General features: G+C 44.3%; 5 protein-coding genes across 9 annotated transcripts; 2 read left to right on the plus strand and 3 right to left on the minus strand.

Annotated features, from left to right (window-relative positions):
• Positions 1-25,612: 25,612 nt before the first annotated feature.
• Positions 25,613-27,350, minus strand: LOC101767711 (acyl transferase 1). Its single transcript, XM_004983409.2, has 2 exons — positions 26,771-27,350; positions 25,613-26,618 (listed from the first exon to the last, which is right to left on the minus strand). Exons 1-2 carry the CDS (start codon positions 27,197-27,199, stop codon positions 25,701-25,703), a joined length of 1,347 nt encoding a protein of 448 aa, XP_004983466.1. The 5' UTR covers positions 27,200-27,350; the 3' UTR covers positions 25,613-25,700.
• Positions 27,351-28,852: 1,502 nt separating this feature from the next.
• On the plus strand, positions 28,853-30,534 carry LOC101768120 (acyl transferase 1). 2 transcript variants are annotated; one of them, XM_004983410.2, is made up of 2 exons: positions 28,853-29,416; positions 29,487-30,534. In XM_004983410.2, exons 1-2 carry the CDS (start codon positions 28,913-28,915, stop codon positions 30,420-30,422), a joined length of 1,440 nt encoding a protein of 479 aa, XP_004983467.1. In that variant the 5' UTR covers positions 28,853-28,912; the 3' UTR covers positions 30,423-30,534. The 2 variants fall into 2 exon arrangements, with proteins under 2 accessions (XP_004983467.1, XP_004983468.1); XM_004983411.2 differs by having other exon boundaries at positions 29,505-30,534.
• A 1,637-nt stretch (positions 30,535-32,171) lies between these two features.
• LOC101768784 (acyl transferase 1) lies at positions 32,172-33,867 on the minus strand. Its single transcript, XM_004983412.2, has 2 exons — positions 33,420-33,867; positions 32,172-33,300 (listed from the first exon to the last, which is right to left on the minus strand). Exons 1-2 carry the CDS (start codon positions 33,843-33,845, stop codon positions 32,362-32,364), a joined length of 1,365 nt encoding a protein of 454 aa, XP_004983469.1. The 5' UTR covers positions 33,846-33,867; the 3' UTR covers positions 32,172-32,361.
• A 16,284-nt stretch (positions 33,868-50,151) lies between these two features.
• On the minus strand, positions 50,152-54,501 carry LOC101769605 (putative disease resistance RPP13-like protein 3). Of its 2 annotated transcripts, XM_022823282.1 has the most exons (4): positions 54,266-54,501; positions 53,196-54,183; positions 51,547-52,636; positions 50,152-51,405 (listed from the first exon to the last, which is right to left on the minus strand). In XM_022823282.1, exons 2-4 carry the CDS (start codon positions 54,005-54,007, stop codon positions 50,647-50,649), a joined length of 2,661 nt encoding a protein of 886 aa, XP_022679017.1. In that variant the 5' UTR covers positions 54,008-54,183; positions 54,266-54,501; the 3' UTR covers positions 50,152-50,646. The 2 variants fall into 2 exon arrangements, with proteins under 2 accessions (XP_022679017.1, XP_004983471.1); XM_004983414.2 differs by having other exon boundaries at positions 50,152-52,636.
• A 4,409-nt stretch (positions 54,502-58,910) lies between these two features.
• On the plus strand, positions 58,911-64,374 carry LOC101770008 (cystinosin homolog). 3 transcript variants are annotated; one of them, XM_004983416.3, is made up of 9 exons: positions 58,911-59,370; positions 60,916-61,048; positions 61,849-61,938; positions 62,026-62,150; positions 62,298-62,340; positions 62,944-63,061; positions 63,146-63,195; positions 63,316-63,388; positions 63,953-64,374. In XM_004983416.3, exons 1-9 carry the CDS (start codon positions 59,249-59,251, stop codon positions 64,003-64,005), a joined length of 807 nt encoding a protein of 268 aa, XP_004983473.1. In that variant the 5' UTR covers positions 58,911-59,248; the 3' UTR covers positions 64,006-64,374. The 3 variants fall into 3 exon arrangements, with proteins under 3 accessions (XP_004983473.1, XP_004983474.1, XP_004983472.1); XM_004983417.4 differs by having other exon boundaries at positions 58,912-59,370; positions 63,956-64,374; XM_004983415.3 differs by lacking the exon at positions 63,953-64,374 and having other exon boundaries at positions 58,915-59,370; positions 63,316-63,639.
• Positions 64,375-71,162: the final 6,788 nt, after the last annotated feature.

Genomic DNA, 71,162 nt, shown 5'->3' on the forward strand with positions numbered 1-71,162 from the left:
GTCTTTCTTGCGAACGAGTACAAGATTGGCTAGCCAGTCAGGGTGAAAGACTTCTTTGATGAACCCTGCTACGAGTAGTTTGGCTAGCTCTTTTTTGATTGCTTCTCGTCTATCTTGGGCGAACCTGCGAAGGCGCTGTCGTTTTGCGGTAGCTTTGGAATCAACATTTAGAGAGTGCTCAATCAGTTCCTTGGGCACACCAGGCATGTCAGCTGGTTTCCAGGCGAAGATATTGTGGTTTGCCTGAAGAAAACTGATGAGCACGGTTTCCTATTTAGGGTCTAGCCCTGTTCCAATCAGAGCTGTTTTAGAAGAGTCGCCAGTTTGAAGGTCAGCTGTTTTGAAGTCTTTCTTATTTGTTGGCTTCACTTTTGCTGACCCCGGCTTGTTTTCTGGTATTTCGAGTTGTGTTGGGTGAAGTTTCTTTGAAGCTGTGAAAACTTGTTACATAGGGTTGGGTGCTTGAGAGGTTGCGACGATCTCCACGGCTTCGGTGTTGCACTCGTAGGATCGCCGTAAATTTCCTCGTAGTGTTAGTTCTCCCTTAGGCCCTGGCATTTTGAGTACCAGGTAAACAAAGTGTGGCATAGCCATAAACTTAGCCAGAGCTAGTCTCCCGAGTATGGCGTGGTAAGATGTCTCAAAGTCAGCGACTTCAAATCTGATGTACTCGGTTCAATAGTGTTCCTTAGTTCTGAAAGTAACTGGCAGGACAACTTGTCCTAGTGGTATGGCTGCGTTTCCTGGTACGATTCCATAGAAGTGTGAGTCTATTGGAGTGAGCATGTTCGTGACGTCAAGACACATTTTCCTTAGTGTTTTGGTGAAAATGACGTTGAGTCCGCTTCCACCATCGATGAGTACTTTTGTCAGTTTTGAGCCTGCAATAACAGGATCGAGTACTAGGGGAAATCAACCTAGTTCTGAGAATTTTATCCATTGGTCCCTTCTGCTGAAGGTTATGGGTACCTTTGACAATTTAAGCGGTGTTGGATCTGTTGGTTCGATGGCCATGATTTCCCTGAGTACTAGTTTACTGGATCGCTTGGATGCCATGCCTGGGATTCCGCCAAAAATAACGTTGACTATTTTGGAGGCGGTCTGGAAGTCGCCTTGTCCTTCTTCGTCGTTGTGGACCTTGCTTTTGCCTTTATCTTTTTTCTTGTTGTACTCCTCGGGAGGTAGTGGTGTGGGCAAATCTTGCATTACTTGGCACATGTTATAGCAGTCTATTGCTGAGTGTTTGCTAGTCGGGTGCCATGGGCACTATTTTTTGAGTAGCTCGGTGAAGCTTGGTCCGTCATCAGTTTTGTGGGATCCCTTCTTCCCTGAGTTAGTCATGGAAGCAATGGTGTTGTCGGGTTTGCGTTTGCGATTTTGGTTACTCGAAAAGTTGTTTCGAGTATCGCCGTGTCGGTTTCTATCCTGGTCATGGTTGTTATTGTCGCGTCCACGATTGCGATGAGAGACGAACAGTTCTCGCTCTTTGTCTTCTTCGTCTGCCCATTGTTGCACCATGACTTTGAGATCTTTGATAGTGGTTGGTCATCGTCTGATGAAGTCTTGGTATGTTCGCCGATCATAGTGGTTGCACTCGATGATGTCTGTCTCTGAAATGTTGGCTATAGTGGCCTTCTTTTTGAAGAATCGTCATAAGTAGTCACGTAGTGTTTTGCCTTCTTTCTGTTTTACTTGACTTGGGTCGATCTTGTTACCTGGTCTAGTCATGGAGCTGGCATAGTTGTTGGTGAAAGCCTTTGTCAAGTCTTCCCAATAGTCGATTGATCTAGGCTTGAGTGACTCAAGCCATGTTAAAGGCGTGGGTTCCATGCATATGGGAAACTGAATGACTTTGGTGTCATTATTGCCTCCGGCTTCCTGGACTACCAACGAGTAACATCGGCGCCATTGAATTGGGTTTTGCTTGCCATCATACTTAGTGATTCCTGTTGGCTTGAATTTTCCAGGTAGTCTTGTCCTCATTACCCGAGTTGTGAAGGCAGGAAAGTGGTTGTAATTGTCAACTTCTCGCTCGTGTCGACTATTGATTATTTCTCATAGATCGCTGAAATTCGATACTTCATGATATTTTCGGATATGGCAAGGACTTTTTGCAGAATTGGTGCAGCTGACCTCTCCAACATCTTTTGGAACATCGGGCTAATGCTACATCAAGTGGTTTCAGGATTCCAGGTTACCCATGAGGTATACTATCGTGTTTCCCCTTTAGATTCAGTTCGTGTCCAACACCTATAGTCCACAAAAAGCCCAAAAATATTTACACTTTCCGCTGTCCTATTGACTTTTTAGCCTTTGCAATTTCCATTTCAAATTCGCTTTGTTGAGTTTGTGTCCATAGTCGAGTCTTGTTACTGGTTTAGTGTGTTCATGGTCGTAGTTTCAACCGCCCATCGCATTTTGATTGTTTCCGCCTCTATCCCATCCACCTTTACCCAAATAACAAGTCGAGCCCCCACATTACTTGACTTGCCTCGCTAGCTGGCTTGTGTGAACTCTCGCCGCGCAATCCCTAGATAGGTTGCAAGCCGCACTGTGTCGCCTTTGCACGCGGTGTTAGTACCGGTCGTCACGCACAGTGCCACCGGAGACCTTATAGTACCGGTTTGCAGCCTCAGCCGGTACAAAATGGCAGCACTTGGACCGCGTGGCCAACAGCTAGATTCCCCAGGAAGCCCTTTAGTAACGGCTGGTGGCTTCAGCAAGTACTAAATGGTGAGAATGCCATTTAGTACCAGCTAGTAGCTTCAACCGGTACTAAATGAAACCATTTAGTACCGGTTGAAACTACCAGCCGGTACTAATGTCAACCATTTGCTCTATATATAAATTTGTTGTTTCCTTAGCTTCCTTCCCAAGCAAGCTCACCATTTGCTCAGGCTTCGGTTTTCTTCACTCGACTAGCTTCACTAGACCAGTTAGCAACTTCATTCTCCCTCCTCTGGTCATAGTATTCTAGGTTTTTTTGAATGAGCTAGTTTAATGTTACAAATGGAGTACTTCTTGCTTTATTAGAGTGAGAAGAATGGAGAGTTTTTTTAGAATGAGTTTTATATTATAAATGGAATACTTGTTGATCTTTTAGAACCAGGAGAATGGAGAGTTTTTTAGAGTGAGGTGAATGGGGAGTTTTTTAGAATGAGTTTTATGTTACAAATGGAGTACTAGCTTGTGCATCTCTAAGAACGAGGAGAATGGAGAGTTTTTCTAGAGTGAGGAGAGTGGAGAGTTTTTTAGAGTGAGTTTTATGTTACAAATGGAGTACTTGTTGATCTTTTAGAATGAGGAGAATGGAGAGTTTTTTAGAGTGAGGACTAAATATTATAAACACATTTACTTCCCCTACCTAATATTCATCAAGTTCTTTATCTAACACGAAGCTCTATATCCATTTTTCACGTAATATGATGTAGATGGATCAGCAATGGATGTAACAGCTCTCCTCCTCCAATACTGGAGGACAGAAGATCATCGAGTCCACAAACTCTTGCTGAACATCACAAAAAAATCTTGAAATAGTTTTCCAAACACCTTTTGGAGCCAGATTTTCATAATAGAGGTATGGTGGCCAATAGCCAATTCAGGCAGAGATTTGTTCACTAACCTTGACCCATCAACTTATGGTTGGTTTCAGATTGCCAAATGGGCCATGCTCAATGAACAGGACTTTTGCCTGGATAGGCTGTTGGGCCACCATACTTCTATTATGAAAATATAGTACTTGCTCCAAAAGATGTTTGGACAATTATTTCAAGATTCCTTTATGATATTTAGCTAGAGTAGGTGGACTCGTAGATCTCATGTTGTACCATTATTTTTGGGATTGGTGTATCTTTTTGTCTCCCAAATTAGCGGTCATGATGTGGATGATCCTATGTTCTAAATATCTCGTTTATGTAAGACTTAATATATGCGCTAGATTATATCGATAGGTTCTTAGGAATCGACATTATTGATATAAATCGTAGTTTGTATGTTGCGATGATTAACGGTCATGAAGTGGATGATCCTATGTTCTAAGTATCTCATTTATATAAGATTTAATATGTACGATGAATTTCATATGTAATATACTCTAGTTAATATTTGTGATGAATTTTTATCTCTACTATTTCATATATACATATACATGTGACAACATTGTCATAATTTAGTAATGGTTGGAAGCATGCTCAGTACTAAATTGAGGAATTTAGTATCTGGCAAAGGCTGGAACCGGTACTAAATGCTCCTAATTTTAGATACTGCCATTTAGCAACTTTAGTACCGGTTGGTAGCCCTGCCCGGTACTAAATGGAGGAATTTAGTACCGGGCAAAGGCTAGCACCGGTTCTAAAGTGTCCCACTTACAAATAGTTCATCTTCTCCAAACACTTAGCAGTTTCCAAAGATTAGCAATTCCTCCCTCTATGCCGTGCCAGCCCCATCCCCGTCTCCCTCGCCCACTGCCACCACCCCGTCCCCGACACTGTCACCATCGCCATCGCTGTTGCCCACCACTGACGCATCGGTCCCATCCCCATCCCCGTCTCCATTGCCGTCACCGCCACCCCGTCCGTCCCTATCCCCATCTCCATCACCGTCGCCCATCACCCTGTCCCCGGCTCTGTCGCCGTCGCCCCATCCCCAGCTTCGTCACTCGTCGCCCCCGTCGTCATTGCCGTCGCCCTATCCCCGACCACCGCCACCCGGTCCCCGGCCACCATCCCTGTTGCCGCACCTCTCCCTTCCCCACCTCCGACGCGGGCTGCCGCCACGCATCTCCCTCCCTCGCCTCCCCCGCGTGCCCTCTCTGGTTAGGTTTTCTTTTTTTGATAGTTTTGATTTTGATGCATTAAAATGATTTTGCTACCCGTATTGGATTAAAATGGCTATGATTTTGCTTGAATTGGATACCAATTTGTATTGGATGCAATGTAATTATTTTTTGTGATACAATTATGGCAGAAAGCTTTATCTCTTAGAGGACATGTAGATATTCACAGGTAGCATTGTGATAGAATTGTGGATGGCTATAAAATGATGGTCTAGATTTATTTCAATGTATATGACGTGCGTATATGACAATGTATTATTGGTGGTAAAGTTGACTAGTTAAGAAAAATGGTGGCAAATTATCTTATCACAATTTTATTTGCACAGTTTAGGCTAACTATGCAAGTGGAAGTTCTTCTTGCCATAGTGGTGGTGGCTGTTGACACTACATTTTTGAGGACCAACGTTGGCTTGCCCTCCAGGAATTTGCTTCCCTAATTGCGCCATTGACTTGCCAAAAGGCGATCAAAGCAGAGGAACAATTCCCAACATAGTAATATTCTTTCCTTCTTGTAATTGGTTTGTTTACTACACATGAATAATTCCTAAATTTACTTACATATAACGTAGCAGCTTATCGATAATATTAGAAGGCTCAAGGATGTTGTCAAAGCTCTAGGTGGTACTTCTCCTTTAGTGCAATCCGAGATAGTTGGTCCACAGAATTTTAAAAGAGTAAAAATCTCTTTTCATGTACCTGTTCGACAAACACAGGCCAACCGGATGAGAGTACTAGGTCAGCCCATCCCGATGGTTTCAATTGCCACATGGGGTCAATTAGCACCAAGTAGGGTAACTTTTGAAAGGACCGTCGTGGAGGCCTGCCTACAACAGCTTAAGGATCATGGGTACTTCTCATAGTTTCGAATAAAGGTGCTCAAGGAGGGAGAAAGCAATGTGAGGACTACTGAGAGGCTCTATCAGCTGAATTAACATGACATGGTATGAAACACATATCTAATCGTCCTTTTATCTTTAATTATGTTACATATTTTAAATTTTGTCATGTTATTCTCTTCTTTTAGGATGTTTTTTTGTCAAACCTTAGTGGCAATGAGCTTTCATGCAATTCTGGCTCAAGTCTTGGCTATGTTGAATTATAGTTACATCGATGGAAACCCGATACACACTAGGGATTTCAAGCTCCAGGCTCATCTCACTTTCTACAGGCCATTTTAGTTGACATTGTCTCCATTATTCGAGATTTATGGTAGTGCATGTGACTGTCCTTGTGAAGCACTAGAGAGTGCACTAATTCATGCTCTAGATTATATTGATGAAGTTCTAGGCTTTACAATTGGAGACTTAAGTTATGTGGTACATCTACATAAGCGAAGCGAATTATTAAATATGTAGCATGCATGGATGTACTCCTACCGTACCCTTTTCTTATGGATTTGAACTTGTTCTCTCTAAGACCTTAAGTATTGATGTACGAACTATTGAGTGTTAATGATTTGAATGGGTTGATACTTGTGATACTTGGATTTGAATGCGTTGATATATTAATGTAATATTATTAGTAAAACCTCCATCAGATACGAATACGAATTGAAATAAAAGGGTAAACCAAAGAAAAGAAAAGGAATAAACTTTAGTACCGGTTAGTAAAACTAACCGATACAATTGTCGTCCGCAACAACAATGTGGCTCGCAGTATAGTAACGGTTGGTGTTACCAACCAGTACTAAATGGCGCATTTAATACCGGTTGGGCTGACTTGTACTAAATGGCATGGCATTTAGTACCGACCAAGCGATACCGATTGGGCACCCGGTACTAAATAGGGGTTACCAATCGGTACTAGAAGTCGATCCTCCAGTAGTGTATATCAGTTTTACAGCCTACAGGGGTTGTACACTTTCGCCATAAGTCGCATAAAAGTTAAGAACTTTAGACCCAACCATGCTATGCAAAAGTAGCATTGGGACGCTACGAGACCTTTACAAAGATTCCCTAATAAGTGATAATCCGCTAAGGTTTCTGTTGGCGCTAGAAATCACTGATCGAATTCCCAGCGTCGAACACACGACCCGGGAGAATCTGCTTAGCTCCTGTTCAGGTGATCGCCCTGGTGCGGTTCGTGCGGCGTGCCAGCCAATCTGACCTGTTGATTGGCAAGGAAATAAACGTGTCAGTTCCCAGAGGTTGCGATCGGCTAAGGTTCCGATCTTGAGAAAGCTTATCAGCGAATCGGTCGATTTGCATTAATAAGGAAATCGGCTATGATGCAACCGATTACCAGGCAACATTTATAAAGAAAACTACTAGAGTAATCTAAACAACGCTACGGTAGCAACACTAGGAACAGATCTAATCGGCTATGCATGAAATAGGTAGATTAAACAGCAAAATACAAGAAAAGCCGAAAATACTGATTCCTAGCTGGATAACTGGTGATAAAACTAGAACAACAGGTAAAACCTAGAATTCTAGTAAATATCGATAACTGATGAATAAATCTAAACAAAACGACAGCGATGCGCCCAAAGTTAAAGCTTAGAATTTACTCGATAAATGGAACTTACAAGATCAGCCGGAGGTCAAGTTGATGCAGCCCCGCCAACCCGTACGAACTCGTGAAAAAGGAGAAAAAGTGTTGGCGAAGTCGCCTGCTTGAAAGTAAGTACGAGGAAATAGTAGTTTGTTGTATTTAGTTGATGATGATTACAGATCTACAAGGGTGGCTATTTATAGCCCCGTACAAACGACTTCTTATCCGACTAGAACTCTATCCCTAAATTTAAACAGAAAACGAATATTTACAAGTACGATTCGTACTATTTTCACGCGCTTCATGGGCTGATCCTTCTTCATCTTCATAATCCTCTTTAAGCCCACACCGGCCCAACTATTCCAACCTCCCAATCGGCCGATCACCTCTTTGGCAAGGGGTAACTGATCAGGACCCACATGTCGAGGGCTCAGACTCACTCTGACCTTGAAAACTAAGGTCGGACGAGGCGGAGATCCTCCTTTGGAGGGTCGGGCACGTCCGATCCCAAACCTCAGGGGTCGGGCGAGGCGGAGATCCTCCCTTGGAGGGTCGGGCACGTCTGACCCCAAACCTCAGGGGTCGGGCGAGGCGAAGATCATCCCTTGGAGGGTTGGGCGCATCCGATCCCGAACCTCAGGGGTCAGGCGAGGCGGAACTCCAAGGATCAATCGGCCGATCATCGACTGTAGCATCAATTGGCCGATCCTTGACCGTAGCACCAATCAACCGATCCTTGACTGTAGCACCAGTCGGCTGATTTCCAATCGTCGCCCTTGTATCTCGCCGCATCTTCTAATCTCGCCAATTTTACTCGTGTCAAAATTAGGCGTCAACACATGCCCCCCAGTTTCGGAGTAAAATATAATCTTTACTTCGAAATTCTTTTCAACTTCCCATCCGAAACAGACGCAATGAAAATATCCTTCCGTTTCGCGGTCTCCAACCTGATGATTGCAATCTTTTCGAAACGGGCGCCCACGACAACCACTACTCCCGAAAAACTCAAAACGCCGGCGCGGTAAAAATTCCACTTTTACCCCTTCTCACACCTTGTTTAAATATCAGCACATCCCATACTCCTTACGAGCTTACATCCTTCTTCTCCAGCGCACAGGCTTTCTTCTTCCTCCAACACTTTCCTTAGTCCTCCAATTCTCCAGCGCCTCCTTCCTTTCGCATTCCCTCCTACTTTTCCAATGGCGGCACCTTCAGGAACCTCACAAACGCGCGAAGCTCCAGAAATGGCGCCTTCGGTGGAGATTCCAGTAGCGACAGCGGCGGCTCCATCGATGGAAGAAGGAGCTCCATCGGCGAAAGCTGAAGCTTCATCCGAGATCCCATTGGCAGCTTCATCATCTGCAGTTGCACCGGCGACTCCGCCGATTACGAGGAGCTTCATCCCGGAGGTCATTACCGAAACTTTCCCTTATTAGTAATGCATTTACCTTAGATCTATTTCTTACCCTCGCACCCCCTTTTCCTTTTTAGGCGGTTAGGCATCACATCACCATTCGTCTTACAGAAAACCTCGACCTTATCTGCCTTGGGCCCATGGGAAACCCAGATCCAACCGACTTAATCAATTTGGAATCCCATAGGATCCCCTTCAAACAATCAACTATGGACCTAGATCACTGGTCGGGTACCTTTAGGTCTTGGCCGAACGAAACTCCTGGTTGGAGGGAATGGTACCAGCGGATAGCTGCCTCCAAGAAGGTCCAATGGGACGAGCTCAAAATTGGCCAATGCATCAATCTATCTTTGTCCCAAATGGAACGGAATGAGCCATTAGTGGTGGCAGCTTCTTACATATGGTCCGATGCTCTCAACGCATTCCTGTTTGGACACGGACCCATGACCCCCACATTGGCCGATGTAGTCTTGCTGACCGGCCTGGACATTTCTTCCCCGGACACCCCTTTCCGCCTTATAGCCGCAACATCACATCGACTGGACACAAGGGGAATCGGCGGGTGGAAAGGTTTCATCAGATGCAACAAAAGGGCCGGATCTGTCGAGAACAGAGAGTACACGGCCTTCCTGATGATGTGGCTAGAGAAGCACTTCTTCTGTGGGAGAGCAGCTGGTCCATCTACCAATACCCAAGCTCTGGCCGAAGCATTATCGATAGGGACTTTTGTTCCTCATGGAAAGCACTTACTGGGAGCAACCTACCACATGCTTCACCAAATCGGCATCAAGCTATCCCAAGGGGAGCCGATTGGAAACCCAGGTGGACCCTGGTGGTTCATTAACTTATGGCTGAACTTGTATATGAGTGAGATCTCTCAGCAGCGAGTGGAAAATATGACATTCCCCAGCGTCGAATCGGAAGAGAATCTCACTGTCCGACGCCGGTGTACGTCTTTCGGCGAAGCGGCATCGGCCTTCTCTGGTTGCTCGTACTCTGCGACCAAGGTGGCCGAATACTTCTGGTGTTTTTATAACGGCTTCAATGAAGATGCAACCGTCTGGTTCCCTTATCGGAGAGATGACCCAATGTTTGAACTCCCTTCTTGCTTCGACTCAACCACCGGCTGATTCGACGAAGATCTCACAGATGAACTAATTAAACCGGGGATCTTACCGGCCAACTTCTTCTCAGGAAAGGATGCCCCTACATATGAATTCTACAACCCCTCTGTTGCAGCACGGCAATTCGGCATGGGTCAACTGCCGATTCAGGCATACTTCGTCGGCCGAGCAAAGTTCAGAGATGAGCTCACCAAGGGTCTTGACTATAGTCGGCTGCGAGATCGGATACTAGACTCCAGTACCATAGACTTGAATGACTGGATAGTAGCCCCCTTTGCTATCCAACAATTCAAGCTATGGTGGGCCGAATGGAAATAGTACCTGTTCTGCACCTCCGCATCGACATACTGCAATCTCTTGGATCCAGCCAACATCGATCCAAACGCCGAGGTATTTTCCCCTAGCCGATCTTCATTCCTTTATTAATGCGGTTAAATATGTACACTAACATCTTGCTGTTACTTCAGTGTGAAAACCGCGTTCCCCCAACACATAGTCGGAGTGGCCGGCCGATAGAGGATCATCACCCATACACCATCTTCCCCCTTATCGGCTATGATGCCCCTTCCGTGGATGTGATTGCCGGCCGATCGAAGCAGGCGTGGAAGAAGGTTACCAAGAAGACCAGTCGCCGAGTACGAACTCGTATAGAACCGGCCGACCCTCCTATGATCACATCGGTAGAAACTTTGGCCGCATTGCCCCTTCCAGCTGCTGGAGAAGTGGATACTCAAGTCATCACGCAAGCTGGGGCGGCCGCTGCATCATTACTGGTGGAGGCTATGCAGGTAAACTTGTTGTCTCATCCTGCCGATTGCCATCCTCATACTGACTCATCTTATTTTAGACTGCACAAATCACTTCTGTGGACTCACAACAATCGGCAGCAACCCAATCGGTCATCATCACGCCCACACTTCCATCTGCTGAGGTATACTACCCTTCAACCGATTTTCCTAGTATTTGGATAATATTCTTATTTCAATCTTTTAACATAGATCATCGGTATGCTTAGCGCCCCATCTAACCAACCAATGGTCGTCTTTCAGGGAGCTGGCCCGAGAAAAGCACCAATCATGGTAGAGTCTTCTACTCATGACGAACCAATGGAGCTAGCCCCTGAATCGAGGATAACAGCCTCCCGAACGCAGCTTGAAGAAATTCGTTTTAAGGAGGTAAGAGACTTCTCCCCCTTACTCGGCCGATTTGCTATCATCATCGGCTGTCTTGTTCTTCTTCTTGACTTACTATTTTACAGGAACAAGACACCCCCAACAACAGCCTTTTCTCATTTGCGGTTGCGCTCTCTAATGACGAGGAAGTCGCCTCTCGCCAGGTTACTTTGAGCTTCGTCCCTGATGACGTCCGTACCAAACTCGCAAGCATCCGATCCCTTCTTCAAGAGGACATTGGCCGATTGGTAGAAGATGCCTCGCCGATTCGGCAACTTTTTGGTGATGTCAGCGGACGAGTACCAGAAGAAGCGGAAGAGGCCTTAGCGCCGGCCGCATATATTGAGTCAATGAGGATTCCGGTCTTTAGGGCCCTGTGCCATATGGCTGACCGCGCCAAGTTGACCAGGACTCGTGAGGAAGAAGACACGTACAAGCATCAAGCTCAAGAGGTGCATCAACGGATTCACTTTCTGGAAGATTCTCGCCCGGGGATCGTCGGCACAATAGATCGCCTCAAACGCCGAAGGGCAGAGCTTGCCAAGGAGATGGAGCAGGTGACCAAAGCAATAGATGCCAAAGAGAAGAGGCTTCAGGAACTCCCTTCTGTCGTCGCCGATCTGAAACGGGAGAGACAGCACCTGGCCCACGAAGCCCTCAAACTCCACCGCCATATCCCAGAAGTCCCCGGATCGGCAGAGGATGACCAACGGGTCCTGGACTCTGCCGATCAGATCCGGCACCGAGCGATCGCAGCTATCAATGCCCTTCTGGGTGACCTGTAAAAGTACTGGCAGTTTTTGTACGAACATTTAATGACCCCTTTGACCGTCCTTCGCGGTGCCCCCTTATTTATTACCTTTTCATTTCCGATGGGACGCGTCTTACCAAACATTCACGCCTTCCTTTCTTATAAACACCGGCCTAGGTGACCGTTCCGAGAGTACCTGTCTAGCTCGGCTTCATCTTTCCCAACCTGTTTTCTTCGGTGCGCCTTTCAGTCATGTCTTCTTCATCCTCTACCTCTTGCTCTGTTAATCAGGTAAAAGATTTGCTTTCATCCTCTTTCTTAGTTTAACTCCTCTGAAGGGAATCACCTTTTCGACGGCTATACATATGTTTTTGTTTTCCGCAGCCGTGGCGCCTTAGCCCTGAACTCGAACGAGCCATCAGACTCATGCATTCCGATGAACCGCTGTCGCAAGAAGACAAGGACTTAATCAGGGCTCATCGCGACGAACTCCAAGAACACATCCCTGCTGACGTCCGACGGATCTGGGACTTTCTGGACGGCAACGACCACCGGCGACCTCAAGCCGACAGAAGTCACCCGCTTCCTCATCAAATCGTCCTTGAAGACGCAGGAGCAGGAACATCACGCCCGGCAATGGACCAGAGTCACCCTCTTCCCCGTCAAGTCGAAGCGGAGGCTGCGATGAAAGAGATAGAAGAACAGTACATCCGTCTTCTGATAGAACTAGGTCGGGCTGAGAGAGAGCTTAAGAAGAAGTGTGATTAATTATTTTTTGTTCTAAGGGCGACTTGTACCGTGTTGGCCGTGTAACCCACCGTCCATACCGAATAAAATATATCGGCCGATTTGGACGATTACGTTTTTCCTCTAGACGATTCCTTTTGTATCGGCTGTGTGTTGTTCATAGTGGCTGATCCTTATGCTCCAACCCATATACTAGGGTAGTACCTTTTCAAGTATCTTCCGTTCAGAGCCCTAGTAAACTCTTCTCCTTTGATTGTTTCCAGAATATAAGCGTTTCCTGGAGCACATCTGCTGATTTTATACGGCCCTTCCCACGTAGGGGACCACTTACCGAATTTAGGATCTTTCGACCCAATCGGCAACACTAACTTCCATACCAGGTCCCCCGGAGAGAATTGTTTGACTTTGACCTTCTTATCATACCACCTGGCCACTTTCTTCTTGTTTTCTTCGATGCTTATCAAAGCTCTCAATCGTTGGCCAGCCAAGTCATCAAGTTCCCTTTTCATGAGTGAGGAGTAATCGTTGGCCGCCAACTGGTCCTGGAGCGAAGTGCGTCTCGACCCTGCCCTCAACTCCCATGGTAGTACTGCTTCGTGACCGTACACCAACTGATAAGGGGACATCTTGGTGGCCTCATGGCAAGCCATCCTGTACGCCCATAGGGCCTCAGTCAGACGTAGATGCCACTTTTTCGGCTGCTCCTCTATCTTCCTCTTGATTAACTTAATTATTCCCTTGTTGGACGATTCGGCCTGGCCATTAGCTTGGGCATAATACAGAGAGGAGTTTAACAATTTGATTCCCATATCGGCTGTGAACTCCTCAAATTCTCCCGATGTAAACATCGTCCCTTGATCGGTTGTGATAGTCTGGGGAATGCCGAAACGGTAGACGATATGGTCTCTCACGAAGTCAACCATAGCAGCCGATGTTACGGCCCTTAACGGAATTGCCTCCACCCATTTGGTGAAATAATCAGTGGCCACCAGAATGAACTTGTGCCCTTTGCTTGACGGAGGATAAATTTGGCCGATGAGGTCTATTCCCCAACCTCTAAACGGCCATGGTTTGATAATGGGATTCATGGCCGATGCGGGCGCACGTTGGACATTCCTGAATTTCTGACAATCCTGGCATCTTTTATAATATTTGAAACAATCTTCGAGGATCGTCGGCCAGTAATACCCATTATTCCTGATCATCCATTTCATCTTATGTGCTGACTGGTGGGCTCCACACACTCCTTCATGGATTTCTCCCATCAGAGTCTTAGCCTCCTCCGTTCCCAGACACTTGAGTAGGACGCCATCAATTGTTCGGTAGAACAAGTCGTCTTCCAGTAACACGTATTTGGTAGCAGGAAACCGTACCTGCCGATCCACTTTCTTAGACGGATCTTTCAGGTAATCGGCATTCTCCTTTCGCCAGTCATTGGCCGCGAGCTCTAGAGCCAAGGTGCCTTGAATCGGCCGATACCCAGATGCGTGTTGGGCGAGCTTGTTGGCATCCTCGTTGTGATTCCTTGGGATGTGCTCGATAACTGCCAACTTGAATTCTTTCAGAAGCGGCAGGCAATCTTCGTAATAAATCCTCAACACATCGTCCTTGCACTCGGACTTCCCTATTAACTGATCCACGATAAGCATGGAATCCCCAAAAATTTCGACGGAATCAGCTTTGACTTCCCTTAGCAATTGTAATCCCTTCAGTACAGCTCGGTACTCCGCTTGATTGTTAGTGGCGGATGCTTCTATCGGCAGAGAGAAATCATAGCTTGCCCCCCGAGGCGATATGAGGACGATGCCAATTCCTGATCTGGCTCCACATGATGATCCATCAAAGTATAAAGTCCAAGGTACTGGTTCTACGAAGGTAGCCTCTGGCCCGCAGTGTTGGGCAACGAAATCGGCCATGACCTGACCCTTAACGGCTTTTGCCGATTCATATCGAAGGTCAAACTCCGACAAACCCAAGATCCATTTGCCGTCCGTCCTTTCAAAATCGGCAGTGACAGCATGTATTTTACCACGTCGTCCTTGCATACGACCACACATTCCGCCGATAGCAAATAGTGCCTGAGTTTGGTACATGAGAAGTAAAGGCATAGGCACAACCGCTCCACTGGAGGATACCTTGTTTCGGCATCCAGAAGTCTTCTACTGACATAATAAATTACTCGTTCCTTTCCCTCGAACTCTTGGACCAGAGCCGACCCAATAGCTCTTTCATCGACTGATAAATATAGTTTAAACAGCTTACCAGTTTGAGGAGGGACCAATACCGGTGGTGAGACCAAGTACTACTTGATGTCTTCCAATGCCTTGCGTTGCTGTTCCCCACATATGAACTCCTGGTCGGGCTTCAACTTTAATAATGGTGTGAAGGCTTGGATTTGCCCAGACAGATTAGATATGAATCTTCTGATGAAATTAACCTTGCCGATTAGAGATTGCAACTCAGTTTTATTCTGCGGGGCCACGACTTTGTTGATGGCCGCTATAGTCTTCTGATTGATTTCTATTCCCCGCTCGTGCACCATGAATCCTAAGAATTGTCCGGCGGATACGCCGAAGGCACACTTATTCGGGTTCATCTTCAGCCCATGTTTCTTAGTGCATTCCAATGCTTGTCGTAAATCGGCCAGATGCTCCTGGTGTCCTTTTGACTTGACTACGACGTCGTCGATGTAGATTTATACTAGTATGCTGATAAGTTTGTGAAATATGTAGTTCATGGCTCTCTGATACGTGGCGCCGGCGTTTTTCAAGCCGAAAGTCATTACCACCCACTCGAACAAACCAAGGTGACCTGGGCATCTGAAGGCCGTTTTGGGTATGTCTTCTTCGGCCATAAGTATCTGATTGTACCCAGCGTTTCCATCCATGAAACTAATAACCTTGTGTCCCGCGGCGACATCTATCAGTACATCGGCCATCGACATGGGGTATCCGTCCATTGGTGTGGCCTGATTGAGGTTCCTGAAATCAACGCATACGCGTAACTTTCCGTTCTTCTTGTATACTGGTACAATGTTGGAGATCCATTCGGCATAACGGCATTGCCGAATAAATTTTTCTTCGATTAGCCATGTTATTTCGGCCTTTATGTCCGGTACGATTTTAGGATTGCACCGTCGTGCAGGCTGTTGATACGGCCGATACCCTGGCTTTATGGGTAACCGATGTTCAACGATAGATCGGTCTAATCCGGGCATCTCATGATATTCCCAAGCAAAGCAATCCTTAAATTCTCTTAACAAACTTGTCAGTTTACATTTGTATTCCGGATCTAAATTTGCACTAATATATGTCGGCCTTGGTATGGTGCCATCGCCTAAGTCTATCATTTCTAATGAATCGGCCGACATGAACCCATGTCCCAGCTTCCCATCTTCTCGGGCGAACTGATCCATTTAATCTGAGTCCTAGGAGCCGACTGCTCGGATCGGCTGTAGGCCAAAATCGGACACCTTCAAGAAGTCAGTATCCCATACTCTCCCGGATATGCACTTGACGGTTTCGCAGCTCCACTGCTGCGTGTCGGTTGCCGTGATGCTGTACGCGGAATCGGCGGTGACCACCTCGATGTTGTCACCGACCCACTGTACGAGGCATTGATGCATTGTAGATGGGATACAGCAATTTGCATGTATCCAGTCTCGGCCGAGTAGCATGTTGTAGGACCCCTTGCCATTAATAATAAAGAAAGTAGTAGGAAGGATCTTACTGCCGATGGTGAGGTCGACGCAGAGAGCGCCGCGAGCGGGGGATACATTGCCCTCGAAGTCCTTGAGCATCATGTCTGTCTTGGTCAGGTCATCATCGCTCTTCCTTAGCTTCCGGAACATGGCGTACGGCATGATGTTGACTGCAGCCCCTCCGTCTACCAGTAATCTAGTGATGGGTCGGCCGTTGACATGCCCTTTAAGAAACAACGCTTTCAGGTGTTGCCGTTTGTCTTCTTCGGGCTTCTCGAATGTGGCTGTCATTGGCTCCAAAACCAATTGCGCCATCTGCTCTTCCATTGCCAACATGTCCTGTCGGTCGGCAGGAGTCATGAATTCCATCGGCAGTATGAAGACCATGTCGATGTCGGCTGCCGATTTGTCGCCTGCCGATTCGTCGCCTCTTCTGTCGTTTCTTTTGGGGTGCCATACCTGAGACCTGCCTTTCTTCTCGTCCGTCGTGTACTGTTGCTCTTCTTCCTGCTGTTCCCACTGGCGGAGACATTGGATTCTTCATTTTTGAGACTTGGTCAATCCATCGGGGCACCACCTGGGGTTCACCGGTTTGGTTCGTGGCCTGGCCCGTTCCCATTCTGGTTCGCGTCCTAAAGGGTTCTCATCTGACACCCGAGCATCGGCCATCTCCTCAAGTCGTCTGTGGACGCTGACTCTATTTTCTGGCCGGTCATGTCGATCAAATCTGCCCCCCGGCCCATCATTGTGCCTGCCTTCCGACCGGTCATACCGGTCACTTCTGCCCCCCAGCCGATCACGTACTGGAGGGCGCCGGTCGTCTTGGTCGCGCCAGTTCCTGCTGATCGGCTCTGGTCTCCCATCTCTAGAGGGAGACCTGCTGAACGGCCGATTGTTACGATACGGGCCGTTGCACTCCGGGCAATTATCGGCCGAAGGCAACCTGAGGTTGCTTTCCCAACAGTGGATGATGAACGGGCATCGCCAGTGATCTTCATGTCGCCGCATTGCTTCTTCCCGGGATCTTGAGCGTTCATGTTGCCGCTGATATTTGTTGAGCAGGAATTGGGAAGTGATGCGTGGTTCTCCTGATACATCGTCATCGTCCTCCATCCGCCGTTTCCCCTTGACGTCTTCAAGCGCCGCTTGATTTCTGGGGTCTACGGCGCCGCTCTTTTTAGCCGATTCGGATGTCAGCACCTTGGTTTGGAGCGAATTCTTTCCCGTGTCAACCATGTTAGTGGGGAAGGGGTGCTGGTCGATCTTCATCGGCTTGGCTGGTTTTATTGGCACTTCAAATTTGAGTCTGCCCTGCTTAATGGCCGACTGTATCTGCTGCCGGAAGATTTTGCATTCATTCGTGTCATGGGAGGTAGCGTTGTGCCACTTGCAATACTTCATCTTCTTCAGCTGTTCGGCAGAAGGAATCGTATGGTACGGCGAGAGCTTGATCTGTCCTTCCTAGAGGAGGAGGTCGAAGATTTTATCGGCCTTTGATGTGTCAAATCCGAACGTTTCCGGTTCCTTCTTGCCGAACGGATATGATATCGGCTTCTTCCCTTTTATCCATTCCGCAAGGCCGATTTCTGTGTCTTCTTCGGTTTCTACCTCTTCTAAGTATGCCACCTTCTTTTGAAAATTCCTCCGTGGATCGAAAGAACGTACTTCTTGACCAGACAATCGGTGGACGATTTGGCTCAAGCTCTCAAACTCCTGTGAGGCGTATTTTTCTTTGATGTGAGGTAGGAGACCTTGGAAGGCTATATCGGCCAACTGTGCATCAGTCAGGGCCAGGGAGTAGCACTTATTTCTGATTTCCCTGAATCTCTGTACATATGAGGATATCGACTCGTCGCTTCTCTGCCTGAGGCTGGTCAAATCGGACAGCTTCATCTCATGTACCCCGACGTAGAAGTATTTATGAAATTGCCTCTCCAGATCGGCTCATGTAATTATCGAGTTGGGCGGTAAGGTGGTAAACCACTGGAAGGCTGACGCAGACAGGGAAGACGAGAAAAGTCGCACCCGTAGAGCATCCTGCGCCGCTGCTTCTCTGCATTGGATGATGAATCTCTTCACGTGTTCCACGGTTGAGGTGTCGTCCAGTCCCGAAAACTTGGTGAACTCAGGAACTTTATACCGATGAGGAAACGGCAGCAAGTCATACGTAGGCGGGTACGGTGTCCTGTATGTGTAGGTCTGCACCTTCGGTTTCAAGCCGAATTGTTCCTGAATCACCTCTGGTATATTGGCGGCGAGATGACTTGGTGTTGAGTGAAAGCATGTGGCATTTGATGTGTCATAGCCGGCTGCGTATTCAGGGTCGGCTGTTTGAATGAGCCGCTTGTTTCGTCATATAGTATGAGCGGCGCGACACCCCGGAGTACTTCCGTTGATTCTGCTGCTCTGCTCATCTCTGGTGCGATGGGCTGGTACTGCGGCATGGTTGGTCGAGTGGCCGCCTGGAAAGACGCGTGGAATTGGGGGCTTCCCTGGTTGGCCGGTTGATCCTGGATGGCCGTCACTGATGGTGCCCCCCAAGGCGCTGGATTAACCGGAGGAAGCTGCGCAGAGGACAACTGAATGGGACATGGCTGGAGGTGTTGCGTGCCATTAAACCCCATAGAGATCGATGATGAGGAAGCGCCAGAACCCCCAACTGGAAATTGGATCGGCTGAGAAGCCGAATAAGGTATATTCCTGCTCGAAGCCGTAATCGGCGGAGCATATGCCGGCCCCTGGTACCCTTGAGATACACCGCTAGCCAAGGAGCTGATGACGGCATTGTATACCGTATTAGAAAGCACCGGGAATTGATCGATGAAAGCTTGATAGACGGATTGCTGGACCATCTCGGACATCTTGTCCGAGTCCTCGGTGATTGTGATCTGGCGGGGAGTTGGAAACGGAGCCTTTTTGATAGTCTCCCCGCTCCTGGTGCGACTGAAGGACTGCAGACATGTCTTCCGGTAGTATGCCGTCTCCCTCTCTAGTTCTTCCTTCTGGTCATCCCTGAGATCTGCCTCTGTCACTTCGATGACGTTATCTTCGGAGACTTCAGCAGCTTTCAACATGGTGGCGGTTGTATTGTCCCACTGGGCGTGCCAAAAGTGTGTTTTCGCTAGAAATCACTGATCGAATTCCCAGCGTCGGACACACGACCCGGGAGAATCTGCTTAGCTCCTGTTCGGGTGATCGCCCTGGTGCGGTTCGCACGGCGTGCCAGCCAATCTGACCTGTTGATTGGCAAGGAAATAAATGTGTCAGTTCCCAGAGGTTGCGATCGGCTAAGGTTCCGATCTTGAGAAAGCTTATCAGCGAATCGGCTAATTTGTAGTAATAAGGAAATCGGCTATGATGCAACCGATTACCAGGCAACGTTTATAAAGAAAACTACTAGAGTAATCTAAACAACGCTACGGTAGCAACACTAGGAACAGATCTAATCGGCTATGCATGAAATAGGTAGATTAAACAGCAAAATACAAGAAAAGCCGAAAATACTGATTCCTAGCTGGATAACTGGTGATAAAACTAGAACAACACGTAAAATGTAGAATTCTAGTAAATATCGATATCTGATGAATAAATCTAAACGAAATGACAGCGATGCGCCCGAAGTTAAAGCTTAGAATTTACTCGATAAACGGAACTTACAAGATCGGCCGGAGGTCAAGTTGATGCAGCCCCGCCAACCCGTACGAACTCGTGAAAAAGGAGAAAAAGTGTTGGCGAAGTCGCTTGCTTGAAAGTAAGTACGAGGAAATAGTAGTTTGTTGTATTGAGTTGATGATGATTACAGATCTACAAGGGTGGCTATTTATAGCCCCGTACAAACGACTTCTTATCCGACTAGAACTCTATCCCTAAATTTAAACAGAAAACGAATATTTACAAGTACGATTCGTACTATTTTCACGTGCTTCATGGGCTGATCCTTCTTCATCTTCATAATCCTCTTTAAGCCCACACCGGCCCAACTACTCCAACCTCCCAATCGGCCGATCACCTCTTTGGCAAGGGGTAACTGATCAGGACCCACATGTCGAGGGCTCAGACTCACTCTGACCTTGAAAACTAAGGTCGGACGAGGTGGAGATCCTCCTTTGGAGGGTCGGGCGTGTCCGATCCCAAACCTCAGGGGTCGGGCGAGGCGGAGATCCTCCCTTGGAGGGTCGGGCGCGTCTGACCCCAAACCTCAGGGGTCGGGCGAGGCGGAGATCATCCCTTGGAGGGTCGGGCGCATCCGATCCCGAACCTCAGGGGTCGGGCGAGGCGGAACTCCAAGGATCAATCGACCGATCCTCGACTGTAGCATCAATTGGTCGATCCTTGACCGTAGCACCAATCAACCGATCCTTGACTGTAGCACCAGTCAGCTGATTTCCAATCATCGCCCTTGTATCTCGCCGCATCTTCGAATCTCGCCGATTTTACTCGTGTCAAAATCAGGCGTCAACAGTTTCCTCATAAGAGGATGAACGGCCCCAAGTGTTGCGTACACCCCTTGACTGGACAAGCCATCGCACAACCTATGAGCCCCTCTTGCCCTTTTGGTAAGACTATCATAAACTAGAGTTTCTAATCAATTAGCCAAGACCAGAGCCTATTGGTCTTATGGTTGTACTATTTTCGTGGGTTGTCACTCCGTGTTCCAATTAAGGCATGTGAGTGGTTGCAATTAACAAAGGTACATGACATAAAATAAATTAGGTTCATCACTGTTCGTTACTTCCCACCATAAACCAAGTATAGCAACTAGCATAACTACCCAACAATAAAGTAAAACCCAGGTCAACAAGGAATAAAAAGGAAACTAGATCATTAATTAGGACCCATAAAATTAACTAGGACTCAAGCGTGCATAGCATATGTTTGATCATATGTAAATGTTGTATAGGACAGAATGTGATCAAGGGCACAACTTGCCTTCCTTAAAGTCCTGTTGCTATTCAGAGTCTTCAAAGTCTTCTTCTTGAGATTTCTCAAGATGCGCTCCTTCTAGCGTCACACAATCATCCAAAGCAACTAAACAAGCAAACAATACACCAAACAATAAAAACATTCTAAAACAACACTTTAAAACTATCATACATGTTGTAAGGATCGCATAAGTGCGGGATTCACTAGAATCGGAGCTAAAAATAGAAATGATATGAGATAAACATGGTTTAAAGGACCTATATGTAAATAAAGGTCAACTATAGGGCAAGCAAAGGATGTTTCTGAGACACACTGAATAGTGCCTGTGAATAAGATATATGGCAAGGTTAGATCTATAAAAAGTTAAGGCTTGGATTATATTGATAGAAAACTAATCTATTCAGGGGTCTGGATGAAAAAGAAACAAGACACAAGGAACTGCTAAGGATTATAAGGTTTGTTAGGGACCTAAATGAAAAAGGCTTGTAGCTTCTTCATCCCTTGGTCGATGATGGGTCTGGTCAGACGAATCGTTGACACTCCGGTGGGCGATGGATGACAACGAGGTCAAGGAGCAAAGAAGGAGGACAAGGGGATCCCTTGGAGCTCCTCACCTACGATAGAGGTGGACGGGGTGGCCAGAATTTTGGCTGGCGGCGGAGAATGAGAGCAACGGTGCATGGGTCTTTGTGGGCGGTGGTGCTCTGGTGACGAGATGGCGATGAGGAACTGTGAAACGAGCTTGGCTCGACAAGGGGAAACTGCAGGTGGCGTTGGCTTTGCTCCGAGGGGCTTCTGGCTGGCGAACCGGCGACGAAGGCTGGAGGTGGCGCTTGGCTTCGACTGCTCCGTAGGCGGTGGCGTTGCGCGAGCAAGGGCGAGGTGCGGCGTAAGAGCGAGCGGGGGTAGCAGGGTGAGCAGTGGAGGACGCGTCGACCTTTATACGGCAACGGGGCGCGCCCTGGCGTGGCGCGCACGCTGAGGGAAAGGCCAGCCATGGGCCTGGCGGCACCTAATGGGCCCCAGTGGGCCGGATTGGGTTGAGCCCACGGTTTGGCCTAGTAGGATAGGATTAGATTTATTTTATTTTCAGAAATGATTTCTCGTGAAAGAAAATCCAAAAAAATTCTAGATGATTCATTTAAACCACAAAAATACTCTGAAAATCCCAAACGTTCTAGGAAAATTCTTAGAAATAGATTGGGACATGGGGAATCCAAATAAAATACTTAGAACCCGTAAAAAAGAATCTAGAGCCTTCTAATAAATAGATTTAGCTCTAGGAAAAGGAGAATGAATTCCAGAAAATTTCAGAAAATTTCTTAGAGAACCTAGCAGTCCTAAGAATGCATTTTTAAACTTTTTCACACTCAAGGAATAAGAAATGCAACCAGCATGATTGCAACACACTTAAACTATGGTTGATTAAGTTAATTTTAGAAATAGATTTTAATGCCTAATAAATTCACAAAGAAACCTTAAGGCCTTAAACGAACTCAAACAAATTCTAGAGAAATTCTAATTGATTTTTATTAACTTGCAAATGATGAAAATTAGGGTGTTACAGGGTTCGTCTTCCGTTCTTGTAGCGGATGCTCTTGTAGAGGACTCCAGTCTAAAACAGATAGTGTGCAATGCTAGAGTAGACGTGGTGCCTAAGCTAGAGGTTACCTTTGTTTGCTACCTTTCCCCACGGTCTGCGAGGTAGGCGCCAGGTGGTGACAAGCCTATCATCCCTTGTATCCCTGCACGTTCGGGTTCGGTGTTGAGCTAATAGCCGGAGGCACTTGGCATACCAGGTGTAAACCGGTGCCCGAAGCAAGCATGTAATAGCTAAGCTTATCCTTCCATGATCTCTATCCTTAGACAAACTCGCTACCCAGGTCATTCTACCTCTTGTTGTTTTTGAGTTGAACTAGCTAGAAGACCTTTGCACTCCCGTTCCCTGAGAAAATATGATACCCTGAATACTCTCCGGGTGAAGTGCTACAACGGTATATTTGTGCATTTGTGGATTTATTCATGAACGTTAAGAAATACCAACAATAATTATTGATGGAATGAATATAGTTAAAAAGAAATAAACATATCTTATGTTGTAGTCTTATTAGAGTTTGAAAATATTTTGGGTCATTAAGTTATTCAACTGAAGGAAAGAAAAAGTCAAAGTTAATTTATTTAACACTTAGCTGTCCTAATAGGGATAGAGGGATAATACATAGGTTACTTTGAAATTATGTTTTTTAAAATATGTAGCACTTGGCCTTCTACATGCAAGTAAAATGGAACCTTTACACCTTATACAGTTTGCATGCCATGTGTCACGACATTCAAAGTTTTAATGCTATTTTATTGAGATGCTTACAAGAGCCCTAAGTGGGATATAGGGATAATACATAGCCTACTTTGAAATTAAAATTTTCAAAATATGTAGCACTTGGACATGTACATGTTGCTAAAATGGAATGTTCGCACCATATATATCGTGTTTGTCAATTTTTGTAAATGTAAAGTTCAATTACTATTTTATTTAGCTGGTCCAAAGTGGGTAAATTAAATTGAACTTGTCAAGCCATGCAAAATGGCGCAACATGCATTGGCGTGACAAGAGAAGTCTAGTATCATCTTGCCGTGCCAGCATGGAAGGCTTGTCACACCGGTGCATGTGGCATGACAATGTTATTTTATCGCACAACTCGGGCCAGCGTGACTGAAAGGATCACGAGATGGAAATATTAGTCTGTAGGGTTATTTTTAAAATATTATTTAAAAAAGGTTAAAATTAAAAAAAAAATCACCTATATATGAGACAACACCACCAAGGAAAACAAGAGTCTATCACCTTCTAGTCATAGTTCTAGCAAAAAAGCAAGAACATCATGCATCTCATCCAAAGTAATCATTAAACTACTACCTCCTATCAACCTCCCAAAAATCCCCATCTTACATGAAAGCAAACCCTATCATGATCCCTCCGTAGTAGGTAGTTTAATGGTATGACCATAGGTGAACATGTCTAAGCATCATTAAAGGTCAACATACTAGATCTAATCTCCATGATTACATAAGGCATGTTATGCAGTCTAAACTAGCATTAGACTAAGCAACAAGCATATTCATAATAGATAGAAAAGCACACGAGTCACTAATAGATCGGATGATGTGAAGAATATTGCTCACACAATATGTATTAGATCATCACCTCTGAGTACATACCATCGACGATCTACTATGGCTCCTAAACTCCGCCATGGCACAACCACGCAAGGTGCCCATGGTGACTAGGGTTTTGCCTAAGGCATCTCCTAGACAAATTTGAAGACTTGCAGCGGCCTTCAGCTCTATATGGTCTATGTCTCGCTGTTTCGCCAACTTCTGATGGATGGATACGCATGCCGATGGAGAATGGAGGTATTTGTAGTCTAGAGGTGCCTTGGGACAAAACGCACCTTGAATGGAACTAGAAAAGGGTGAGGCCGATCAGCTTGGGCCTCTTGGGTCGATCGGACCCCCTTATGGACCTCACATGTCTGATACTTTCATCCAAAAGTTGTAGATTTTTTTGAGACATGCAGTTTTGACACCAAATTCGCTGCAATCGGAATTCGAATGAGGGAGATATGGCCTGTACAAGATTTTCTGCTTCTGCCGGACTTTTGACCTTCCAATCCTTAGCTTCCTTCAGCTTTGACCATGAGATGTACTTGCCAAATCACAACATACTTTGCTCCTAAGTCATCTGGAATGATGGTTCAGTGTACGTGGATGCATTAGAAGCGTGAAGCGGGCCAGGCCGATCGACCTATTGGCCTTGGGTCGATCAGCCCAACCTTTCTTGGGCTTTGCTGGTGCTAATCTTCCTCGAGTAGGCTCTTGTGTTATCCAAAGTACAAGCCCAAATCAAGCCCATACAAAAGTCGCCTGTTTATGTAGTATTTCATGCCATTTTGCAATATAGTTCAAAATACAACATATATGCAAATATGGGGTTATTTCAGGTACCAAGTGACTGGTTAGTATAAGATTTAGGGCAAAAACACCACTTAAATAGCACTAAAAGGGTGGCAATAACGAGCTCCAACACAATACAATTATTTGCACACCTTAGAAAAAGACTATCTATAGATTTTTACTGTCATTTGGATGCCATAGAATTTTTCTAAGTCTTTCTATTTCTTCTCATTTTTATGGCATTATAATTCATCCTTGGGATCTATAAAATACCTACAAAGGTATATCTTGCAAAACCATTAGTTCCAATAACTATGTTGTCATTAATCACCAAAATTATTATCACCTAGCTAGGCCATTTTCCTTACAGTGGGAGATGAAAAAAAAGAGAGCAAAACTCCTAGTTACGCCTCAAATTTGGGGGCAATTCTATATATATGCAATTGTCTCATAAGAACTATGCACCCCAACTCATTGTAGTAAAATAAGACGATGGCTCAGACTGCATGTAAGGGACTAGGACTCTGCACTCACATTAACAAATCCGACTTATTCCTGGCAATTAATTAAAATCTACACTGTGAACACTGCTCAAGACTGAGCATGGGGATCGGAACCTTCTCCCTCATCTCTCTTCAACCACACGGCGAGCTCCTCTTCAAACCTCTCCATCATCGCACCTGGCAAAACCATCGACACCGCAACACCTTCCTCACCATCAGCATTCTTGCACCTCATGTGGAAACTAGCTACCGTCGGCGCCACCACGCCGCCAGCGACCCACTCACCCCACCCGAAGTCCAACCCATCGCCGCCGAGGTGGGTCACATCGGACACGACGTACACCCCATTGAAGACCAGCCGGCGCCCGCGCATCGACGCCACCAAATCCACCATTGACCTTGCATACTCCGGCGTTAGAAGACTCCTCTTGCCCCCACACACGAGCTCGATTGTTCGCCCAAGCTGGCCGCCGCATAGCCTGCCGACGGACACCTCAAGAACGCAGTAGAGGTCAGCGTTGCCATAGTAGCCTTCCGGGACGTGCAGGAGGTCGCGAGCATTGCAAGGGAAGCAGATGTACACGTTCCGACGCGGCTCGTAGCCCAGCGCCGCGGTGCGGCACCGCCAGGTGACGGCGGTGAGCACCTCGAAGTCCGTGCAGCTCCGACGGAGGTGGGCGGTGACGTGGCTTCGCAGCCTGGCGATCTCTCCCGGCCCGAAGTGGAAGAGGCGGTGGACCAAGGAGTCGAACGGCGTGGAGTACAGCACGTCGTCGATGCCTGACCCCTCGACCAGCGGCTTGAAGACCGGGCTGGCACAGGCGATGCTTGCCGGGACACGTGCCGTGAGGAGCTCACGTTCCCACACGGGGAGGATGAGAGGGACTGTCTCACCGCGTGCGAGATCAGCGATGGCTCTGATGAATTGGTTCCAGCCGAAGCCGTCAGCAATGCAACGGATCATGTGGAGACCGACAGCAAAACCTCCACATCTGAACCGTGTCACCTCCACATAAATTCACGTCCTGAGCATACAGCAACTCGTATAAAATTTACGAATGTATCCAGATCTGAACACAGTGTTTGCTGTCACTGTCATCCATAACATTTACCTTCAAACGGCAAAAACCCCCAAAAGGGAAAGAAAAGAGTTGTTACCTGCATAAAGAACAATGGCTTGCCTAGAACAACTCTAGGATCTCCCACGTCGCTGCAGAGGAGCTCACCGACACATGGGAACGGTGGCACGAGTGGCTCGCCGAGCTCTGCGAGACGCACCTCCGCCTCCGCCTCGACGAACACCACCCCTTCCTCCGTGCAGTCCACCACCAGCTTGCCGCTGGGAAGCTCCCGCAGCCGGCCGGCCAACGGGTAGTAGTGCACTAGGGCCTCGGCGAGGGCCACCCGCATGGCCTTCGCGGTGTCCTCCGGCATGGCACCGGCGCTAAGGAAGAAGCTAACGACGGGGGTGTACTCGTGGTGGTTGCGGAGGTCGTCCAGGTCGGAGAGGTGCTTGATCTCGTGGGGCGTGGGACGTGATGACGTAACAAGCTCGGGCTTGCTCCGGCGTGTCACGAAGGTCGCCATGATCGTGGCGTGGAGAATGAGGTCGTCGTGTATTAGGGCTGCAGCGGTGTGTATATAAAGAGAATTGCAACATCTATACAAATTAAGGACACTAGTGTAACTTTGCTTACTCTAGTCGCTGCATCCCACCGGTTCTCCATTGCTAGTCATACTCTTGAGGTTTCTGTTGTAATTCCCTGATGGTTCCGATTAACGTGGGAATTTCTAGAGAGTCTGTGATTAGTATCGGTATAGATAGATAGATGGATTTCTGCCTATTTACTGCTAGTATGTAGAGATGTAATTGAGAATCTAATTGTAGTTTTGAATGAGTCCTTTGGTTCAGTTTAATCTAACTTTCACATTGAAATATGGATTAGTTCAATAAATGTATTATAAGTCGACCTAGTTATCCAGAGAAATCAAAACTTTTATCATAACAGTATGTACGGGTATGTAGTGCATCTTATCAGGTCATATCGCTCCATGGAATATTTACTGTAAGAAAACTATATGGTGGTGGGATTGTAGGCGCCTAGTCTTGTTTATTTGCAGCAAAGTTTTCTCAAAGCACGTAAACAAAAACATGCAAATGCCAAATCAAGAAAAAAATGATAATTGGATTTTTAAGCTGCTATAGGGCTATATTAAGGATTTTGAAAAACATTTTTTATGTTTTGGAGAAAACATGGAGGAAATCTGCCTGGAGTTACTGCAATTCATTTGAACTTGTCTATCAACTCATGCTCCTGCATGGGCCAGTAATTTTAAGACAGAAGTTTTAGAAATTCATGTATAAATATGAGGCACATAGCTAATCAAAATTGTTCATATTTGTTCTCTCCGTTTTATTTATATTCTGCATGGGCCATTATAAGAAGGATGATATGAACTAATTTTTACGTCTCTGCAAATATTTCAGATTCAATACACATTGTAATCACGACATATTTGAATAGATGCAAATTTGTTATTTAATCCCTCTGGCATATGGTTTACTATAACCATAACATTTTTGCATCAACCTATATATTGTGCGAAAGGTGAACTGCCTACGCTAACGTACTGGCCAAAATAATTCAAAGATGTGTACAAATACGTGTTATTACATATGTTTATTTTCAAGAAGAATTCATCAGAAGTCAGAACCTATGAGGTCTAGAGCAGAAATTTTCTCCTCGTACGGAATGTACAGAAGTGTATATTTTAAATATTATGTTGGACTTACGGAATGAGGCATTGGTATCCCTTATTCAGAAGAAGCAATCATTAATTTGCATGCCCACGTGAATAATGACAAGTTTTTTGTGCAAAATACATGTCCTCTTTGTACAGAAATATATGTACTGGCCTTTGTTGAAAAAGACAACATTTTTTTCTTCCACCAAAATGTACTAGATCAGCTTTTCAAAGGAAAAGAAATATGTATCCAGCAAGTCGGAGATGAATTACAGAAACCAATTTATCCGGTTTCTACATACGTAGTACGAGTACTGCTCACGGGGCATTTTTTTTTTCTTGCTGTTCTATCTTTCACAACAAGGTTTTGTTGCGCTGCAAAATCTAATTTGATACAAAAATCTTGACCAAAATTCCAGTAAATTTTGTTTTTTTGGTTCTTTACCGTTACTCCTATATATGCGACAGCACCATACATGTATATAGAAATATTTTTTGGAAAAGCTGCACAATGTTTTATTGCATTTTTTTCATGCTCTGTATATATGTGCTCCAATGCTCCAACTAAGCAGTGGGCAACACCATCGTCCAAAGCTCACATCCCATCTAACACAAACCATGGTCACCTTCACTGCACATCGGGGCAAGCCTGAGCTGGTGACGCCGGCACGGGTGACACCAAGCGAGACGAAGACCCTGTCGGACATGGACGACCACTATGGTCACCGTGTCTACATCCCCTTAGTTGAGTTCTTCCGGTGCCGCCCAACGGATGGCCGCCATGGGCAGCCGGAAGACCCAGCCGTTGCCGTCAAGGCAGCACTGGCGGAGGCCCTGGTGTACTACTACCCCGTCGCCGGCCGGATGCAGGAGACGGCCAACGGTAAGCTGGTGGTGGACTGCACCGGGGAGGGGGTGTCGTTTGTGGAGGCCGACGCTGCCGTGCGGCTGGAGGAGCTGGGCACACCGCTCCTGCCGCCGTACCCGTGCGTTGAGGAGCTGTTGCCCGACGCCGGCAACATTCAGGTCGTCGCGGGCAAGCCGATCGTTGCCGTCCAGGTACCTTACCTACACGCTACAGTTGCTTAAAAGTTGCTAAAATTTGAAACTGTCTACAAACTCTCCGGAGTTTGCACATGCCATGCAGGTGACACGGTTCTTAGGTGGAGGATTTGCCATTGGTCTCCAGATTAGCCACTGCATCGCCGATGGCTTCGGCATGATCCAGTTCCTCAAGGCCATAGCTGACATGGCACGGGGCCAGAGCGCCCCAACGGCGCTTCCCGTGTGGGAAAGGCATCTGCTGATGGCCCGTGAGCCGCCGGACACCGCCTACGTGCAACAAAAACTGATGTCCCTTCTCAAGAACGCTACAGGTGAGACGCCGCCGAGCATGGTTTACCGGCACTTCTTCTTCGGCCCGGCGGAGGTGTCCGTTCTGCGAAGCCACGTCCCAGGGGATCTCGGAGCGTCATGCACCCGATTCGAGCTGCTAACGGCGGCGATCTGGCGGTGCCGGGCGGCGGTGTGGGGCTTCAACGACGACCACCGCGCCGTCCTCGCCTTCTCCGCGAACGTGCGGCGGAGGTGGGAGCACATCCCGCGAGGGTACTACGGCAACGCCCTCGTCTACCACGTCGTGGACGCCGCCGCCGGCGAACTGCGCCGTAGCCCGCTCAGCCACGCGGTGGCGCTCATCCGCGACGCCAAGACGGACATGAGCGACGAGCACGTGAGGTCCACCGCAGATTTCATGGCGTCGATGCGTGGGCACTACGGGCGCGGATGCGGAGGCGGGGATCAGCCGCCGATGGTGTACGACGAGGCGGCGTACATGGTGTCAGACTGGACGCGGCTCGGCGAGGACGACGTGGACTTCGGATGGGCCGAGCGGGTCGGCGGTGGGGTCGCCATGCCGTCGTCGCACGTGAGCTTCAACGGGACGTGCCGGAACTCGGATGGTGACGAGTTGGTCGTTGCGTCGATGCTATTGCCGGAGGGAGTCGTGGAGAGGTTCGAGAAGGAGGTAGCGCTTTTGCTGAAGCAAGAGGCGGACTCATATTAGTATTTTGGGAGGAAAAAACAAGGCCTCAATGGGCAGGATATTTTCATCTGTCAGTCATGTAAAACTAAACTTTTGGATAATATCTTAAGTCTTTCCAAAATCATTTTCTTCATCCTCAAGTAGCAAGGTAAGGTGGTAATTCCATTCCTATCTATCATATGGACCTTCTATATACCTAAACTTATCCCTACGTTTTACATTCTCATGAGATTGTGCTAGAACCTTGATCTTGATTATGGATCACTAAATAGCAAGGTTTTAAATCTTCAACTAAAGGTATTTAGCGGATGACCTTTAAAACAGCTATAGCAGAGCTAAATGAGGCTATAGCGGGTTATAGCTACTAAGTTGTACATAAGCATAAATAGTTTGATCAGCCTCAAACAGCTATAGCTGGAGATTTAAAACCTTACTAAATAGTGACTTGTAGCATCCATGATCGACAAACATTGCAATCATAAGGGCATTATCCCCTTCCATCTGACGCATCCTTTCGTGATGCTGTAGCGAGCGAGCGGCTGCACGCGGGGCTCCAGCGTCTTGCCCCCGCCATCCCCGTCATCCCCAACTCTAGCGGTGCCCCGCTGCACGAGCCACCACCATATGCCGTGGTCCAAGACGAACCTCTCTCAGCTTTGATCCTCACTCAGAATCTTCTTCAACAATTCCAGCCAGCTTCCCACCCCCTCCCCCCTCCTTCCCCGCCGACAGCTCCCTGCCCAGCTCTGACAGTGCAAAGCCGCCTCTGCCGCCACCGCAACCACCACCGACACTAAAATCATATAAATCCTACACCCCCACCGCCTCCACCACCCACCGAGGGTCATGCCCAGCTTCGGTGGCATCCTCGCCGCCTCCGCTCCAGTCATCCCTCCAGCTTCAACAGCTAGCCGACGAGCCGCCCCGGAACTCCTTCTAGGTCCGTGGGCACAAGTAACCCCTAACCCTCAGCCCCAAACCATGAAACTCCTAATCTAAAAGCTCACTGGAGAGGTCCCCGTTGTTGGGAAGGAGAAGAAGCACATCTACTGTGACGTTCGTCGATTGGTCAAAATTCGAGTGTTAGAGCTCATCAAAATACTCGAGTGTGGTTTAGCTTCTCCGTTTTAATAACTTTAGCCGTCACATCTAAGGCTCTTGGCATGGGGTCATGCCCGTCAAAGTAGCGTCAGTGTCCCCCATCACCTTGACCGAGTCAAAAGTAACGAGTAACATGAAAGGTTACGAGCTATAGTATTGCCTATCACTTTTAACTATGCCATAATACTAGTTATTATCTCCATCTACTCGGCTATTTCATTCAAAATCCACATATGTTCTTTTATTAATTCACACGTTTGCTCTAGCACCAGGCCTGTGCTCCTCCTCCACTGCTGTGGGGAGAGGTCACTTGTTTAGAGGAGAGGGAAAGCAAGGAGGCAGTGCATATATAGCGCGGAGAAACTAGAAGGTGGCCGCTGCAATGCCTCTTAGAGGCAGGTGCGGATCCATAGAGGATCATTAATGATTTTTAGTCCTGCTTTCTCTTATATTAGCAACATTTTTTATATGTATTGGGTTTAAAAATCCATTGTTGTCAAGTGGCAGCACCAAAATGGCCTGGATCCACCCTTGCTTAGAGGTTGAGTGGATTGCTAGCTTATCTTCCATCCAAGAATGTTGTAAAATAGCAACTTCTAGAATCTATATATGTTGATGGCATGCGCAAGGCTTCTTTGTGTATTGATCTGTATTATTAGAGTAAGTGTATAAGGTGAACAGATAACCTGACTCTTCGTTGCAGTCTTTCTTAGTATTACAACACAACAATAGTAACTGATTTTAGTTATACGGTTACAGTTTATTACGGCGCACTTATAATTGATTATAAAGAAACCACAAATCCACAATAAGACCCCAGCCATATATAACATTATTTATCCCATTGATTGAGACTACTCTACAAGGCTGAGCGTGGCAACCTTCTTCCGTTCTTCCCATCTCCATTGAGCCACACAGCCAGCTCCTCTTGAAACTTCTCCATGATCACGTCCGGCAAAACCATCGATACAACGACAGACTCCTCGCCGTCAGCGTCCTTGCACCTCGTGTGGAAACTAGCAAGCTTGGGCCCGACCACCCCACCGCCAGCCCACTCACCCCACCCGAAGTCCAGCCCGTCTCCAACGAACTCGGTGACATCCGACACGACGAACACTCCGTCAAACAACAGCCGTCTGCCACGCAGCGACGCCAGCAGATCCACCGTGGACCTCGCGTACTCCGGCGAGAGGCCGCCCTTGCCCTCGCACACGATCTCGACCGCGCGCCGGAGCCCGCCAGCGCGTAGCTCGCCGGCGGCGACCCCCAAGATCCTGTAGAGGAGGGCGTTGCCGTAGTACCCTCTCGGGACACGGAGGAATCCCTTCCTCCGGCCGCCGTGCGCGTTGGAAGGGAAGTAGAGGTACACCTTCTGGCTCGGCTCGTAGCCCAGCGCCGCCGTGCGGCACAGCCACGTCACGGCAGCTAGCACGTCGAAGTCCGTGCAGCGCTGCCGGAGGTTCGCCGGGACGACGATATGGCTCCGCAGGGCGGCGATCTCCCGGCGCCCGAAGAGGAAGGACCGGCACGCCATGGTATCGAGCGGTGTGGACTGGAGCGCGTCGTGGACGCCTGTGCCTTCCACTAGCGGCTGGAACGCCTGGTAGGCGTCGGCGATGTTCGGCGGGCTTCGCGCCGTCAGGAATTCCCGTTGCCACACGGGCAGGACGAGCGGCGCCGGCTCGCCGTGGGCAAGATCGGCGACGGCTTTCATGAACTGGCTCCAACCGAAGGCGTCGGCGATGCAGTGCATGATGTGCAGACCAAGAGCGAATCCACCGCATTTGAATTGTGTCACCTACAAATTAATATACTATCTTAGATTGATCCTGTTGTTTTATATATCAAATCTGTTTACGCAATCGGACAAGCAAGACGTAGAAGAAAGGGAAATTATAGAAACAAAAGAAACCGTGCCTGCATGAAGAACAACGGCTTGCCAAGGACGACGCCAACATCGCCCACGTTATCGCAGACGAGCTCACCGTCGCATGGGAATGGCAGCACGAGTGGCTTGAGCTCCTGGAGCTCCAGGTCGGCCTCTGCCGAGACGAACACCACGCCTTCCTGCGTGCACTCCACTGCCAGCTTGCCGCCGGGAAGTTCCCGGAGCCGGCCAGCCACCGGGTAGTAGTACACCAGGGCCTCGGCGAGCGCCGCCCGAATGGCCTTCGCGGTGTCCTTCGGCATGCGACCGGCGCTACGGAAGAAGCAGACTACTGCAGTGTACTCATGGTGGTTGCGGAGGTTGTCCAGGTCAGACAGGTGCTTCGTCTCGTGGGGCGTCGGTCGTGATGGCACCACAAGCTCGGGCTTGCTCCGGCGTGTAGTGAAGCTCATCATATTGTGTACACTAGTGCGTGGGGCTCAGGCGCTCAGCACGTCAACAGCGTGTATGTGTATATATATATATATATATATAAGCCTCTACTATCTACATGTTGCATAATGATTTATTTAACTTCCAAAAATGACAAAATATACTCCCTTATTTCAAATTATAAGTCATTTTGACATTTAAGAATTTTTACTATGCACTTAGATACACACTATGTCTAATTACATGTAAAAGCTATGAATCTAAAAATAGCAAAACGATATATAATTTGGGACGGAGGGAGTACATTTTCATTGTACATACAAGTTCTTTGAAACTAGATTATTCAACTTGTAAATGTGAGATATGGTAAGGGCAATCTTCTTATATTGACACTTAGACACATGGATAAGGGATTGTTCATTTTAATTTTTGGACCACAAGATATTGCTTTCACTACCGGAAGCAGAAGAGTTACCGAGTGTAAAATCTTTGCCGAGTGCTTTTTGTCGGGCACTCGGCAAACACCTCGTTTGCCGAGTGTCTACGCCTATACACTCGGCATACATAATACACTCGGCAAACATCCTATTTGCCGAGTGCCACAGAGAACACACTCGGTAAAAATCCAGACGATACTTGGCAAAGATTTGACACTCGGTAACTCTCCAGCACGTGGCATGCACATGCGCTGTCCGTTAGGGTAGCATGCCGGCCGTTAGAACTTTGCCGAGTGTCCGTTATCGACACTCAGCAAACTAAGAGGTTGCCGAGTGCTTCCGCTCGACACTCGGCAAAAGGTCAATTTTGCCGAGTGTTTTGCGCCGACACTCGGTAAAGACAAAACTTTTTTTTCACCTCTGCCCTCCACACTTTTCTACTCCTCACATACGACATTTGGTACTACATGTTAAAAGTTGGTCTATTTGTTGGTCTATTTGCTAGTTTTAATGAATTAATTTCATTAAGAGGAATTTGTTGATTTAAGTCAAATTTAACTGCAAGTGATTGAAATAATGGAATAAAATCAGTGAAAAAATCATATTCATGTTACTGAATCAGGATTGAGGTCTCATCCAGGAAATGAAAAGAAATTTTGAACATTTTATTCAGAAAACACGACCACGAACGTGTGGCCCAATGGTTTTTAAATTCTAAAAAAAGCAAATGAAGTTTGAAAATCACAAGATTTATCAAGATGTCATGATATCATACATGGAGGCTATGGTAAAAAATTGAGAAGGTTTCGCACAATTTCTGACATATGATGCTTACAAACCGACACATCTCCCGAGAAGATTCGTAGAAGTTAGAAAGGATTCGGTAAGATTTTGAGTCCAAGTGACACTTGAATTAGGGTTTGACTTCAAAACTTTTTGTATAGGCGACAGACAACATAGATTGGTTCATGTCAAATTTTGGGAATGTTTCGGATTCGTTTGATAATTTTTATTTATTAACTGTAATTATAGAATTTTAATAGATATAAATTCAATTTGAGCTATAACTGCATGAAGTAATGGAATAATATTAGTAGAAAAATCAAATATACAGTGTTGAGCGAATTTGACAAGGTTTTTCCAAAGTATATCGGAAAAATGTTAGTAAAACACGTTATTGAAGGAGTATACATGAAATATAAGTGTACTTTGCTGAGTGTTTGTAGAAGACACTTGGCAAAGCTAATAGTGTTTAGTTTTGCCGAGTGTTTTTTGACACTCGGCAAAGATACTGTTTGCCAACGGAATGTTCGCCGAGTCCTCTTCGCCGAGTGTTACACTCTGCAAAGGCTTTGCCGAGTGTTTTTGAACTTCGCCGAGTGCCTGGGGCACTCGGCAAACTTACTGTTTCCCATAGTGTTTCCAGTACCATTGAGTTTCATGACCTACAAGCTAGTTCAAGCAAAAGTCAAAGCTAATAAGGAAACGTTGCAATTAACTTGTCTATCAACTCATGGCCGGTAACTTTAAAAGACAGAAGTTTCACAAATTCATGTATAAGAAGGAATCAAGATTGTTCATCTTTGTTCTCTCTGTTTTATTTATATTCTAACACAACACTACATGGGCCATTATAAGAAGGAATGACATGAACTAATTTTTAAGTCTCTGCAAATATTTCAGATTCAGTATACAATAACCACGACATATTTAAATGCATGCAAAGTTGTTGATTAATCCCTCTGACATATGGTATATAACCATAACATTTTGCATCTACCTATTGTGCGAAAGGCAATAGCGGGCTAAGTTAACGTACTGGCCAAAACAATTCAAAGATGTGTACGAATATGTGTTATTACATATGCACTTTATTTTCAAGAAGAATTCATCAGAACCTATGAGGTCTAGAGCAGAAATTTTCCCTTATTGATGAAAAAGAAATCATTTGCATGCCCACATGAACAATATAATGAACATTTTAAATATTATGATGAACTTACGGAATGAGGCATGAATTAGTATCCCTTATTGGGAAAAAGCAATCATTTGCATGCCCACATGAACAATATAATGAAAATCTTTTGTGCAAAATATATATGTCCTTGTACAGCAACGTACTGGCCATTGTTGAAAAAGAATATTTTTTTTCTTCCACCAAAATGTACAAGATCAGTTTTTCAAAGCAAAAGAAATCTAGTGAATAGTTTTGCAAGTATGCTCTCTTAGATACTCCTCGGTTTTCAAATTGTAGGCCGTATTGACTTTAGATATATACATTATATCTAATACATAGTAAAATTTATCAAAAAAAACCGAAACGACCTACAATTTGAAACAAGGGAATACGTAATTAGCTACGCTCCTTGCTCTTTGCAGCAGACCAAAGCTTCAAGTTCGATTGTCACTAAGAATCCTATGTACACAGCAGGACTCTAGTTACAGGCTAATTTCTGGAGGACTGCTAATTTTTCATATCAACCATAAACAACTATTGGTCTGTAATCTCTACTGCACTGAACAGTTTGTAGTTTTTGCTGCCTAGTACAAATTGTGGTAACTACCAATTACCAACTTCATTAACATCCCATCAAAAAATGGAACTAGAATTTCGCTTTAGTAAATTTTAGTGACTAGATCAATATTAATGCATGAAGCTAGAGGGCAAAAAGTATGCAGTTAGGTAGCCACATACAACAACGACCTTGTATAAATCTAGTACAACACCTTTCAATTGTATACTTTTGGTATATTTTTTTAGCTATTCTGTAGCGAAAAATATTAGTCAAAGATGTGATCTGAAGAATTGATGACCAAAACGTCACTTATCTGTGACTAGAGGGAGTACTTCATTACTCTTTATTTTATTGCTGGTACTCTTGCGCCGGTACGTTTTAGACATGAAAATGGTATGCTGGCTACACAATAGGCGGGCCAATAACTCGGCAGATTTCAAGATATGATGTACATATTAAAATATTTCGGGTAGAGACCTACAAATTTCAAGACCAAATTCAATTGTACCTTGGCCCTCTCCACAGTTGAGTCACTTGTAGAGAACTGACTTTCGATGCGCTCCCTTTTAATCCCAGTTTAAAGGCCCGGTATAAAAGGGGGTGCGCGGAGCTTTACTCCTGGTTGGTATTTGCAACCGGAACTAAAAGTTACCTTTTATCCCGGTTCAAAAATCAGCCACCCGTGAGAGACCCTTTAGTCCCGGGTGAAAAAATCAGCTACCTGTGGGGGACCCTTTTGTCTCGGGTGGTAAGAATAACCGGGACTAAAGGTCACCCTTTTAATCCCGATTGGTGTTACCACTCGGGACTAAAGCTCACGACACCAACTGGGATAAAATAGGGTCTTTTATCCCGGTTGGAAACTCCAACCGGGATAAAAGGGTCCCTCATGGGTGGTTGAAAAAGAACTAAAGCCCTCGAACCCTTTTATCCCGATTTGTAATACCAACCGGGATAAAAGGGAGTCTTTTATCCCGGTTTGTGTTTCCAACCGGAATAAAAGGGTCCCCGACGTGTGGCGGCGGCAGAAGTAAATCCTTGAGACCCTTTTATCCCGAGTTGTAATACCAACCGGGATAAAAAGGGGTCTTTTATCCCCGTTGGTGTTTCCAACCGGGATAAAAGGGTCCCCGCGAGTTAGTATAAAAGGATTGGATCCCCTATATAGTCAGATGTGGTGTGTAGGTGGGACGGCAAGGAAGCTACGCGCGAGGCTTGAGGTCGTGGGTTCGAATCCCACGAACCGCGCACGCGCATATTTCGCGTGAAAATCGCGTGACTTGTGACTTGCGCGTGTGGGGAGGTCTCCCTGGGACCCAGGATAAAAGACACCCCCTTTTGTCTCAATTGGTTTATCCCGGATAGTTTTTCGAGAGATTTGCACCCTTCCAACTGGGACTAATACTCAGTTTTCTACTAGTGAGTCAACTGCTATCTCAAAGACATTATGTCATTATTAATGGGTGTTACAGATTAATCCTCCAATGGTTTATCACACTTTACAAAGTTTGGCAGAGCTGACAAATTAGAGTTTTTAACTAAGTTATTTGCTCTCTTAACTTCTAACACGAACCGGTCACCATATCTATTCCTTGCTGGTGTGACATCCCAACTTTATTAGAAGTATTTAAATTCTAACTAAAAATTTGAACCTTTAACTTTTTCGCAAACCTAATGTATTTTTCTTTATTCTATTAGCTAGAAAATATTTAAAACAGTTTGTGTTGAACTAAACTTGCATAAAATCCCACATTTGTATTGCATATGCTTGCTCCCTCTCTTCCCAGTCCTAAATTCCTCAAAATATCCTTTCTCGTTTAATTCTGAACTATATTCAAAATGGAAAATGCCTTCCAAAAAACCTTTACCAAATCCTAATACCATTTACCTATCCAAATTATTCAAATCTTGAAATATTTTCAAAACTGAATAAATCCTCTTCTAAATCCCAAACCCTAGCTCCATATTTTATCAAAATTTGAATTACCTTCAAATTTAAATAAACTCTAAACAAATACCCAAAAGCCCAAAATTTAGCTTGGGCTGAACTCATCTTAACATCTAGCCCAATAATTCCTTTTTTCCTTTTTCTTTCTTTTTCTCCCATCTGGACCTGTCTTCACGTCATCCCGCCACCAGCTTTCCGCCGTTGGCTAGCCGGCCTGCCTGCCTTCCTTTAGTCCAGGCCAACCCCAAATCTGACTCTCGACCTGCTCCGACATCCCAGCCCAAATGGACGAGCCAGCCAAAAGCCGTGCACGCCAGCCCCAAGTGCCATATTCCCCCCTCGCTTGCTCACCCTAGCTGCACAGCCCGCAGCTGCGGCCCGATGTTCCTATGTACAAGAATGGTTGATTCGGTTCCACACTATTGGGACTAGCCCTCGTTACCGGTTAGCTTTTGTCTAACGGCTAGTTTTTCAGGAGCTCCTCATAACCCCCTTAGTATCGGTTAGGAGCTCCAACTGGCATTAAAGGTCACCCATTAGTATCGGGTGGAGCCTCCACCCGGTACTAATGTGCGTGAGGTAGTGGCACTAATGTGCCTGGGTGTTAGGGGAATAATTTCATAGTTTAGTCCTTTACAAATATGAGCTAAATAAATTATGGTGAAAAATATAATTTGTTCATATTTTAGTCATTTGCAAATATGAGCGAGATAAATTGTGGCACATAGAGATAATAAAGATGAAATAGAGGTATGTAATTAGTCATTTTTAGAATAAGCTACAATGGAGAAACTTTTCATTTATATATTATGTTTTAGATAAATAAATTGTGGGGAAAAATATAATTTGTTCATAGTTTAGTCATTTGCAAATATGAGCTAAAAAAATTGTGGTACATAGATATGGCTCCTGCTGTTGGAGGTAGAGGCGATATTAGGGACGATCGTCGTTCCTCTCACGGCACGGGGGAAACCATAGTTGGCCCTCATGATAAGCCAAAGAAAATGATCACGTGGGAGAGAGCAATGCTTCGTTATTTGAAAAGATGTCATGAATATGCTGTTGCGGTGAGTCAGGAATCTCCTTTTGCTGGTTGTTATGCTCCACCACCAGTCCCGAGGGTGTCAGGTCCACTGAGTACTACCGTCGTAGGAGGCACAAATAAACCACAGGATGAGGATGGGTCAACAAAACTGAGAGACCAAGTTGAGAAGTGCATTGGTCTATTTGTGATGAGTGATTGACTAGATGATTTGAAACTTTACCGGTTGAACCATATTCCATATATGCTTCATTATGCTAATGGCTAACCGGAGGTGTGTGTTGTGTGAGTTGTGTTGTGGTGTTTGAGTATACCATATGTTGTGTGTTGTGTCTCTTGGCTTGTGATGTGCAGGTGTAGGATGTGACATGGTGGTCGACGGCATGAGGTGAAGGTCAAGCGCGAAAGGTCCATGCCGATGTACTAGGGCTGTGAAGGGTGGACACGAGTAGGCTTGGACTGAGGGACCCAAGGAGTCCAGGCGGAGTCATGGGCGATCCACATGGTGCACGGAAGAGCAAGAGTACACGGATGGGATGGTGATGGCGTCGGTTGAGTCAAGCAGGACGGAGGCGAGTCGAGTAGGCGGCCCGGGAGCCGGGAGCGAAAGACTTGGAGGCGTCGAAGGCTTGGCGGAGGCCGAACACACGTCAACATCGGTGAGTCACGCCAGGTGGGCATGTAAGAGGGTTTGACCGGTTTGACCTCAAAACTGGGGGTGAGTCATGCCAGGTGGGTGTGCAGAGGGTTTGGGTAGTTTGGGCCTCAAAACTACCGCGCAAGCAAGTTTGCCGGTATGGACCTCAAAACCGGGGGTGAGTTTGGTGCGGCCGGACAGCATCGAGTCGGAGGATGTGTGGCACCATCGCGAAGCTTGCGTCGAGGCGAAGCGAAGTCATGAAGGTGCCGGGTCCGTCCGATGAACGAACAAAAAGTTGGACAGTTTTACCCCTATGTGGTATTTGGGTTGTATGCTTAATGTAAGGGCGTTTTAGACATTTGTAAAATGCCTATATATATGAGGAGTGGCTGTTTGGGGCAGCAGTCTTCTTGGGCTAGTTGGTGGTTGCTACTCATTTGTTTGTGAGAGACTTTGGGAGAGAGGTGAGGAGAGAGTGGAGTGGATCTTTGTTTGATCGTTTCACCATCCTAGCTTTGATTGTGCTAAGGAATGGCTTGTAACCGGACATGGTGGAGCAATCCAAGAATCAATTTCATGCCATCTTAATCCATCTTGTTTGGATTTGCAATTTTCGGTTGGGTTCTTCACGTTCTTCGTTTCTTCCCTCTCACCCCTTTCACGTTTTTGTTCGATTCATGACTGGTGGGGTGTTTTGAGTCAAACTAATTATTTGGAGATGAATTAGAACGTGAGTTGAACCTTTCCACCAAAGGGATTTGATTGAAACCTCATGAGTTCATAGATCGGGTTGATTCAAGTTTTGGGGTTGAGAAAATAGAGTTCTTCACAAGATTTGAAATTCCCCTTGATTGGCAAATCTTTTTGGGATGATTTCTTAGGATAAGCTTCTTTACTATGTTGTAAAATTATGGTTCAAATTTTGTGATTTTTGGAGGTCGTTTGATCCCGTTTCGGATTTTTCTATCATCTTCTCACAAGCTGTTTTGGAATTCCGAAAATCTCCGGACCTCCAGAAATTTCTGAAGGCTTCTCCAGAAATCTCCGCATGTCAGGAATTTTTTGAAGGTTCTTCCGAATTTTTCCACACAGAGGTGTTGGTTTTCAAAGTTTGCCTTCCGGAGCTTGTTTGGAATCTTTCTTGCTTCCGCTATTCTCAAATTGGGTTCCTAGCATCATTCCTATTTCCATTAGCTTGTGCATGGCTAAGTAGACTTGATTTTGCTAGAAGAGAGGCTTGTAGATTTTTAGCCGAAGTTGGAGAAAATTTGAATCATCTCCCATTCACCCCCCCTCTGGTCGCCTTTTCGGTCCTTCAGAAACCTCGGCTTTGCCGCCTAAGGATGCTTAAAATCCTTCTAGATAGTACCCAGTGGATGGTTTGTCTTAGTGTATCATGTTGTTTGAGATTGAAATTTAAATTTGTGTATTTCTATCTAAACTTTCAGCAACATTTGAGTTTGTCATAGTGTATCATGTTTACGCAGCCATCCATGGTTAGATTCTATTACCCAAGCGCTACATAAGGATTACGCAGTCGAATCCCCCGACTTTGGGATCATCTCCTCAAGGCTCAAGGGCAAGATCACCTACGCCATCTGCCAAGGCACCATCTCCACTACCAGACAGGGATCATAGCATGAGTCCACGCTCTCCACCAGCTGACGGGGATCCTAGCATAAGTCCACCTCCCCCTGATATGAGCAAGGCTACACGGTGAAAGACGCCTTCAATTCTGCCTACTATGGCTACAAAAAAGAAGACAAAGAAGCCAAAAGAGAAGCAACCAAAGCCCAATAGAGCTTACGAGATGAGTGATGCGGAAATCGACGCAGTAGTGGATGCTGAGAAAATCTCACTTCGCACCAAAACCTCCTGTGAAGAAAGATCCACCACTTGATAAGGTTAAATTTTGGACTTTCATTAGAAGTATGGAGAAAAAGGCAGAGAAAACCACCGCTGCTTGACTACAACCACTCAATAACAAAGGCTTTTTAGAAGAAGAAGAAAAGTGGGTCAAGTATTCCACAGCTCGGAACTCAATCTGACCAATCGATTGCCTCGCTCCAGGTGCTTTCGGAGTTTGATAAGAACCTGCTTCTATTTGCCAAAGATACAAATCTCACCGCAGCTCAACTTTGAGGGAAGGATCACGTCCCAAAGCACCCTGGGGTTGCTAAATGGAAATTTGAGTTAGGGAACCCGCTTGTGTGGCCACAGTTGTTGGACCTCTTCCAACGAAGATATACAAATTGCACCAATGGTACATGGAGGCTTCATGCAACAGTTTACTCATGCTCGAAGTTCGTATTGGAGATTAATATTATTTCTACAGGGAAGACATTATAAATGTGCCATTGGAGGAACTCTATTTCCTTTACAATCAAGACGCACTTGACAAGTCATTCATCAATTCCTGGGTTATGTAAATCTTTAATTTTCTTTAACTTCAAAATCCCTGCTCTAGTCAATGTGAGATGTCTTAACTCCTATTCGATTTTATATCTTGCAGGATGGAGATTCAAACTTGCCGGAGGAAAGGATACTATGACGTCGACTTCATGGATCCTGATATTATAAACGAGTCAACTATAAGAGATAGACCAAATCGGACCTTGAAGAACATGTATAAGTTCCTAGATAACCAACATTACAAGAAGTACATACTTCTACAGTACAACTTCAAGTGAGCGTGTTTCCCATCTCTTAAGTTTTTCGAACTAGCAGTTAAATATAAGACTAACTAGCTTTGGCTATACATATATGTACAGCTTCCACTAGATACTCCTTGTTATAGCGGTTGATGGAATCGCGGTCTATATCATGGACTCTTTGAGGAAATCAAGAGATCAATACAAAAACCTCATAGACATTCTTAACAAAGCATGAGCTAGCTTCCATCGACATCACGCAGGTGAATTCAAGGAGGAACTTGATTTCAAGCATGAATTCCCTATATGCGTTGAATTTCCATATCTCGTGATACTTTCTTGAACACAACAAATATTCCATAACTTCTTTTGCCATATATATAGTGTTTCAAACAGAATCCGAGGAATAATTTATACGGATACTACGTATGTGAGTTCATCCATAGCTTTTAGGTCCCAAGCGTATAACCGACCACGAATTCAGAGTACCAATACAAATTTCTTAACAATAAATTAGTTCTAATTGTGCAGACCCATTGATCTACTATATAATAACCTTTGCCAATGACACAGATGAGACATAAAGGAAGCACTCCTCGAGATGGAAAAAATCAGGGCAATTCAAGAACAACCCAGTGGATTTTTTCTGGACGAGGTAGTAAATCCAGCAGGGGAGTTCCATAATGATGGAGATCAAATTTGCATCACCATCAGGACTCGAGTTCAAAATAGTTGATCCAAATGTTGAACTTCATGTGTTGATGTAATGTAATATTATTCATAAATGTGAATGCAGAAGATGTCTATATATATTACTATATCAAATGTAATATTATAGATAAATACAATTTTATATATATTAGCATATTAGAACTAGTATACGTAAAGGAAATAAATACAAAACAATAATATAGAATAAAGAAATAGAAAAGAAAATGAGAAAAGAAACAGAAAATAAAAAAGACCTTTAGTACCACGCGCGACATGGCAGACAATTTAGTATTGGTTGGTATAAACAACAAGTACTAAAGGCCCCCCCCTTTGGTACTGGTCATTTGACCCGGTACTAAAGGCCCCCCTTTAGTACCGAAGTAGCAATACCGGTTGCACAACCGGTACTAAATGGGGGTTAGGAACCAGTAATAAAGGCGCTTTCCCTAGCAGTGTCAGCAGGCCTGGCCGTGTCGAGCCGGTGTCCATGAACCATGAAGGCAGGACCGATGGATCATGTTCCACTGGTGAAAAACGGACCTTTAGTCTCGGTTCGTAGGGGTCATAGATCCCGAAAATCCATCCGGGACTAATAATTCGGGACAAAAGGGGGTGTCCTTTAGTCCCGGGTCATCCATCGGGGACTAAAGACCCCCTTTAGTCCCGGTTGATATTACCAACCGAGATTAAAAAGTTTCCAAAAAAATAAAAAATAAAAAGGCTACCGCGCCAGCCGCTCGCCCACCACCCGCTCGCCTGCCAGCCGCCCACGCCCGCCGGCCATCCACCTCCACGTCAGAGAGGGAGGAGAGGATGAGGAGAGGGAGGAGGGGACGTGCCGGTGGAGAGGATGAGGAGAGGGAGGAGAGGAAGAAGATAAGGAGGGGAGGCGCTAGTGGATAAGGAGTGGAGAGGAGAGGAGTGCTGCGCGAGATAAATTAAAGGAAGGAAGGGAGAGGAGTGTTGCGCGTGAGAAGGGCGTTTTGTCTTGATTAGAGCCACCAACCGGGACTAAAGGCCTCCTTTTATCCCAGTTGGTCTATCCAACAAGGATAAAAGATTTAGTCCCAAATGGAATTACCAACCGGGACAAAAGGGGGGAGCTTTTGTCTTGGTCGGCATTTCCAACCAAGATAAAAGGGGGATTCGGTACTAGATTTTTAATCTGTTACAAGCGGGACTAGGGGGGCTTTAGTTCCGGTTGGTTTTTACAATCGGGACTAAAGCTCCTCCCGTGGGTGGCCTTCGGTGCCTCATTTTTGACCCATGACTAAAGGCACTGTTATCCCGGGTCCAAAGTCAACTGGGACAAAAGCACCTGGATGGAAGGTCACTTCTCTACTAGTGCTTCGGGGCGGCAGGCACGACGGCAAGGTGCAGGTCTCAGTACCACTCCAACTGAAGGAGGTCCGGTGCACATGGATGTGTTCAAGGCTCACAAGGCTGAGGATCTAGCTTCTAGATGGGCATTAAGTGTGCTGTCAGCCTCACCATGTGCGACTGGGATGCTTCGCCGTCGGAGCACCTAAGGCCCAATGGTGCCAATAGCCTTCCATCATAACTAACCAAATCTAGCGACGTGCTTCTTTCCACTTGCATTTGTTAAATCCTCGTTAAGGTTTTAAATCTCTCCAACTGCAGTTGCCGCTATGCAACGTGAGCAATGCTAATGGGCGCACGCCACTAGCGCTACTAGCCATCAATTCTTGATAGCCTACTCCACCCCTCCGAACTTTCATTTCTCAAAAAGTTTTAAACCCCGCAACTTTCTATTTTTGGAATATCATAACTTATACACATAACTTTAATGCAAAATTTCATACTAACAACTTTTTATGAGATAATTTTTTTAGCGCAACTTTGATGGCATGCAGAACTTATGCGTACAACTTCTACGTCCAATTTCTAAAGGACAACTTTGAACTTTCATATTTAGAAATTTATAACTTATGCACACGATCTATATGTATAACTTTTTCTAACAACAACTTATGTGATAAATTTTCTAGTACAACTTTCATGATATACACAACTTATACACATAACGTTTACCACAAACTTTACAAGAACATAGTTAAAGAATTTATGCATGTAGCGTCTTCCTTCCAGAAAACCTGCCGATTACCTATATCAGTCCCTGGATTAGTAGCTGATACAGTCCTCACTACAGATTAGTGTCAAACCAATAAAAGACGTATAAAATTATAAAAAATAGGGTTTTACCCTTAAGTGGTGGAGGCTGGTGCGGTTACCCATTCCACAAGCAAAATGAAATTAGGGCACCACATAAGTCCTAATCCTGTATAAATGAAAGCAATTCTGAGTGACTTTACATGGTACTAAGCAAATCCTAGCGTTGAAATTATATTATATGCCTGGATGATCAAGAAAAGGTTATGAGGTTTGGTTTTATCAGAAGAAACTCATTTTATGCAGGGTGAGGTGAATTTTGGAAAAGAGGAGAAAGAAGGCATATTTATTATATTGTTGGCCCTGGAAGGGGAATCTTACCTCCCCTACCAGTTCCCAAGTTTTAAGGAGCACCAGAGACCGCCAAGGTCCTTCTGGGCCGGCTTATGCCTTATTCCAAATTACTCTCTTAGGGCCTCGGCCCCATCTTACCACACTCAAGTTATGATGCTAATAAACGGAAGCTTTAACTATGTGGGCTCGTAACCGTGACCCTTGACTATTAAGATAGATTTATGACTGCGCAGAGGTGTACACTTTACCCATACGTTCGATCAGCCCATGCCTCATCTTCAGGTGGTACAGACCTATGAAACCTGTTTCCAACGGCATCTATCTCTAGACAACATTCTCTAGCTCCATCCACAGGTACGGCTGGGGTCTAAACAGGGGCCATACTACGTACACACATGGACACTATCCCAGGAAAAACAGATGCATCGTAATTTGGCATACAATACCACCAAGTCCTCTTGACCTCAACTTATGACCCGTGCCGACCAGACCTGAGACTCTGCGAAGGTCCTGCTCTAGCCTACCTGTTGCTCCCATCGTGGCCCCTTGGGATGATTTACTAGGTTCCGATGTTGGGGTATGAATCAAGGCCTCACATGATTAGGCCCTCCCAAAGGTTGTACCTTTTTAGCACGTATGGCTGTAGTATCACTAGAAAGACTTTCCCGCAAATCGGTCCTTATATGACCGAAGTAAGCATTGGGACAGAATCCTCCAATGAGGCTGCCCCCTTACTCCTATGTCCTATCCTTAAGTGTTTCTACCTCTTTAGTTGGTTCATTTTATTAAACTCACACCATCTAGGGTTTTCCATCAAAACATAATGATTGTGATATTCCTAAGGAATTCTATTTCTCAAATGGGAGCATCCAATCTGGGTGTTGAATGATTGGAGCTGAGATGAGTGCCTTTTTGAGGGTGTGGTCAAAGGGTGCGTCCTTAGCTAAGAGGCTTGTGAGGGGTCTAGCGATTTTAGAGAAATCCTTGATGAAGCAGCAATAGAACCCTACGTGGCCTAGGAAGCTACGGATTCCCTTGACATTGATAGGAGGTGGAAGCTTTTCTATAACTTCAATCTTAGCTCGGTCCACCTCTATCCCTCATTCAGAAACAAGGTGCCCTAAGACAATACCCTCGCGAATCATGAAATGGCACTTTTCCCAATTAAGCACCAAATCCTTCTCGCGGCATCGTTGCAAGACCTTATCTAAATTCTCAAGACAATGATCGAAGGTTTTTCCACAAAAGGAGAACTCATCCATGAAAACATCCATGATTTCCTCAATCATCTATGAGAATATAAACATCATGCACCTTTGGAATGAAGCGGTTGCATTACACAACCCGAACGACATCCTACGATAGGCATACGTTCCATAAGGGCATGTGAAAGTGGTCTTGCTTTGGTCATTGGACAGATGGGGTTTTGGTGGTAACCGGAATACCCATCAAGGAAACAAAAGGAGTGATTTGCAAGCCATTCCAATATTTCATCAATGAAGAGCAACGGGAAATGATCCTTCTTTGTAGCCTTGTTGAGTTTCCTATAGTCAATGCACATCCTCCACCTGGTAGGGAGACGTTACGGGATTAGCTCATTCTTTTGATTTGCAAAAACCGTCATCCCCCCTTCTTAGGCACTACTTGAACGGTACTAACCCACTCACTATATGGCATGGGGTAGATGATCCCGGCATGTAGGAGTTTCAGGATCTCTTTCTTAACGACATCCCTCGTCGCATTGTTTAACCTCCTTTGAGGTTCCCTAGAAGGTGTGATGGTGTAATCTAAAGGGATGCGATGGGTACAAAGAGTTGGGCTAATTCCCTTGAGATCTTGGAGAGAATATCGAAGAATGGCTCGATGTTTCTCTAGAACGGTGATGAGTCTTATGGATTCCTCTTCTGAAAGTTTGTCACTGATGATTATGGGAGACTTGGTGTCACCGTGGAGGAAGGCGTATCGGAGGCCTAAGGGTAAGGGCTTTAACTTGATCGGAGGTCTAGGGGGAATCTCAAACTCGGATGTGTCTATGGGTTCGGTGGGATCATTCTCCTCCTCGATGAATTCTTCTACGTCTTTTTCAAGGAGAGATTCCGGTGAGTCAACAGGGATAATCCCCATCACCTCCTCAATTAGTTTAGAATCAAGGGAAGGATTTGTCATGGATTTTTTGGCTCTAGAGATATGGACAGAAAATGTTTCCTTCCCTAATCGGACATCGAGTTATCCTGAGTCGGAGCATCCATGAGTAACTTCTTGATGGAATGCCCGATCATGAGATCGAAGTTTTGGACATGGAAAACATGAAAGTCAAGGACTGCTTCGACGTCTTCGTGTCTAATAGACATGTACTACAGAATCCCAACTCCTTCTAGGAATTCTCCAGAGGAGGTCCGGAAAGTTTTATCATTCGGAACCAACAGCTAGTCTTCAAAAAGCTGCATCACGCATTCGCTGGAGATGATATTGGCTCCGACAGTAGGATTATAGAGGATATTCACCAGGCTTCCTCTTATGGCACACGGAATAGTTGATGGAGGGGAACTGATCTGGAGAACTTCTGACGATAGTTCCAGCTCCCTCGATCACTCACTAGTCATAATGGCTGTCAGCTCCCTAACGTTTTCCCTAAGGAAGGTGGCTTCTATAGGCTCGTCAGGAGGGACGGGTACCGATGGTTTCCTCTTGTAGAGATAATTCGAGGTGTTTCTGAAATCTTCAAAGAGTCCATCCTCAAATTCAAAAGGGAGCTTCGAAGGTTGAATTTCTTCTTCCTTCGAAACTCATGGTTTGGGACAGGATTCTAAGGCTGAATCTAGGGATGTGGACGGTGAAGGGTCGGATTCAGCCGCTAGAATGTCCTCATGGCTTGACGTACGCTCCTCTTGGGAGGGGCTAGACTTGGTTACGAAGGAGGTGTTTTCGGTGATACAATCTAAGACTTTCCTACCTTTGGCTGGAGTCTTTTGGGCAAATGACCCTCTAGCAGTAACGTCAAGGTAAAGGGCGGATTTCGTGTCGAGACCCATGTAAAAGTGTTTAAGCAACACATGGTCGGGGATCGACTGGATAGGGTCGGACTTCACTAAAAGTGAGAACCTAGCCCAAGCCGCACCTATGGATTCCTTTTCAATCTACTAAAAAGCTGAGGATATTCCTCCGTAGAGCGACGACAGGGACTGGAGAAAGAACAAGAGACAAAACTTGTCTCTTAGTTCATCCTAGCTACCGTTAATGCCTCCTACGGTTTGCGTGTACCATCGTTTAGCCCCTTCTGCAAGAGAAAAGGGAAACAACATTCACCTAAGGGTATCATGTGACATGCCTGCGATGGCGTAGCATGAACACACTTGCTCAAACTGCTTGCAGATGGTGGTATGGGCTTTCGCTATCTAACCCAGAGAAAGGAAGTTCCCGAACCAATGGATAAGATCGGGATGAAGTTCATAGCCGGATGTAAGAATTGGGTGTTCGGATGGTGGTGGCTCACAGAACTCAGCCCTTGGAGCAGAAAGTTTTTGGATAGAAGGTTGCTCCATGATAGTGGGGGTAAAGGTAGAAGAAAGAAAACTTAAAAAATACGAGGATGACTAAGTAAGAAAAAAGAACGTTCGTCGGCCAGAAAGCTTTTGTGGGATAGGCAATTTAGAGCATTTACTGGATTTTTTTGTGGGTTTTATATCTTCGACTTATCATATTATATTATTAAATAGGGATTAGTCAGATGATTATGCGGCATAAATCGTCATTAGTGGGTTTTATATCTTCGACTCATCATGTTATATTGTTAAACAGGGATTAGGGATTAGTCAGATGATTATGTGGCATAAATCATCATTAGATGGCATTAAAACTAAGGTGGGAATGATAAATGCACCGGCTTAATTAAAAAAGGGATTGATTTGCACCAAATTAAATATAAGGATGAATGTCACACTTTTACCATATTTGAGGGACGGAAAAATACACTTTTCCCAAGAAAAAAAAACACTCACGCGTAGCACCACCATCACATGGTCATGCGGACCCACCCCCTGCCGCTCGGCTCGCTGCGTCACGTCACGCGGCAGGAAGCACGCTGGCGCGCGAGGGTTGAATCAGCTTTGCAATGACAAGGTACAGCTATGTGTTCACATGTACAATTTAGCTACTATAGTCTCATTAACCCGCCATTAGCTGTTTTTAGAGTCTAGTGCTAAACCCCTTAGCCCACTATTTAGAACTATGATCATACAGAAGTTGTTCATTCTGCAGCATAGGCTCAGATATTTACATGCGTTACATTGTTGCCAGCTTGTGCGCGGCAACGCCTTGGAGTTGGAGCAAGAAGAAAGATCATTTCTGCATCTCTTTCCTGTTGCTAGATGTCTTCCACGTATACAACCATCATCATCATCCTCCCTTCACACATGCGCCATCTTTCTCCATCCCCTCTTCATTGTCTCTGTAGAAACGAGGTGTTGGATGGTTGGGAAGCAGATTGGTTGCATCAGTGATGGCAGCCTCTAACGCCTCCACCTCTTCAACCTTTGCCCCTTCGCAATTAATCCAGACATTGAGATCCCTGAGCGAGGCGAGGTGGTGGATACCCAGATCAGGGTGATCGGCAAATGCAGATTGTTCCTCGCATGCTCTGATTTCAATTGACAATGCTTCGAGCTGTGGAACAGCTCCAGCCTCAAACACCAGACCCTTAATGGGGCCATACAAGCGGAAGATCTTCAGACATCGAAATTTACTGTTGCAGAGACTCAGCATTTCCATGGGTTCATCCCCAGCTTCTAACCGTAACTCCAGGTCTAGCAGTGAAGACAAACCCCCAAGAATATCGAGGATCTCCTGGGTCACTTGCTTAATCCTAATGCACAGCCTGTAGAGGTTGGCCATTGAGGTCATCCACTCTGGGATCCTTTTAAAGCAGCACCGAGGGATGTATAATTCCCTTAGGAGGTGAGGTGGTGAGGACCAAGAATCAATAGCGATGTCAGCAGAACCAGGTCCCCTGATAATGCGCAAAACCCGAAGTTTGGAACTAACAAGTTTGCCAAGGGATGAAGCCAAAATATCTGTGTACACTGCTCTGTCACTGCGTGAAGCACTAATGTGCCAAGTTAGCTGAAGAGTTCTCAGGTTGGTCAGACTGCCCAACTCCTGCAGAGAATTTTTTGAGCATTCATTATATATAGATACACCTGACAGTTCCTCCAAAAACTGCATATTCCTAACTCCATCCAGTAATTGCGAACCATTAACCAATAGAAAAATCAACCGGCGCAATTTAACAATACTTGCCGGTAATTTTCTTATCCATGTACTACGCAGATCCAGTATTTCCAAAAATTGTAGCTCTCCTATTTCTTCCGGAAGACGTGTGATGCTACTTGCTGCAATCCGTAGGTACCTCAGCTGAAATAGATTGCCAATGTTCTGAAGATAACAGTTTTGCAATTTCACACTACTCTCTAGATCCAACACTCTTAGAGCCTGAAAGTTTGAAAAGGAAAGCATCTTTTCAGAATATCCAAATATGCTAAGAGATCGAGAATGTGAAAAGATCAAGGATGAGTCAGAAATCACTGCATCTGGAGCACGGTAGTCAATTGAGAGTCGGCGAACTTTTTCTTGGGAAACCAGTGTTTGCGTTGGGTCACCAATGGGAGTGATAAAATTTTCTTCGACTGCCTTGGACACAATGAGATCAAGAATCATATCATGCACACGACATGCTGTTGCTTGACCATCAAGTTCAATATTTACTGGTTGGATCAAACTTCTGTTGATAAGTTCATTAAAATAGCATTTCCCTTCGTCTACTAAATTTCTCCCACTTTTGACCTTAACAAATCCTTCTGCTATCCATCTCCTTACAAGCTGAAACATGTCAACCTTGTAGTCTTCTGGATACATGCTTAAATACAGTAAGCATGTCTTCAAATGGTAGGGAAGATCATTGTAACTAAGGGATAAAATCCTTTCCATTTCTTCCACTTTGTAATTCTGAAGCCCCAGACCAATCGAACTACAAACATCTAGCCATTCTTCTCTTCTGCCTGATTTAGTGGCCAGTAGACTAGCCATAGTAATTATTGCCAACGGCAGACCACCACACCTTTTAATGATGTCAGTTGCAACATCTTTAAGATTAATTGGGCACGAGTCTTCTGAGCCAAAAATCCTTTTATAAAATAAACTCATGGAATCAGCTTCACTCAGTTGCCTTAACTCATAAACAGTATCATGGTGAGGAGAGCAACATGTTTTTGCAATAGTAGCAATTCTCGTAGTCACTAGTATCCTACTACCACAAGAATTATCAAGCAATGCACATTTAATTGTTTTCCATGCTTGGGTATTCCATATATCATCAATTACGATAAAGTACCTTGAAAATGAGAAATACTATGGGTCAGTTGAATCATACTGATTAAATACAGTGAGAGTCAAATGCAGAAATTGAACTGTTTCATTCAAATTCCCCTGTTACAAATAGGCTCTAAATAACATACATGGCTGATGATAAAAGTAATGTTATAATGTTTGAGCTACTTCATATATGCACATAGGGATGTGTAAGCTTCATCTGTTTATTAGCCTTGATGTTTCATGTTTGTGTAGAGGTCGAGTACATGGGTCAAGATATATACTTAACAATGTCATCATCATGCATGCCTAAACTCTAAACATTTTTTTCATAGATATTCAGTTTATTTATGTTTTAAGGAAATGTGCTTAACTGTATGAGAATTTGGATGAAAAATGAAATGACCAGTAGTCATAATGCAGAAGTGGTCCATTATTGTTGTAGTTGCAGTTGTAGTTATTTAAATGGTACTTAGTTGATGGATTTTGAGAGCTTGTCTTATATGTAGAGTGACTTGGAGGCTGGAACAAAGACAATGTTTATAACCTAGAATGATTCGTAATATGAAAAGAGAGCACACCTCTTATCCTTAAGGAAACCTCTAAGTGCATTTATGAGCTGATTCTCATCCCCTGTTTCTGTATTAGCACAATCTTGATTCTTGACTTGAGAAAGTATGACCCATAAAATCTTCTTCACATCAGGTTTCTGGGACACTGACACAAAAGCCTTACAATCGAATTGCCAGCTAATTCTTTTATAAGCTTCATTTGCAAGGGTAGTTTTCCCTAGTCCTCCAAGTCCCACAATTGAAATTACCTTCAATGACTGTTCCCCATCATCTAGCATGTTAATGAGGTGATGCCTTGGAATATCAATACCAACTAGAACAGATGACTCAACATAGAGTGCAGGTAATCGAGGATCAATAGACAACACATTGTTGGTTCCAGGATCAACTTCATTGTCAAGTTTGTACCTCTTTCTTCTGTGCTTTGCTTCAACAATTCGATCCTTGAGCTCTTTTATCTGCTGAGCAACACCATGGTGACCTGACAGGTCCTTTACTTTCTGAACATACACATGGAAGAATCCGATTATTCCACTAGATCTCTTTTGGCAAGACTGGTGCATGTAATTGTCAATGCAATCTTCTATGTCGTAGGCCATCTCCCTCACTTGCTTTCTCCACTCCTTCGTCTGCAGGTCAAGAACCTCCATGTTGGCCAGTTTCTCCAACAGAGCATTGATGCAGCTAAGCTCATCCTTCAAGAAGGCAATGTCACGCTTCACCCCATTGTCCAGCCTGAATTCCTTGCCCAGCAAAGCGGTAAGCTTGTCAAGTAGGGAGTTCATCGCCCCGGTGGCAACACTAACCATGATCCCTTGCATCTCCTATGCTGTTCTTCTGCACTTTGAAGCTATTTGGACAAGCAGCTCAGATCTCAGAGAGGGAGGTCCGTGGAAAGCTGATTGTGCAGGTACAGAATCAGGAGCAGAAAGTAGTTGTTAGTTGTCAGTCCAATTGCTTGTTGATGCCATGGGGTCGATGCATAAGGTTCAGATCTCTGAAGAATTAAAGATTGCAGAAATTAAACTATGCCCAAGACAAATCAAGAAGAAGAAATAAAAGCACGCCTTGATACCTACCTTTTCTGTGGTTCCCGGTCCGTGGAATCAAGCTAGCCAATCCAACAAGCCCCAGCTTTAGCTGGACACAAATTGGACTCCTTTTGTTTGGATTTGAATACCAATCAAATTCCCACCTGTAATACTGCTGGAGAAGTTCAGCGAGCTCTGCAGATCTTCCTTCACTAGAAAATGGAGTTACAAAGAGGAGGATGGTAAGAAAGGTGGAAACACGGTGTCATGGAAAGCGACCAGAGTAACCGGATAGGAAAGGGGGACGAACTTGCAAGCAAGGGACCCACACGCTTGCAAGGTAAGCCGGAGCCACTCATTTCACATCAGTTCCTGAAACGTCGTCAACAGGCGAGTCTAATTTAAAAATTCTTATTAAACCTCAAATCGTTTGTTTATGGCAAGTACACCTCTTCGGACTGTTGACTTGGATGCAGCAATAAGCCAGTTACAAAGAACCACTTGTTTCTTGCCATGGACAATTTACTCAATGCTTTATCAAATGGTGGAGAATTTGGTGTGTATATGCGAATAAAAGAAACTCAGGTGACAATGGATCTTCACTGCGTGCCAGTGAATCAAAGGGATTAAATCTTAAGTGTGTGGCCATGAATCAAACAAACATGGGTGACAACCTTACGTGCATACCCAAAAACATTTTGTTTCATGATACGGCAATTTGCTAACCAGGAATTACGTGTTTCAGAAAAAAAAAATTGTTTCAGGAAGGCACATCAACTTCAGCGTGCAGACAAGTTAACTGACAAAATGCCTCCAACAGCTGATGGCCAAATCAGAATCAAAATTACCTCTATTGACAAGTCGACGCGCTAAGAAACACCACTACGCGGGAATTGCCCGGCTCGAATGAAGTAAGAGAGGTGTCACCGTCACGCTGGCCCGTCGTCGCCGCGATCGGCAACCCTCATGGGAGCACCACCACCCCCAACGACACCCGTGTGCCGGGCTATGTGCCAAACACAGCTAGCCACGCCTAAAACCAGTCCTCTCGCAGGCCACCAGCACCGCCTCGAGTCGTGAGGATAGGTGATTGATAAGCGTTGACCGATCATGTGGTTCCACTTCTAGACCTGTGATTAAGAAAATACGATCATATACCATAAAACACTACTATAGCCACTATTTTTTTTTGAAAAGATTCTTTTCCGCAACTTGTCATTTTAAAAACTTAAAACCTTTGTGCATAACTTTCATGGACAAACTTAACATAATATTTTTTAGCATAACTTTCCAACACATTTTCTTCAAAACAATTTTATTGAGGGAAGAGATTTCAGCGGACTGCGGCTTGATTCAAGGAAAATTATGAGATCTTTTTTAAAATCTGGCATGATGGACCAACTAAGAAGCATTGGGTGTCTTAGAAATGTAATAGATAAAGATTCAGGTGGTTTTATGCTTTGAATTGCATAATAAACTATTAATGGGCAAGTTGATGTCGATGGGTATATAAGCATCGAGTTCCCACAAGTCGAGATTCGGAAGAACGTGTTGATGTTACTAGCCGCGGGCCGACCATCCTTTGCTGCACCTCACTTGTCAAGCAGTGCACACAGAAGAAATATATGTATCGCGATTTACGCCAATGGGAAATCAAATATGTTTTTCAACGAATAATTGGAAATCAAATTTAGGAGATTCTTTGCCTTCTTTGCGGACAATAATCCGATGCTACGACTCAACAATGTGATGCTATGCATATTTATCCGCGATCAATATTCCATACAATTCCTACATGCCAATGAAATAATGGGAGATTCATAAGTATTTTACACGTGCACAAAAACACATAGTCAGATAGACTGATGGAATTAAGCTGAAAAAAATTGTCGTTGGTGCTCTGTACGCATGTGATATACAGTAATTGTACGTGTTTAGAGTTTTAGTGCTCAAATGTAAATGAGACACGAGAGACAAGTGACAAGAGTGAATGGATGGTTGTATTGATCTCATGAAATTTGTACATATATATACATGATGTAGGGACACCATGAAGGGGCCTCATGTCTGTTCGGTGTGAAGGGACATGTCTGTTAGGATTCGTAACCGCTTGCACCCTTTGGAATTAGGTCCCATGGAAAATCTTCTCTAACACTTCCCCTTGATCAATTCAAGCTTTATGTTGATAATTCCTCCAAGAAAAATCTGAAGAATATATGTAGGTTAATAGAAACCGAGTCAACTCCTCAAAATCCAATGGGAAAAATAAGGAGTAGAACCATGGTTCCATACACTACGAGAAACTATTTAATCTGTGATGGAACAAATTTGTCATAGATCGCTGAAAAACCGTCATAAAGCAGTGTCTGTGACGATTTGAGATAACGACATATATTGAGCGTCATAGATTAAATCGATCGAAGTTTCTTCGTGATCGCCAAAGATCAGCACAATCTATGACGTTTCTTAATAGTCATAAAACGCCCCTAGGCCCGCGCATCCCAGCCCAAGCCCAACTTTAGTGACGAAAATATTCATCATGAATCAAACAGCCGAAAATATTCGTCATGGATCAAATAACCACGTCAGCAACAAGTGACATGGCTAATGACGTGGAGGATACTACTGATGTGGTGGCTAACGTTGCTGATGATAAAAATATTCGTCATGGATCAAACAGCCGCGTTAGCAACAAGTGACATGGTTGACGACGTGGAGGATACTGCTGACGTAGCAGCTAACGTTGCTGATGACGTGGCACCTAACAGGACTGCTGATGATCTGATGGCCGATGATATGGCAGCTAACGTGGCTGATGACATGGCTACTGGCATGGATGTTGACCTCATTACGACCCATTTGTGAAATAGGCAAATAACTCGATCCAATTTTTTTCAACCCACTATTAATTTTAATCGTATCAACTCAAATTAGACAACCTTGTGAAGTAAATTGCAAAACTAACTATCTTATAGATCACAATACATTTTTTACATGTAATAGACTACATCTAAGTTGTCATGTAGGAGTTTCAAAAATTTTGGAACATATTTCATATTTTCTACCATTTAAATGAATTTTTGCATGCTTGTTGAAAGAATTTGAACTACAAGTATCTCAAATAATATCTAACAAAATCCCAAAAAATATATTTAAGCAAATATATTCAATTTTAGCCCATATCTGACAAATAGATGAATGATTCAAATGTTTGTTAGGGATAATTCAAACTTCGATGCACAACTTTATTGAAAATAAAAATAATAATATCCAAAAGTGGTCCAAAAATTCTGCGATTTAGGCTAGACTCATTTGATGTGTTCTTCATCTTAGTGCACATAGTAAAGTAATATATATACATACTTGGTACAATAAATTATTCACGAATGGATATATCTCTGAATTAGTTTTATATAACTCAACTCAAACATTGAAGTTTTTCATACCTCAGAATATTTTCAAATTCATATGGACCTCAAATTTGGACACAACCTTATTATTACCTTAGAATGAGAAAATATGAAGTTACGTTAGCAATTGTTGTTCAAAAACATATTTTTTCTAATTTGTACTTGGGTGGAAGAAAACAAGCCATATAAAAAAAATCCAAGAAATAGCAATTAACATATAAACAACCACCATTAAATGAAAGAGTGTGATTTTAGAAAAATTCAAAAAAAAGAATCATCAAATTTCAAGTCCCCTTAAAGGAGAAATACCAGATGCAAGTTTAAATTCCGAATTAAAATAAGAAATATGAATTTGTTTGTTCTTCAATCTAGCCACGTGGCACAACGAGATTGGCCTAACCGGCCACACGCGGATCGCCCTAGGCAGGATCCGTGGTGAAGCCGCTCAACCAATAGCTCGTTGCCGTGTGCCAAGATATTCTAACGTAGAAAATATGATAAGAATAACGTATGTCCAAGCAAGTCACAAACAATGAAGTAGTGCAATGGTACGGTGCACTTGGCTTTAGTCCGGAGGTCTCGGGTTCGATTCCCTTCACCACTGGTGACCTAGCGCGGGCGGCTGGGAAGCTTGGACTATGGCTCAGCCGCGAGCATGGATGTTCCACATCAATAGTACTATACACTCAGGCAGGCCTTGTTTAGTTCCCAATTTGGGAGTAGCAAAATTGGCATTTTGCCATAAATGCGCAACTGTAGCGTTTCGTTTGTATTTGTGAATTATTGTCCAAATATTGACTAATTAGGCTTAAAAGATTCGTCTCGCAAAGTATAACAAAACTGTGCAATTAGTTTTTGATTTCGTCTACATTTAGTACTCCATGCATGTACCGCAAGTTTGATGTGATGGGGAATCTTCTTTTTGCATAGTGTCAAAGTTGGAAGTTTGGAAGGAACTAAGCCTTAGTTTTTTCCAGCAATCTCGATTGTTTTTTCGCTGGAGGTTTCAGGTATACCAGTGAGAGCGGTGAGCGGTGCAGCTGTGCAACGCGAGCAGAATCTAGCTGAAACGCAGCGTCACATCACGTGGTATCCGGTCCCGTTACGTTGCTGCTAACGGCGCTGCGCAACCGCACCAAAAACGGCCCCATGCCCCTCCCATCTCCCCCACTGACTGCGACGCGCGACGCCGGGATCCCGTCCTGGTACGCCCAGCGAACGGGGCCCCCCGCCCCAGGGGGATGAACGACGAACCTCCCGGCGGGCTCAACCGTCGCAACGGGAGCGGCGGCAGCTTTCGAGCCGTCGACGCCACCCATTTCCAACGCCCACCCAGCTGACCGGGGAGAAGTAGGACGACGTCAGTTGTGACGGCGCCGGAGCTCCCCACCTTCCATGCCAGGCCTTTCCTCCGGATTGGTGGCCCGGCCTCGCTTTTCCCACCACTATAAAATTCCGGCCGCGACGGAGAAAGAATCAAAGAATTGGCAGCGAGAGGGAAACGAGGCGCAACCGGCAGAGATCGCAGAGATCGGCCGTCGCAGGGCACGACTTGACCAAGGGGGAGCCAAGAACCGGCCTTGGCTGGGTTGGGAGGGGATTGTGCACCGGCGGCGCGGCCATGTCGTCGTCGTGGAACTCGGTGGGGCTGGAGGTGCTGTACCAGGTGCTGGGCTGGGTCGCCTTCTTCGCCTGGTCCTTCAGCTTCTACCCGCAGGTCCTCCTTAACTACAAGCGCAAGAGGTCAGCACCGTCCTCCTGGTTCCACTCCTCATTTCTTGGGTTGGGTGGGGTTCGAATTCCATGCTCGTGCCTCAGTTTGGGGCCCTGGGGGATGAAATTCACCCTTCTCTAACTAGTCAATGACCCTTGCCAAGCTCGATTCGTTCAATTCTTTCATTATCCTGTTCATCTGGCGCGCCTGTGTGGAGAGCGGTTGTTGCATGTATTGTATGGGCTGTGTTCATTACCTGAGTACAAATTTCGAAACACATACTTACAACACTGAGCAATTCTCCACTGCGGGGAATTCTCTTTTATCGGTCACATGGCTCCAGCGCCGCAGTTAGGTTGCGAGGTGCGTGTGGATTTCTGGTACGAAATGGAAGGCGGATGATAGAGAATTGTGCAGAATAAACCTATTCAGAATTGCTAATTGGAATGAAATGGAACTTTGGCTTCATTAGTGCTTCAAACTGATTCCTAAGCAGCTTTTAATCATACTCTGGTCTGAACCTGTCTTTTAAACTAGGTGGAATGAGCACGTGTATATCCAATTTGCCTTCATATATGGTTAAGTGATATGTCATTCTGTCGAACACCTTATCTTTCAAGTTGGGGGGATCTTCCTCATCTGGCCAGCAAATAATAGTCAGCAGATGGGCCAGTGCCATCTATGTTGTAACAGGCATAATCAGTTCTTAGGTTTTACTCTCTTTTCTTATCATCGATTAGTGTACGTTTTGTTTACAGTCGAATCCTACTCAGTTACGAGCTGAAAACATGTGTGCTTACTTTATTTTGTTAACTTGGTTCATAGTTTGTCCGTGCTCTGGCTGTCCTGGGAAAAAGTATTACTTTGCCAAAAAATGTTTGAAACTGATTCTTAAGCAGCTATTACTCTGGTCTGAACCCGTCCCTTAAACTAGGTGGAATGAGCACAAGTGTATATCCAATTTGCCTTCATGAATGGTTATGTTATATGGCATTCTGTCGAACAGAGGATATGTTTGAAGTAGGTGCGGTGTTCCTAACCTGGCCAAAAAAAATTGATAGCAGAAGATGGGCCAGTACGATCTATATTGCAACACGCATCATCACTTCCACCCATTTCCTTAACCCCCCCCCCCCCCCCCCCCCCACCACTATTTTCTTATCATCGATAAGTGTACATTTTGGCTACACTTGAATCCTATTCAATTACAAGCTGAAAACATGTGTGCTTACTTTTATTTTATTAACTTAGTTCTTAGTTTGTCCGTGCTCCGGTTGTCCTGCTTTTCTGAGACAGTTAGGGGCAAAGTATTACTTTGCCAAAAAAAATGTTTGACCAGTGTTTTTGTTACTGAGCATTGGCCTTTTGGCTGTCTTCTTCAATACACACCTTAACCCTTGCCCAGCTCTGTTTGCAATGTGCAATGTTAGAATTTGTATCCTGATTGGTTTGCAGTGCGTTTAAAATTTCAAGTTGTTGTTTTGAACTCAAACAGTTAAGCCTGTTCTGATCCAAATATCATTTCTTAATGGAAGTCCTTGGTCTATGGCTAACTTCTTGTCAATCTATTGCAGTGTTGTGGGTTTGAATTTTGATTTTCTGGTGTTGAACTTGACAAAGCACTCGTCTTACCTCATATACAATGTGGCTATGTTCTTCAGCCCGTTCATCCAGAGACAGTACCATGACAAATATGGTGATAAAGAGGTTTGCCCTACTTTCTTCTTTGTGCATTATCTATTCAAATTGGAAATGGGTAAGCTAATTGATGATTGGTTGCTTCTTTGTGCATTTGGATCATGTGCAGTCAGAACCTTCGTTGGGCATGTAAAACCCTAAGTATATCAACATCTCTAGTGTTCTGTGATTGGTTCTTCCATTATTGAACTATTGATTGACAAAAATATACTATTGCATGCTTTTATTTAAGTGATTTCACGTCGACTACTCTCTTAAGCTGGTTTGGTAGTGTTCCAGATTGCACTTATACTTGATGTTTCCCTCAATAGTGCCAATTGCAGCGGTTATGTAAGCTGTGCATCCATGTCTGGCAAGCACAACTTTTTAATGTAGAGCACAGGATTCTTGGGTACACAGTTTTAACATGTCATACTGATGCTGAATAATGAACTGGATTAGTACTTGCATGAATTGGAACTTGGAACAATGCTGCTGCGTAAGCTGCAGATGCATGTCAAGGAAATGAGAAGATGTTACCTGGAAAGATAATTCTGGCTTCAGCACTGGGTTTAGGGCTGCATGGTGAAGTTAAAAATTTCAAGGCAATACCTTTAAAACTGTTGCCAAACAAAGTTATAAAATAGTGGGTAGCGTTGTACTGTTGTTGTTATATCAGTTTTGCTCATAGTTGTTGTCGCATAACTTTCAAGAATAGGCATTGTATATCCATGTCCATTCTCAGGTTGTACTAGTACATTTTCTTGATGTCGGTGCCTCCTTGGCCTTGTTCTTTCTAGGTATCAACTATGATGCTTTTTATTTTGCAGATGATTCCTGTTGCTGCAAATGATGTTGCTTTTTCACTACATGCGGTTGCATTGACATCCTTCACCGTTTTCCAAGTATTTATATATGAGGTTGGTTTACTATCTTGTTGACCATTAAGGGTATACCCTAGCTGCTGACTCCTAACTGTGTTGAATTTTTGAACCCGTAATATACAGCGAGGAATCCAGAAAGTTTCCAAAGTTTGCATATCAATTACTGCTATTGTCTGGACTGCTGCTATTGTTTGCCTCATTATTGCTTGGCCAAAAAGTGACTGGCTTTGGCTTATTGACGTGTTCAAGTAAGTTTTTTGTCCTCGTTATTTGAAAGTCCTATCAGCTTTACTTTGGGAAACAGCCAGCTATTTTTCAGTTAGGGTAGTATCTAACTAAACTTGATCCTCTTGGTAAATGTGGCACTCATTTTTCTCATTCCATGTGAATTTCAGTTCTATACAAGTTGGTATGACAGCAATCAAGTACATTCCTCAGGTACTAATAATTGTTAACAACACTCTACGTATTCAATTGTCTCTTGATGTGTACTTATATATTTGGAAGTTGGAACTAGTGGTAAATTTGATTTTGGACAGAGTACAGGATCAACTGAAATGAAACTCAACATAGTGCATCTAGCTGATAATTGGTACTGGATCTTAATATATTTATGAAACCTAACAAAATTGTGTTATTATGAAAGTGTTTTGGAAGAAAAATCTCCACAACCTTTTTGTTAAAAAAATTTTCTAGTAAAAGATATCCAAAAGGACATAAATAGCCAACGTGTCCTTTGTTACAGTACTATTTTAGGGAGTAATAACACATTAAATTGGCTTTCAATGGACACATCTGATACCTAGAAGACAGGCCAACAGTGTAGCTTTCTAGAAAATGTTTTTCTATTCTACAAAACAAGGGAAATATTTATTTTTTCCACGCTAATTCAAAGAAATTTGAAAATAGTTGGAGTCTCATGCATTCAACGCCTAGAAGTTTGAGATTGAAGGAACTAATATTGAATCTACTGAAGTTATCTGCTCAAATTTGCACATAGATATATTCATTCCTTATGTTTATTCGTTCTATTTGGCTTAGGCCATCATGAACTTCAGGCGGAAGAGCACAATTGGTTGGAGCATTGGCAACATTTTACTTGACCTCACGGGAGGGGTGCTGAATTTTGGTCAGATGGGTGTGCAATCTATAGATCAACGTAAGCCGTATTAATCCTTTCTTTCATTGCATGGGTTGTGTTGGGCATATTAGCTTTCTCCCTACTGAACAAATTGTGCTGCAGATACGATGGTAAATTTCTACGGAAATATTGGGAAAACCCTGCTTTCATTGGTGAGCATGACTCCTAATGTCACCTATTGGTTTTTTGGCAACACATTCTTATCTACATAAAAGTTTAACTTGCTGCTTGCAGAACTTGACTCATTAAACTATTGTCGTCGCTTTTTGTAGGAGACGGTTTTCTTCGATGTTCTATTCATAATTCAGCACTATGTGCTGTACCCTGCCAAAAAGGATGAGAATGGTAAGGCAATCATTTCTGAAAGGGTAGCCCCTCTTATCAGGCCGTCTGACAAGCCTGAAGAAGATAATGTATGATTTAGCAATATATCTATTGCGTCGCATCATATGCTGTTCAAACGGAAGATAACTGATGCATTTTTATTGTATATTGCAAACTAACTTTTGTATATATTTGCTTACACACATGGTGCCTGTAAAAGTTTTACAGACTTTCTCTCCATACTTTTGTGTAAATGGTTGGTTGTTTGCAAATGTTGCCTTTCTTCTTTTGAAGTATTTACTTCGACTTCATTTTTTTTGGTTGCTCTGTTTGTAACTCATCGTCATTTGCAAAATCAAAAGCATAACCATTCTTGTTATCAAATGCATTGGGTGTGTTTTAAACTAGAAAGTTTTCAAATCTGCAAAACAGCTCCTTAACAATATCTAATTCTTCCATGAGTTTGTGCTGTCGTTAGCATAATTATTCAATTGTTAAACTAAGAAAACGTGAATAGGGTAAAACATTTTTTCTGAACTCTGCTGTCGTTACAATCAAACCGTTTTCATTTCTGTATGTAACCAGCAGACGATTTCCCTGTGCTTCCTATCGATGTAAAACATGTTGCGGCCCAATAGAAGCGCCAAGTGGAGGAGATTTTCTTGGGCCGAAAGGACACACTACGGTGGGCCACGTAATCTGCTATTAATCAGTCAGTGATGAAGATGTGCAATGTGTATGAAGGATCCTCCTCATAGAAAGAAGACACTTGTTTCAAGAAGAAAAATAAAAAGGAAGAAGATGTCCCAAGATATGCCACTGAAAATCAAGGGATGTACAGTTATGAAGTGGTACATCGTGGATATATCCCACGGAAGAAAGGAAACAATAGAGAATGACAAGAAAAATTAAGTGCTGTAGAGTCTTTTTGACGTGTACTAGCATGTGTATGCAAAGAAAAAAAAGTTTGTGAGCGAAACAATTCCTTGCACTACAAAACATACTAATTACTAAGATGTCTCGTTTTTAAAAAAAAGAAATTCAGATCTAAACTTGAGTAATTAGTATGGCGGATGGTTCGTCATACTGATTTCACTCAAGCTGACGCTTCCGCATCTACTGTGGAATCTCAGATGGTCCAGCTGCATTCGACAACCCAAGACATTGCAGGTTCACCATAAGTTCAAAGTATCAGTTTCAACCCCATCACACGCTTCTATATCCACATGTTTTTGTCTTCGTTCATGTTGTACCTCAAGATGTAGCAAACTGCGACGCATTACAGAAAGGTGTCCAATGCTGATGATTGCATTCACTATTACGTACGCTTAGGATCAGATTTGCTAGAGTGATCCATATGGTCATATCCAGCGATGCCGCAAACCAGCGTCAGCGCACTGCCGCACTCCGCAGCTCGAGCTACTAAATGTGAAGTGCATAGTATCATATTATGAGCTACTAAATGCTTATATATCAACCTGATGAACAAATTTGATCCGGTCCGCATTTAGTCAATCACAAAAATAATATGCATGGAAGACGATCCTGACTTAGCTAGGGCGCATGCAACAATATGGAAAAGTTGACATGGAAGACGATCCTGACTTAGCCAAAAGTTTCCTTGTTCTATTCCTATTTATTTAATTATCCGCACCTCTTATATTTTTGGTGTCTACAATTTTTTATTGTTTCACACGACATATTATAGATGTTATTTTCTCATATTGCAGATCTACTTATCCATATTGTAGATGAATGAAACATGTAACAAAATGTTGTAGCTCCCGTGTTAAAGTTTATCCAAGTTATTTTTGATGCTTCGTAAATTAGATTTTGATGTTGTAGGCGATTATCTAAAAAATGCTAAACCAGCAAAGTCTCGTGGTGGTATGCAATATGACAGAACGACTCATTTTGTGTTCGCAGTGCCAAGCGCGTTGCCGCAAAACCCACAACAACCTAACGGATGCTCGCGGGCTGCCGCTTAATCCCACGTATACGTTTGCGACTCGTGCCGTCGTGCATACGGGTGCGGGCAGCCCACAATCCATCCCACTTGCATCACTACCTGAGCCATATGAATACATATATGCATATAAACTAGGAATAAGAGACTTGCTCTAGTTTAGGTGCCCCAAATTTAACATTTTTCAGATAATCGGCCACAACATGATTGATTTACCGAGAACTGAGATGCTCAAGGCTGTGTATATTCAGATCCATGGAGGCAGTTGATTTGGAACATCTGAGTAACAAACTATGTTCATGTCGATTATTGCTTGGTACTCCCTCCGTCCCAAATTATAGGTCGTTTTAACTTTATTAAATTCATAAACTTTGTTATGCACTTAGATATACTCTATATCTAGATGCATAACAATATCTATGCATCTAGAAAAGCCAAAACGACCTATAATTTGAGACGGAAGGAGTAATAAATAATTCTTGTCACTTTAAAGTTTTTAAACCGAGATGTGTTCCTGTTTGTGTGGGAATTTAATTACTAGTGGTTCACATTTTATTTGGTTGAAGTGAACATGCGATGTTCTAATAAATCTCTTTGCAGGCTCTTAACTGTATTTATAACAGGATGTATCACCCTCATGTTGGTCATGAATATCCCTAATGCATCATACATCTACAATAATCCCATCATAAGGCTATAAGAGGGGTAGGGTTGTAATCCTTCGGTAATCCTGAATCTTTATATATCCCTGTGTCTTTATGCAAGTACAATTGAGGAGGTTTGTAAGATCGAAGTCAGATATCCCTATGCTTACCATCGATTTTATGCATATTGATTAATTATAATCTGAAGAGCCATAAGAAGATGAAAATACCACCGTTAAATTCATCATTCAGATATTTGGATTTGGCCCTTCACACAGTTGACACTTGACAGTTCGTGTAAGAACCGCCCAATTTGTACCCGATTTAAGTGAATTGACAGTCATGCCAATAGGATAATCATGAGCCAACACTTATTCGCCTTGCGAGATGTCAAGTGCCAACTCACACCTAGAGCTACATGACTCGATTCAATTCAACATAAAAAGAGAACAAATCCGGTAGTCCCGGTAGGTATTCCACAATATACCCAAGATCGAGCACACCCACCGTCACAAAATGCACATCACCACATGAACCATAAAGAGTAATTTTAAATATTACACAAGTTCAATATTAAGTATTCCAAGTTCATAACATGAATGGTTCAAATCTGAAATTAAAAGAAATGAGCTCCACAATACAAGTCTTGGACGCATGACAACAACAATATGAGATTAAATATTTAATGTTCAAGTTTCCCAACATCTAACTCACAAAAAGGATAGATCGATTAATGCAATAGCAAAAATGGTGTCGTTGTCTAAAAACATCGTCAAAGTAATAAACGACCGCTCTAGTCACTCATCGCCCACCCTATGATTGGTAATGGTACAAAGGCCTATTTGGAGGCACAGTCCGAGAGGACAAAACACCATTCTCATCACATTCTTAATTTTTGACCATAAGCATGTGAATATCACCGGTGGCGGAATTGGAGAGAAAAATCAAAGGGGGCCACACAAACATTTGCTGATTCAAGAATTTGGCACTTTATCCTAATTTTTCATTGTCCACACAAGCATACACTAGCTAGCCGTGACTATATATAGTAATTAATTATATAACAACACTACACAAAAGCCAATATTTTGCAAAGGTGGTCAATATATCTTTTTTTAAAATTTCACTGCGCGATTCTTCACCGTATTGAAATAATCAATAATTGAATATGTCGTGACCTTCATTGAAATAGTTAGGGGATATAGATTAGGGAAATAAGCTTTCTTATACATTTCTTTGAGTTGGAGGAGGAAAATCAAGAGGCCCGCTGACCATGGGTTGACAAAGGGGTAGTAAAAAAATTTTGTTTGTTGGGGGTGGCCATGGTGGCCCCCGCCGGCCACCTCCCAGTTCCGCCACTGAATATCACCCTATGGACAGCTAGCAAGTTTTATTAATCATGCCCAAACCCACTTCAAATTTTACTTAGAAATGATTACATCAATATGGTAACATAGAGCATAACTGTGTGAACAAGTAACCACAAACATCCAGCAACTCTACGATAAATTCATGGGACTTGAGCTTGCTCATAACCGATTGCGCAGCAATTCGAATTGATTTATCCTTGCAAGGGTGTACTCTTTACCCACACGACTCGAGGACCTTGTGGCTCGCACACCAAATCAATGGTGCACAAGGGGGTACTCATGTCAACCCTTTCCAAACCGCCCCGAAAAATGAGTAAAACATGCCTAGCTTGTGCGGAGGACGACCTAGGTCAACCGGGGACACCTCTAGGCTCCTCTACATAGTCCAAAGACCACACATCTAAGACCGTGCCTCATAAAGCGAGACAAGTAAGGTATTAAGCTTATCCTTCCCATTAGAGGATATGTGGTAGCACGAAAAAGTGCTCAAACCTACATCAACAACGGACGGTCCTTAATTGACTCAAGCGGTCTCTGACAGCCCTAGTATTTAAGAAACCAAATCAAGGATTAACAAAGTGGTTAAGAAGCAAATCAAAGCTAAATTCCAATGACTAAGTGTAAAGCACCTTCTACTAAAGCACTTGGGAGGCCAATAAAAATAAATTTTATATAAGAACTTTAACTTTGGCCCATACATCCGTGACCGATCCTTTCAAATTGAACACCTTCACCTTTAGCATTCTTCTAACTTTGAGCAGAAGGATTCCAAAATCGAGTAGCAGTTCGGTCAAATTTTAAGTCAAATTCTACAACCACTTTGATCAGCTGTCCACCCAAAAATTTACACCAATCCTATCTCCATTTTTCGTCAAGCCGTGAAACTATTCGCCTTTACCAAAGTGGTAGCCTATACCTTGAACTCCAACGTGAATCCTTGGTTGAACATGGACATATGGACCATAAGATCACCGTCGCCACTTTCTTCACCGCCTTCCTTTTTCCCTAGAGCCACATCCTATGACCTCTTCATGTTAGCGACATCTATTGATATAAAGACCAACTATCGACCGTCTCGATAGAAATTACCGGCTATCAACCATCTAAAGGTAATATTGGCAGCATAACCTTTAGTCCATTATGTCCTTCTCCATAACAGCAAGAGGAAGGAAAGCAAACAAAACTTGTCAATGAAATAGAAGTGGAGCCATAGTTGAACTTAAACTTTTACATGAGGGAAATACAAACGCATAGTTCAAACTTGACGAGAAAACACACGTTAATCACGACACCTTTGCACGACACGCATCACAAGCATCATCATGCATATTTGAGCATCATGAACATCCATTTGTGCATAGTTGACCATCATGAGCATCATTTGTGCATAAATGAAATTTGTGGCCATGCATTGTTAAGTGCCCAGAAATTTGTTATTTATTGTTCAAAAATCAAATTTGTAAAGAAACCCCAATTTTAACTATACCACTATACCCCAATTATTTTATTTAAATACTAGATACCATTTAGTGATTTTTAAAATATTTTTACCAATTTTTTCAGAGCTGTTTGCTTGGGTTAAAAATTCATTTAAAGTTCAATTTAGCTGTTTTGTTTTATCAATTGCGTGCAAACCATAACAACTTTTGAGTTGATTCTTGTTGCATTAGATTCTTGGTGATTTTATCTTTCCAACGAGTATTTTTGGGAATTTTTGGACACCTGTAGCTAGGTCGTTTAAGGGGACAAAGTTGACACGTTCTAATATGTCGCGGGCCCACTAGTCGGTGCTTCTTCCTCCTCCCTCCTCTGCCAGAACGCCAGATGGCCGGCACACAGCCTGAAGATCGCCGGTTGGTCCTTCCCTAGCCCCTGCAGGGCTCCTCCTCCGCCCATAGGCCACCCAAGCATCTCCCCATGTGCTCTCTTGGCTCCCACGCCTCCTCCTTGCCCTCCATTGGGCGAGCTCCTTCCTCCATGCCATGGCTGCCACTAGGCGCCCAAACACCGGCATCCCCCTCCCCTCCAATGGCTGTGCCCGGAGCTAAGTCACCCCTATCACCTAGCCATCCTTATCCTCACCATGCCCCGGCCATAAATCGGCCCTCCCCCAAGCCTCACTGCCCACAAAACAGACGATCCCCCCCACCATTGCCGCGCTGGGCAGACCTCCGTTCACCGGCAAAATACTCCATACCCCGGCCATCCCCCTCCAATAGATTGAGCCTGAACCTTCCCCACTCACCCAGCAACATCCTCGACCCCTCAACGCCGCCCACCGGCCATCCCTTGGCCGGAATCAAAGCTTTTCCCTAAAATCAGAAACTTTCCAACAGCCACCTCCACCCCAACATGGCGCCCTGTCTTCCAGCCTGCCTCGTCCTCAACCAAGTGCACAAATGGAACTGTGGTGACCTCTAGATGCTCAGGCGCTCACCATTCCGCCGTCCAAACCTTGTTTCCATGGTCGATTTCGACCATGTCGCCGGTGTGCGCACCATGCCCGTGGAGACCCTGTCTGCGCCGCCCCTTCCTCCTTGCCGACACGACTGGTGAGAACTTTAACCCCAGGGCATGGCCCCTCTGCTCCCATCCGCGCCCTTCCCTCCCTACCGCCACCGGCCTAAGGCCACGGCCGGCCCTGCCCAGGTTCCTGCGCCCGTGCCTGAATGTGTGCTTGTCTGTGCGTGAGGGGTTTAGATGGAGAAGAAGGAGAGAGTTCAGGGGGTTATGGGTTAAATGGTTGGTTTTATGTTTAAGGTGGGATTGTTTCCAGGGGTTAGAGTGTGAAACGCAGGGGGTAGATTGAGAAGAGAAGGGTAGATCCGTGAGAGAGAAGGTATTTCTAGGGGGTAGCTTGCAAGTTGTCTCAGTTTTGGTTTTGTTTGCTAAAGTAAAAATGTTGCAAACTTTGAAAATGCATAGAAACTAGTAGAAAAATGCTAAAAATATGATTTTTGTTTCATTGGATTCCTTGTGAAGTCTAGTTTATTTCAAAAATGATTTTTTTTGCATGTTACTATTTTATATTTGGTGCTATATTTTATTTTGTGTAAAAGCCATGAAATGCTTTATAAATCACCTAGTGCTCTAAAAATTGTGAAACCACTTTTGTTAACCTTTGTGTTACATATAGAGTATAGGGAAAATGATGTGGTACATTTATGGTTGATTTACATGTCTTTTTAGATTTAAGGTGCTAAATGGTAGTTTAACTTGTTTAATTCAAATCTTCACATTAAAAGTTGCTTTTGATATGGATCCAACTCTCATGAGTCTATATTGTTGTCTTCAGTCAGTACCATTTATTGCATAGATGTTTCTCAATAAATGTTTTAATCATGTCATTCGTGCTTGCTTTTGACTTATTGTGCAAAGTAGCTTTTCTCTTTGTGCTTGTGTGAGTTTGTACTGTGTTTACCTAGATTTTTCTGTTAACAATTGATTTCGTACTGTTTCTTTTATTTTCCATGCATTTCATGAGAATTTGCATTCATAGCATCCTCTCTAATGCATGCACGCATTTCATTCTGTTAGGGAGCTTTTTGCTGGAGAACATGACCTTGAACCCTTGAGCCGAGGCCGTCATAAAAGTTGAGTTTGAGCCCGAAGAAAACCAAGGCATGCCACTAAGCATGTTGTCTCCTACTGGTTAAAATGAAGTTGTTACTATGCTTTGCTATAGGTTATAATGACTTAATCTTGCAACTTGCTTAGTCCTAAAATAATCACTTAGTAAAGGAAATGGTCATAGGCTAATCAACACCTTTTCTAACAAGGTCTTAAGGTTGTTAAAACAAATAAACATGATGGGT

Source organism: Setaria italica, chromosome IX, assembly GCF_000263155.2.
Source record: "Setaria italica strain Yugu1 chromosome IX, Setaria_italica_v2.0, whole genome shotgun sequence".
NCBI lineage: Eukaryota > Viridiplantae > Streptophyta > Magnoliopsida > Poales > Poaceae > Setaria > Setaria italica.

Bases quoted from the DNA above. Each gene is read 5' to 3' on its own strand.
- LOC101767711 (XM_004983409.2), bottom strand. From the start codon at position 27,199: ATGGCGACCTTCGTGACACGCCGGAGCAAGCCCGAGCTTGTTACGTCA. The intron at 26,619-26,770 runs GTAACAACTCTT...ATTTATGTGGAG, and splicing joins AGCCATTGTTCTTTATGCAG to GTGACACGGTTCAGATGTGG.
- LOC101768120 (XM_004983410.2), top strand. From the start codon at position 28,913: ATGCTCCAACTAAGCAGTGGGCAACACCATCGTCCAAAGCTCACATCC. The intron at 29,417-29,486 runs GTACCTTACCTA...AACTCTCCGGAG, and splicing joins AGCCGATCGTTGCCGTCCAG to TTTGCACATGCCATGCAGGT.
- LOC101768784 (XM_004983412.2), bottom strand. From the start codon at position 33,845: ATGATGAGCTTCACTACACGCCGGAGCAAGCCCGAGCTTGTGGTGCCA. The intron at 33,301-33,419 runs GCACGGTTTCTT...ATTAATTTGTAG, and splicing joins AGCCGTTGTTCTTCATGCAG to GTGACACAATTCAAATGCGG.
- LOC101769605 (XM_004983414.2), bottom strand. From the start codon at position 54,007: ATGCAAGGGATCATGGTTAGTGTTGCCACCGGGGCGATGAACTCCCTA. The intron at 52,637-53,195 runs GTGTGCTCTCTT...CTCATTTTCAAG, and splicing joins GGTTTCCTTAAGGATAAGAG to GTACTTTATCGTAATTGATG.
- LOC101770008 (XM_004983415.3), top strand. From the start codon at position 59,249: ATGTCGTCGTCGTGGAACTCGGTGGGGCTGGAGGTGCTGTACCAGGTG. The intron at 59,371-60,915 runs GTCAGCACCGTC...AATCTATTGCAG, and splicing joins CTTAACTACAAGCGCAAGAG to TGTTGTGGGTTTGAATTTTG. The intron at 63,196-63,315 runs GTGAGCATGACT...CGCTTTTTGTAG, and splicing joins GGAAAACCCTGCTTTCATTG to GAGACGGTTTTCTTCGATGT.